The sequence below is a fragment of the Lactuca saligna genome, chromosome 2 (genome assembly GCF_052625555.1).
Source record: "Lactuca saligna cultivar CGN05327 chromosome 2, ASM5262555v1, whole genome shotgun sequence".
Classification (NCBI taxonomy): Eukaryota; Viridiplantae; Streptophyta; class Magnoliopsida; order Asterales; family Asteraceae; genus Lactuca; species Lactuca saligna.
This window is the reverse complement of record NC_136418.1, coordinates 132,726,862-132,777,776: the sequence shown is the minus strand read 5'-3', so window position 1 is coordinate 132,777,776 and position 50,915 is coordinate 132,726,862. Positions and strand designations below refer to the sequence as shown.

Genomic DNA, 50,915 nt, shown 5'->3' with positions numbered 1-50,915 from the left:
TTGAATGAGCCGACTTTTAGTTTCAATCGAGTTTTGGAGATGATAGTCTAAATGGCCCGAGGCGGAGATGCAAAAACTCTACCCTAAGTTATTTGCAACAACGGACTTCGATGACGAAGTCTAGTTCAAGAAAGGGGAAATTATAATATTTAGTCCATGTATAGATTGATTTTTATGTTTTAACTTTTGATTGGGTGACCACATCATGGTGGAGCATCACCACGACGTGGCAGAGCGTTCTGGATCGCGGAATTTAAATGACCACCACGATATGGCGGCCTATAACCATGGCGTGATGGCGGTTTAATGAGAAACCTTAGTCTCCGAGGTTTGCGCCCCTATTTAAGGGAATGTGATGGCTAGGGTTGCTTACCCTCGGTCTCATTCACACTCTCTCAGCCTCCAAGCAAACCCTAACTGTGACATCCCGAAATTTAGGTCAAGGACTATGAACAATCAAGTTCATAGTAAAATCTCTTTGGAATTTGACTCATTAAGTTTTAGTGAATCTTCTGGAAAAATAAATGAGTTCATTTAAACTATTATAAGATATCAGATGGTATCTTACCTCCAAATGTATAAACTGACAAACGAATCAAACAACTCAAACTGCAACCTTAGTTAACGCGTTTGAAAAACTAAAATTTCGTATTAAGCAGCTGTGAGCAAAACAAACACTATAGTCTCGTAATACATGTTTCCATGTTTTTGAAAATATAAAGAACGTCCAAAACGGAGTTCGTATGTAAAAAATACGACCGTTTTAAGAATCCAAAACCAGTATAATACTATTTTTCTTAAAATTGTCAAAACCGTTTCTATCCGTTGAGGGACTTACACACCTTATATGGAATTTCTGAGAACATTTATGGACTCAGGTCATAGTCTAATATTTAATTTCATACTTGAAACATTTTTAGTAAAAATATTTATAAAAGTTGAAAAATTAGACGTTTTCAGATTACTTAATCGCGAAGCTTTAAACGCCATTTCATGGAGACCAGTATAACAAAATTCAATTTCAGCTGCAAATTTTGAATCACCACGACCTGAACATTAAGTATGCAATTTTAGAAAATTTATATGAATCGATACGAGGGCACAAGAATCAAGGTATACATCACGATAAATAAATACATATAAATGTGTTGTATTTATTATGTGGGGGAACCAAAACCAAATACAATCCTAAACATATTTTCTTTCCAAAATCATATCTTACAAAAATATTTCTTGTGCAACCAGAATCACTTATTAAATCTGCTTAAATATGAAAAGATCAATCGTATACATTCCTAAATCAACCGGTACTTCCTAATCTATAAACTTCGAATTATATATATATATATATATATATATATATATATATATATATATTGTATTAGGTGTTTAAGCCCATAACTATATTTGATATCTACTTGACCCGATAATAACATGATCCTTTTGGGTTGCCTTCACTAAAACAACTTGACTGGATGAATTATGGAGAAAAAGGTTAATTATGATTTATTAATATATCATGTGAATAATATATTAAAAAAGAAATCATATTATTTAATTAATATTGGTCAAGAATTAATTTAGAGTTAATTTTGTGGTCAAAAGAGATTAATTAAAGCAAGGGGACTGATATTGTAATTATGTGATAATTGCAAAATGGGCTGGAGATCCCATGGATAGGGGTGGAAGAAATCTTATGGATAGCCCATAAGGATTTCGTCCATGATAAGGATTCTGGAAGGATCTTATGGGGTGTTTAGAGCCTAGCAACCGGATTAGGTCTTTGACTGAAACTCTAATTCTTCAAGGGACCCATTAGCATCATATTTTTAGCTACAAGAAACTCTAGAAGGATCTTAGAGCCGATTTTGAGCCTCCTCCTCTCTCTCATATTCTCCAACTTGCTTCTTAGTGTTTGTGATCGACTAGAGATATTACACTTGTGATACTAAAGCTCTCAAAGGTTAAAGATCAAGCTACAATTGAAAGGTAACATCCTAACTTTGTTTTTAGTTATTATTTTCGATTTTATGTATTTGGTAGATTAGGATTTATAAGCTTTGGATGATTATTGCATGTACAATTAGAAAAACTAGATTCAAAGCTTTAGGGTTTGCATGTGCACCATAGGATTTTTGTTATGCTCAAAACCCACCAGTGGTATCAAAGCATAAGTCATGTTTTTCTATTGTATTTGATGCAAAAGTTAAGTTTTCAAAGATGAAAAAAATTTCGTTTTCGGTTTTGCACCATGTTCACGACGTGGCAAAGGCTTGCCACGACGTGAAGACGGTTCTGACAGCAAACTTCAAAAATTTTGCCCTAATTTGTTTTGGATAATTACCATAAATTATCTTGCCAATAAAATCCGATGTTTTATGATGGTAATTGATATCCTAATCAAATTAGAAGATAATTGTCAATTAATAAGATAATTACAAGTTTATATGATAAAATTAATTATTTGTATTTTTTATTTGAATTATCTTGCCTTAAAGAAAGATTAGATCAAATTTTGTGATAAATATTAATTATATGATTATTTAATTATTTTTCAAATTTGATCTAAAAGATATTTTGAAAAGTTTCAAAATTTTCCCTCAAGTGTTTGAATTTAAATTTTAATTAAATAGTTTTAATTTTGAAATATTTAAATTCTAAACCCTAGAGTTTTACAAATGGAAGATTCAACTCTTATACTATTATAATATTAAAAGATTAATGATTATATATATATATATATATATATATATATATATATATATATATATATATGTATGTATGTATGTATGTATGTATGAGACGAGTTAGTCTTACCGTTAGTTAGTAGGCCTCATTCACGAAGCTAGTCTATGAGGGATGTTTAAGGAAACGACCTGTAAAATGACCGCTATTGGGTATCCACACTTATTTACCGCACTATTGACTAGTGGAGGATCGTTAGCCGAACGAGTAGGATAAGACAACTAATTCCTCATTAATAAGTATAATGATCTATAAAGTAACTAAATGTTTTTATAAATTCCCAATCTTAGTTACTTTAGGAAAAATGTGAAAATGTATGCTATTCCATGAAATTGCACTTTGCACTTTGCCAAGTCGTTAGTGGAGCGTGTGTGTTTAACCGACACACTAATTTGGGACTAGAAAAGGTGGAAAAGGGTAGCTCGATGTTTATCATAGATCAATGGAGCGTGTATGGTTAACTGACACATTGATTAAGTGATAAATAACATCGAGAGTACCAAACACATTTGCGTGGTTATTCACACCTTGTTTGTGATCCTCGGTATCATAGTCACAAACTTGAAGGGCATAATCGATATTTAAACATGCTATTGAAAAGTTCAATGAATCTCAAAAGAATCTAGGAATTTCAATTCATTTAAAATTTAAAATCCTTTTCGTTTCTCATGGTGGAAATTGGTAAATCGTCATTTACCTACTTTCAAATTATTTGCAATTAGATTACGACATCCTTCTTCTGAATTGTAAATAATTGTGTTGGGTCCTAGCCCTAATTTTTCATTTGGGAGTTAAATTGGGGATTCTTATCTAATCTAAACTTTGTCTCTTTTCTTTTTCAGATGTCTACTTCAAACAACAACACTTCTGGTTCAACCCCTTCTGGATCATTCTCACTCATGAACTTATGTGGGAGGGTGATATTTGATGGATCCAATTTTAATGATTGGATTCGCAACACTCTTATGGTCACCCGTTACGAGGACAAAAACTATGTTATCGACAAGGAGCTAAAGGAGATTGACCACAACACCGCTACTCCCGAGGAAATTGCTAAGTACGAAACTCATGAGAGAGATGCTACGAAGGTTCATTGCATCATGCTTGCAACAATAACTTTTGAACTCCAAAAGTCCTACGAGGACTACTATCCATTCGAGATGCACCGAGATTTGATGGAAATGTACCATCAAAGTGCTAGGCAAGAAAGGTACGAGATCATCACTGCAATGATCACTACCAAAATGAAGGATGGAGAGTCCATCACGACCCACTTGTAGAAATAGAAAAGGTTTGTGGACCGCTTGCTGAAGTGGAATGTCAACTTCGATGAGGAGTTGACCATAGATACCCTTCTACACTCATTGCCTCCTTGTTACGATCAATTTCGTATGACCTATCATATGAACTGTGACAATCGTCAATCTTGAGTCAAGTCAAGTCATCAAGTCTAGCCGGTCAACTTGATTAAACCTTGTGTATTAGGGTTTGTGTTATGTTCATACTGTATAACTTGCTATATTAATGGGAAAACATCACTTGAGAAAAGTCTTGTGTTAAAATTTCCTAAGCCCTAGTGCTAATCAATGAACTAAACTGATAAAAACCATGTTGCATACTCATGGGGAGTGTGTGGGATCCTTAATCATGACTTAACGGGGCTCAAGAAACTTGCATAGCGGAGCCAAACACTCACAAATACCACACTTGAAATCTCTCTCAAATATCTCTTTGTATGAGAAATCTCTCCAAGAATGTCAAATCTCTCCCAAATCCCTCCAAGTATGCGAAATCTCTTTCAAATATCTCTTTGTATGAGAAATCTCTCCAAGAATGTCAAATCTCTCCCAAATCTCTCCAAGTATGTGAAATCTCTCTCAAATATCTCTTTGTATGAGAAATCTCTCCAAGAATGTCAAATCTCCCCCAAATCCCTCCAAGTATGCGAAATCTCTCTCAAATATCTCTTTGTATGAGAAATCTCTCCAAGAATGTTAAATCTCTCCCAAATCTCTTCAAGTACGTGAAATCTCTCTCAAATATCTCTTTGTATGAGAAATCTCTCCAAGAATGTCAAATCTCTCCCAAATCTCTCCAAGTAGGTGAAATCTCTCCCAAATCTCTCTCAAAAGTTTCCCGTAACTTTTTGGAATCATTCGGGTCATACCGACCCTTAACCGGGTCAAAAACGGCTTAAAACGGGACGAAAACGAGAAAAATAGGCTTTAGGAACCGAAATCGGGAAGAGAGGCCTCTTAGGACCAGAACCGAGCCTCTGGTGGCTGAGGCATGCGAGACCGAGCCTCGGTCTCTGCCTCTCTCGGTCGCTTCTGGTCGCTCGGTCTCTGCCTCTCTCGGTCGTTTCTGGTCGCTCGATCTCTGCCTCTCTCGGTCTCTTCTGGTCGCTCGGTCTCTGCTCCGCCTCTCTGTCTCTTCCCTCCTCTCGGTCTCTGCTCCTTCTCTCCTCTCTGTCTCTTCGCGCCCCTCTGTTCTCTCCTCCCCCCTCTCGGTTCCTACCCTCTCTCTTCTCCCCTCTCGGTTTCTACCCTTTCTCCTCTCGGTTTCAGCATCAGAAGGCCGAACCTCGGCCAGATTTCGGAAATTTGTCACTTTTAGCCCATTTTTGATATTTTTAACATTTTGAGCCCGTTTTTCGTGATTTTAAAGCGGGATTTTCTCCAGAAATTATATTTTAACATAATAAACTCTAAATATTCATAATTTAAACATATTTTTTATGAAAATCATTATCTAAATAATAAAGATCTAATGGAGGATTTATTTAAGGTGGAGTGTTGACTTTGCCTTAACTTATGACACAAGCAACCACCCCACACCCACTCTATGACCAGCCATACCTCCCCACCTTACCTATGTCACTTCCATGTCCCTTACACTCAAATTACACTCACTCCCACATTTTTTTTGAGCTGGAACAAACACCCACTCTCCTCATTTTCTCTCATTGCTCTCATTCCACTAAGTAACAAACACCACTTTTCTCTCAAACTCTTTCTACACAAATTTCGAGATTCAAGGCTGATTTCAAGTGTTCTTCCACTCTTAGTAAGTAAAAATTCATCCTCCCTATTATTATTTCACTTCATTCTACTCAAATCTTTGATTTCTTACACAAACTCCATAACTATAATGTTAGATTCTCGAAAATCTTCAAGGCATCTCCAAGTGTTCTTGGATTAAACACTTCCATTATTCAACAATCATCTACTGAAATCATTTAATGTGAGTTCATACCCCTATATTTTCATGTTTTCTCAAGTTTTCAGAGGGGGAATACAAGCTAAAACACTAAGAACATAACTAAAATTTTCTAACAGCCTTCATCAGAAAAGTTCAACTCCATTCACGGACTGTTTTGGGCATCTTAAACATTTTTGTTTTCAAAACTGTACAAGTTTCAAATAGTTCAAGTTCTTAGCTTTAAAATGGCTACTTGCACATCTCCATACGATTTTTCTACAATTTATGGTGATTTTTACAAAACTGTCTATCATTTCAAACAACAATCCGGACCAGTCTGTGATTTTGGACTTATTCACCCAGGTTGGAGGTCATTAAAAATCGTGATAAAAATTATGAGTAAACTAGACACATTTTTTGAACTCTCAGAATTTACGGATCTAGTTTTCGACTTCGTATGATTTTTCTATGATTTTTCCAAAACAGGGCAGAATGGCTAAAGTTAGCCAACAGCATGTAAATATCATAACACTTTGTATTATGTTGAGCAAAGTGTATAATCATGAGTTCTAATTATTGAATGTGTTTCCTTGTTAGTTTGTCATCGTGAACTGAAACTAAGTAATTCATAATAAATACTATTCATTCATTTAGAACGCGTATATTAAACTATAAAAAGTATAGTTTGATAAATTCATAACACTAATACATATCTATAAAAGAGTTCATACATATTACATACATTTTAGATAAACTATAATAGGTATAGTTTATGATACATCACTCAACACACTTGTACAAAAAGGGTACATTCATACAAGAAAGATTTATATTCACACACATTTCACGTAAACTTGTTAACCTATGTTGTGAGACTCTCTCTCTCCCCGTACGTCCGAGTGCGGGATATAATTCCTGGTAATTATAATCAGAATCTCCTTGAGGGAGAACGTGATACTTGTATATAGATCTATATTGGGTTTGACACCCCACACCTTGCTGCTAGCTACAGTGGGACCTGCAGGTCTACGGGTGACAAATGTCATTTCATTTTCACGACGCCTGAGAAATGTTGTGGCAGGTTCACATAGTCACAGTATGATTATAGCGACTCACCTAGGGAGATAACAATTCATAAAGTTTATGGGATTTCATAAAACCGAAGTAGGTTTTAGGTTGATTTAAAAATTTACTTTCCATATCATTTCAAACTCACGACATTTCTACTAAGTAAGGATGATTTCTTATACATTTTGGTCTTTGGTTATAAGGCTACATTATATGGATTTTAAGGAAAATATCGGATTTTTCTGAAACAAACGCGACATTTATATGTGAAAGACTTCTACTAAGTTTTATAATAAAAGCTTATGAACTCACCAACCTTTGTGTTGACACTTTTCAAACAACTTGTATTCTCAGGAAAACACTAACCAGGTAATCAAGTGCTTTTGAGGATGGGACGTTAAGGCGTCAAACTTTTCATTTTTGTCAACATATTGTAATTGATTTCGAATCATGTAATTCATACAAGTGATGTAACTTTTTCAATTATATATATGTTGGTTGTGTTTGCTTAAATTACTATTGAAATTGTGGTTATGATACTATACATGAAGTCCTCCACCCCAGACGTTTCCGCCATCCTTGGTTTGGGGGTGTGACATGAACAAGGAGGAGGTCACTATGAGCAAGCTTCAAGGCTTGCTAAGGACCGCTAAGAATAGTATAAAAGGCAAATCTGTTGCATCTACTCCTACTACTGCTGCCCATGTCTTGGCTATTGGGAAAGGAAAAGGGAAGAAGATGAAGGCTCCTTCTATGATCCACAAGGGAAAGTCCCACGATGGAACCTCTTCTAGCGGAACCAAAGGTGGTCCTACTGCTCCCTCCTCCAACCTAAAGGATGCAGAGTACTTCTACTGTCACGACAAAGGACTTTGGAAACAAAGCTGCCCGAAGTATCTGCAAGACATCAAGGATGAGAAGATAAATCCCACCTTCGTAGGTATTTACACTATTCAATCTAATAACTCATCACATGCTAGTTCTTGGGTCCTTGATATAGGATGTGGTTTTCACATTTGTTCTGATTTGCAGGGTCTAAGAAGAAGTAGGGATGTGGAGAATGGGAAAATAAACTTGATCATGGGGAATAGGAAAGCGTCGCCTGTCACCAAGATTGGAGTTTACTCTTTAATGCTTAGTAGTGGGTTAGGTTTAGATTTGAATAATTGTTGCTACTCGTCAGAAATGACACGAAACATTATTTCATTTCATAGTTCATATAAACAAGGTTTTAGATTTCCATTTAATAGTGAAATTGGTTCTATTAATGCTTTCTTGAATGGTACTTTCTATTTTGAAGCATTGCCTTGTAATGTAATATATGAAACTGTGATGGTTGTAGACAACGTAGGGAATAATGTGTTACATATCGATTCGTCCAATAGTTTGGACAAAGCATGCTTGTGGCATTGTCGTCTTGGACATGTCAACAAGAAGCGCATAGACCAACTCCAAAAGGATGGAGTGTTGGAGTCATTTGAACTTAGGGACGATGACACGTGTGAGTCTTGTTTACTTCGAAAGATGACCAAGTCACCCTTCACTGGTACTTGTGAAAGGGGTGAAGGTTTATTGGATCTCATACATACTGATGTATGTGGACCTTTTAGATCCAGCACGAGGGATGCAAACCACTTCTATGTGACTTTTACCGATAATTATAGCAGATATGGGTATATCTACTTAATCAAGCATAAGTTAGAAACTTTTGAAAAGTTCAAAGAGTTTAAGCAAGAAGTGGAGAATCAGTTGGGCAGGAAAATTAAGATGCTCCGATCTGATCAAGGTGGTGAGTATCTTTGTATTGAGTTCCACGACTACCTCAAGGAATGCATAATTGTTGCAATTGATGCCACCTAGGACACTACAGTTGAATGGTGTGGCTGAGAGACACAATCGAACGTTGTTGGACATGGTTCGTTCTATGATAAATCGAGCTTCGTTACCTATCTGATTTTGGGGGTATGCCTTATAGAATGCCAACTACATCCTTAATTTAGTCCTAACTAAGAAGGTTGCCAAAACATCTCACGAGATGTGGACAGGGAAGGTTCCCTCGTTGGCACATATCAAGGTTTGGGGTTGCGAGACTTTTATAAGACGAGAGACTCACGACAAGCTCGAGCCTCGTAGTGAGCGGTGTATTTTCATCGACTATCCACATAAGTCCTTTGGATATCTCTTCTATAGACTGAGTGACAATGTTGTCTTCATTGCGAAGAGAGGGGTTTTACGAGAGAGATAACTCATATGCCAAGAGGACAGTAGGAGGCAAATTGATCTTGAAGAGATTCAAGAGTCAAGAGATGAAGGAACCTCTAACACTGGTGCTCAACCCAAGGAGGAAACTCCTGTTGAACCGATTGATGAGTCCTTACCTCATAGACGTTCCAGTAGAGTTAGTGTTCCACCCGTATGATTTGGTTTCCATATAACTGCTGAGGGTGATACGTTTATTAGTGATAGTACACTAATAAATTTGGATGAACCTAACAACTACAAGGAAGCCATGTCAGGCCCGAAGTTTGCAAAATGGAAAGAGGCTATGGAAAATGAGATTCAATCCATGCATGACAATCAAGTTTGGAACTTGGTGGACAATGTACCAAGTCATAAGACAGTCGGATGCAAGTGGATCTTCAACAAGAAGACTGATATGGATGGGAAAGACACACATATAAGGCGCGATTGGTTGCTAAGGGCTTTACTCAAACTCCTAGAGTTGACAATGAAGATTAAATCTATAAGGGTTATGCTAGCCATAACTACGTTTCATGATTATGAAATATGGTAGATGGACGTCAAAACCGCTTTCCTATATGGAAAGTTAGATGAAGATGTTTACATGAATCAACCAGAGGGTTTTGTCAATGCAAAGTACCCTAATAGAGTGTGTAAGCTTGAAAAATTCATTTATGGATTGAAACAAGCGTCTCACAGATGGAATCTTTATTTCGAAGTGAAATTCAAAGAGTTTGGTTTTTCGTGAAGCGAGGATGAGTCTTGCGTATATGTCAAAGCTAGTGGGAGTATAGTTAACTTTCTCATATTGTATGTGGATGACATACTGCTCATAGGAAACAACATCCCAACCTTGCATGAGGTTAAGTCCTGGCTTGGGAAGTGCTTCGCTATGAAGGACCTTGGAGAAGCTACTTATATTCTGGGGGATAAGGATATTGAGAAATAGGAGTAAAAGATTAATAGGACTTAGTCAATGTACTTACTTGGATAAAGTGTTGAAACGTTTCAGCATGGAGAATTCAAAGAAAGGGGAATTGCCAACCCAAAACAATACCAAGTTGAGTAAGACTCAAAGCCCGAGTACCGAAGCTAAGATAGCAGAAATGAGTCGAGTACCTTATGCTTCCACTGTTGGCTCGATCATGTATGCTATGACATGCACTCCCCCTGATGTGGCCTTCACTTTGAGCAAGGTCAGCAGATATCAAGGGAACCATGGTAGAGCACATTGGACCGCAGTAAAGAACATTATTAAGTACCTACGAAGGACTAAGGAATGGTTCCTTATCCCCGGTGGGAGTGATGACTTGAGAGTGAAAGGGTATAGTGACGCCAGCTTTCAGACTGACTGAGATAATTTCCACTCTCACTCAGGCTGGGTCTTTACCTTGAATGGAGGAGCAGTGACTTGGAAAAGTTCCAAGCAGGAGACCGTAGCTGATTCAACGTGTGAATCAGAGTACATAGCAGCAAGCGAAGCGTCTAAGGAGGCAATATGGCTTAAGAACTTCATTGGAGACATTGGAGTTGTACCGGCCATAAAGGAGCCTATGGAGATTTTCTGTGATAATGAATGTGTGGTTGCCTTGACCAAGGAACCGACGGATCATGGTAGATCCAGATCGACAGAAAATATCACTTTATTAGATATCAGGTAGAAGAGGGACTCCTCGTAGTAAAGAGGGTATCGTCAGAGGATAACCCAACAGATCCCCTTACGAAGGGGGTGAGTAGGGTTAAGCACTTGCAGCATGCTAGAAGTATTGGGCTGAATGATGATATTCGTTGTCTAAGCCAATAACTATATTTGGTATGTACTTGACCTGATAGTAGCATGGTCCTTTTGGGTTGCCTTCACCAAAGCAACTTGACTGGATGAATTATAGAGAAAGATGTTAAATATGATTTATTAATATATTATGTGAATAATATATTAAAAGAGAAATCATATTATTTAATTAATATTGGTCAAGAATTAATTTAGAATTAATTTTATGGTCAAAAGAGTTTAACTAAATCAAGGGGACTGATATTGTAATTATGTGATAATTGCAAAATGGGCTGAAGATCCCTATGAATAGGGGTGGACGAAATTTTTGGATAGCCCAGAAGGATTTCGTCCATGATAAGGATCCTGGAAGGATCTTATGGGGTGCTTAGAGCCTAAGCAACCGGATTAGGTCTTTGTGTAACATCCCCATTTTTCACGGCCAAAAAAGACCGATTTTGTTTATGCTTTATAAAAATCAGAGTATTTCCTTTAATAAAAATGTTGCGGAATTTGTTCCCAGTAAAACATGATAAATACGTTATCAAAGCATTTCGGAAGAAAGATATTTTTATTCATTTTAAAACATTTGGGATGTCATCGTTAATACAAAAACATAAGCATAAACAGAACTTACATTCATTATCACTAGTGATTTACATCTCCTTAATCTCTCAGTGTAATGTAACTTCATATCGACACCTGTGATATAAATAAACTGAGTGGGTTAGGTTGGGAAACCTGGTAAGTACATAGGGTTTTCAACCCACAATAATATAATTATTACATTTAATCATCAAACAATTAAACAATCAACCCAATTACCCATCCCCATTATATTCTTTATTCTTAAGGATCTACCCTAAGAAGCAACTATTCCTCGTTCATTTATTCCTAAGGATCATCCTAAGGAATCGGCACGAAGTCCATCGTTGCCACGGTTTACACAACGGGCACTAAGTCTACATAGTCGCCAGGACTTAGGCACTAAGTTTGCATAGTCGCCAGGGTTTAGGCATCAAGTCTGCATGATCACCAAGGTTTAGGTATCAAGTCTGCATGATCACCAAGGTTTAGGCATCAAGTCTACATGATCACCAGGGTTTAGGCATCAAGTCTGCATGATCACCAGGGTTTAGGCACCAAGTCTGCATGGTCACCAAGGTTTAGAGTACACTGGGTGAACACATCGTTCACAACACCTATAGGTTGCGAACCTGCTAGTGTTCCACTGGATTGTCTAGAATAGTCCGTGGTTTTCATCCATACTCTGCTGAATGACGAGGCCATCATTTGGGGAAAGGCTTCTCATATCGTCCACCTTTCACCCTCACCTCGTGGTCTATAACACCTCTTAACTCATCATCAAACTCATATTCCATCTATTACATCTACCTATGTTTTCCCCCAACATTATCGTAGATATAAAATACATATACAGTTTAAATCATTTAAAATGTGTATAAAATCGTTCCTCTAGCATAGACTACAAGTATTCAGATAATATGCACACATAGCACGTAATTTATATAAAATACTTTATATCTATGTGTAAGATGAAAGGGACCATGAACTCACCTGAAAGGTGGTGACTCAGCACTCGAACAGCGCTTCGATACTCTCAAAACAATTTCCTTCGATAAAACCTAGTATCAATACCACTAGGGTTTAGTCTAACGATAACCGCAACAAATTAATAGTCTGACTATTATTAGTATTATATAGCGTTAAATAACACTCAATATAACTCATAATAATAACCCAAATAAATATTTTAAGGACCTAATAACATTACTATACTTATTTGAAAGTTGTATTAAAAATTGCGTAAGCGTAGGTCACTTACAACGGGTTTTAAAGAAAATCGGGCTTTGCTCGGAGCAACGTTTCCGAAACCGAAAGACCTTTTTTCTCGGGACTCCGGGAGCCTCGGGCTTCCTTCGGGTACTATGAGGTTTTCCTAGGGTTTAGGGGGGTTTGGGGTTGTAGATAGAGAAAGAAGTTAGAGAGAGAATGAAGAAATGAGTGGAAATCCGAAACATTTCGCTCAGCTCCTCGAAATTACGTTGGGCGTAGCTTTGGATAAGGCTCCACCTGTCTTCGCACGTGGCTCGCACTCGTCGGATGGATAAGAACCGGAGTACGCTGTGCGTACTTGGCCTCGGACGCGGGGCGTAGTGAAGGGCGACGTGTCGCAAATCCGAAGCGAGGCGTGATTAGCAAGCGACGGTCCAGATGCTGCCACGTCATCAACTTCGCACAAGATTCGTGATTTTCTACTCCGACTTCTAAAAATCATAACTATCGCATACGAGCTCCGTTTTTGACGTTCTTTATATCCACGCGTAGGCGGGAACGTACTCTACAACTTTCATTTAGACTCTGTTGGCTAATTTTGAATTTATTTTAAATTTTATATTTTTAACAGGCCGGGACAGGATTGGTCTGTTAAAAATCCATAACTCCTTCATCCAACGTCCGTTTTCACCCATCTTTTTCTCATTACTCTACTCTTAATGAGATATTCGATTCTCGTTTAGGTCGTGTCGGCTAAAAACTGCTCGATCTATTATTCGAATTTCGGGCTGTACACTGCTAATCCGAAACTTCGAAAAATCATAACTTCTTCATACGAAGTCAGATTTTGGCGTTCTTTTTATGGACGCTCTCGGTTTACTGTATTCTATGTCTTTAGTTTAGATCGCCAAGGATAAACCTCACTCTATCGTAAATTCACTATTTACGTTTCCCGGTGTTGTGCCGGTTCCATCGTGAAATTTCGACGGGTCATAACTTCTTCGTTATAACTCGGATTTCGACACTCTTTATATGTACAGAAACCTTGTAACATATCATACAACTTGGTTGAGATTATTTATTCTTAATAATATTTTGTCGAAAAGTCGTTTTCGACCCCTATTATCTCTAAATTGACTAGCCTGGATCTACGGGCGTTACAATTATCTCCCCCTTAGGATGATTACGTCCCGGAATCATCAACGAAACAAGGCTCAAATGATGACTCCATACCTTATCTCTTCATCCTATGTAATAACCGTAACTTTGATGTTTCTTAGAACGAGTATCTAACTCTAAGACTTCCTGACCACAGGCGGTGCCCGATCTTGCACTTTCTCCCTATCTCACGTTAGACTCCAAATTATGACCTTTAAGTCACAATCTCAATCCTCACTGGATACAAACTTAAGATAAGTTCATTTATTACTATCATGGATCGATGTGTCATATTCTAATGACCTCTCATCGTATGTTGCAACGCTCAGACTCGGGTCTCTTAGAATCAAATTCCAGAATGGAATATACCTTCCCATGCTCTAATGTGATAGAATCACATTTTAGCATGTAGAATTTCTAGCTATTAACTTCTTTAGCAACGAGCACGATAGTTTTATTAATCGCTTTGATTATCTCTCACTTCAATCTTCTGGCTTAAGTTAGATGCTACGTCGAACTTGGTTCTTTGAACGACGTAACATACTCATCGTAGTCGGACTCAATTTGATATGACCACTAGGGTCCGAATAACAACAATCTTCTTAGTCATTACCGAAACGATGGTAATGACATGCTTGAATAAAACGAAATCAATTACTAGCTTCTTGGTAACCTTGTGACTTTCCCTGATCCAAGCGTGAGTCCTATGCTTCCGGTAGTATATGCATCTACTACCTCTCACACCTACTTATACTCGTCCCAAGTATTGTCTCGCAGTTTTCCAAGTCACCATATAGGAAAATCACATAACAGTTTAACACATCAGATAACAAAACGAAGGCTTTATTATTTCTTGAAACTATTACATAGGTGTTCAAGTTCACCCTAGACTATGCCTCTAATAGGCTACATGATATGATTCTATTCCTTTGGTTACTTCATAACTCGATCTTCGGGTATGAATTCATCATCCTCGATTCCTTGCGTTGTTTTCTGCTTCGTCGAGAATCATGTGGAATGCTCTTGGCCTTAGTGGTGTGTTTGGCCTTGCTGCCTCGTTTTTCTTTGGGCAGTCCCTAGAAATATGCCCTTCTTTGTTACATCCATAGCACACCTTCTTATTGGACGCACACTTGCTGGCGTAATGCCCTGTCTTTCCACATTTGTAGCAAGTCACATCCTCGCTACATTTCCCAGAGTGCTTCTTTTTACACTTTTCGCACCACTTGGCTTCACCTCCTCCTCCTTCTTCAGTCTTTGAGAATTTCCTTTCTTTGTTGGACTTTGAAGATCATTCATGCTTCCTTTTCTCGCCAACTTCAGCTCTCTCCAAACCCTTTTCCCTAATCCGGGTCTCAACATTCCTGGATACCCAGATGGCTCATTTCAAAGTAGTTGCTTGCTTGACCATTGGTCAAAAGTCTGCTGGTAATCCATGGACAAACTTTTTGACCTTGGAGACCTCAGTTGGAACTAGGTAAGGAACAAGCTTCATTTTCTCCGTAAAACTTGCAGCATACTCGATGACACTCATCCTTCCCTTCTTTAGATTCTGGAACTCATTGTTGATCTACAGAAGATCCTGCTCAGAGCAGTACTGCATCTTTAACTGCACCAGAAAATCTTCCCATGACATCTTGCTCGCTTCTCTTTTGGGCATCGAATCGGCTAGTAGCTTCCACCAGCTTAGTACTCCAAATTTCAACAAAGGAACCACGAGAGCGGTATTTTTCCTGTTGCTACACTCACAACTCTCAAACATCATCTTCATCTCGGAGATACAATTCATGACTTCCACCGACATCGAGCTTTCGGATAGACTCGGTGGTTTGGATGCCATGAAAACCTTGTATTTGCATCCACTTCCGTCATTTCCTCCATCCTGGTGGTTTTGCCTAACTATTGGTGGGTTGGCTTGACCAACAGTCCCATTGTAGTTTCCTCCTTCTGACTGCCCATCATTCAGCTCGGGGTGTTCAATTGGTATTGTAAGTTATTCTTGGTTATGTCGAAGTGAACGCCTTGTTCCTCCATTTGGCGATCCAACATCATCTGGATCATGGCCTGCACTCCGACCATTGATATTGGCTCTGGTGCCACTTCTTCGACAAAGAGGTATTTGCTGTATCACTGGAGGTTGAGGGGGTTGGTTCCTATTTCCATTTGCGTTTACGTTTTCGCTACGGGTCCTTGCCATCTTGATCTATACACTGAATAAGGTGAATCTAGATCTTTATTTAGGATAGACGTTTAAATCATCCTTATCACTCCGAAATGTTTACATGCTAGTTCTAATATTGTAGTTAAACGCTTAGAATCCTAAACACATAAGGTTTCCAGATCCGGTCGGCAATTGTAGCACCTGGTTCCTGGTATGTTTAATCTATCTAAGTGATTTAAGTTTTTAGCCTTGGACTCGTCGAGTTGTAGGCCGAATCACCGAGTATTGTCGGGACATTGATCATGTTTAAGTTGGCGACTCGGTGAGTCCACGTTCTGGACTCGGTGAGTCCCCGCTGTCTGGATGAAAGCCTAATTTCAAGGGTTTTCACCCTATTTAAAACAACCCTATGAGCCCCAAGCCCGACTCCTTCACCCTCAGAGCTCCCTATATCGTTCTAAACCCTTTTTCTTGTGAGATTGAAGTATTTTGGTGTGATTTCTTGAAGATTTTGAGAGAAGAAGAAGAGTAGATCAAGAGGAGGAGAAGGAGGCCGAATATCTTGGTGATATTTCAGTAATTCATTGAGGTATAACTTAGTTCCTTCTGTTTTTATGCTTAAGGTCCCTTAGAACACCATTAAAGTCCTTCTTGAGCCATTTTCCAAGCTTGATTATGGTTTAAGGATGGTAATGAGTTGATTAACCTCTAGATCTAGACTGGTTTTAGCTCCAGAAGCTCAGATCCATGGCCTTTATGGGAGTAAATTGTTTGAATGTCCTAGATCTACCATTTTAGCCTTTATTTGGCACTAAATCCACATTCTATGCATGTATACACGTAAAGTTGGAAACTTTACGTGTAAAGCCTACCCTAAGAACTCAGATCTATGTATGGCATGAGCTGGATTCAAGCAAAATCGAGTGTACAGTAATTGCATGTGAATGACTCGGCGAGTCGTTCATCGGACTCGGTGAGTCGAGCCGCGAGTCCTCGAGTTTTCCCCTTTTTTAGTGTTTACTGAGTAGAGTTGTGAGCCAAGGGTGGACTCAGTGAGTCGGAAGCCAGTCTCATCTATGGAGGGACTCGGCGAGTCAATGCCCTGACTCATCGAGTCCAAAGCAATCTTCTTACCTCAAGAACCGACTCGACGAGTTGTTCATACAACTCGGCAAGTCACAGGCTAGAGTGTTTTTCGGATGAAGACGAACTCGACGAGTTGTTCATACAACTCGGCGAGTCGAATAAAGGATCATTGGTCATCAGTTTAGAAGGATAACTCATCGATTCATTTCCTAACTCGATGAGTAAGAGTCGGGTATGAGGTCAAATCGGAAGGATAGGGACTCAGCGAGTTGACGAGCCAACTTGGTGAGTCAGGTAGTTGACTTTGACTTTGACTTGGTCAGGGGTAAAATGGTCATTTTACCCCAAGGCCAGTTAGCAGTGTTTGATTGAGTATTTTGTGGGAAATTACAACCGGAGGACTTCCAGAACAGCAGCAGCAGCAGCAGACAGTCAGTTCCCGCATGGATCAGCAGCTACTTCGAGGTGAGTTACCTTCCAGTACGGTGGGTCTAAGGCCACAATGCCGGCCCACCAGTAGGAGATGTATGATAGATGACTATCTTTGTAATATCATCTAGGTTTGCTACTACCTGATATGTTATATGCTAGCAAGATATGTTGTATGTGATAGTAGTAGAGTTCGGTTGTTAGGACCGAAGGGTAGTCAGACACCCCAAATATATCTGACAGTATGTGAAGATATGATTGCATGCTGGCATGTTATGTTATATGCGATAGAAGTAGTAGGAGGGGACCAGTCCCCGAGTTCGGTTGTTAGGACCGAAGGGTAGTTCAGGCACCCCAGATATGTCTGATATTATGTTTGTGTTATGTTATATGCGATAGTAGTAGTAGGGGTGAGATAGTCCCCGAGGTTCGGTTGTTAGGACCGAAGGGTAGTCAGCACCCCATAATAGCTAGACGTGGGTGGGTCAGCACCCCAGAATGGCTTGACACGGGAAGGATGACACCCCAGAATGGCCGCATGGGTAGGTCGGCACCCCAGAATGGCCGTATCGGGTAGGTCAGGCACCCCATAAATTCCTGGTAGTATGTATGTGATATGATTGTATGGTATATGGTACGATGGGGGAAGTCAGTAAGCTTCGTGCTTACAGTTTACAGTTTTGGTTTCAGGTACCTCTTCGTCGAAGGGGAAGGAGCTAGTGCGGTAGCGGCACATCATACACACACACTGTTTTCCGCATTTATGGGATTGTTCTGGGATTTATACTCTGACATTTGATTGATTACATGTTTTGGTTATTCAGACATAGTAAATGTTTATGAAATGGTTTGATCAGACAATGTTTATTTGCAAACAATTTTACTAAATATCGATTGAAAAATGAAAAATTTGGACGTGAAAAATGGGTCGTTACAGCAATAGACCATAGATCCGAACAAATAACAGAATATCAGGCACAAGCATTTAGCACATAAAAGCATTTTAGGCACAATTCCTTAAATAAGCTAGTGTTTACACTTCATAATCATCGCTTAGCATTCTAAGTTTAAGTCTAGAAATAAATCCATATTCCTAGTTCGCTTAAACTAATGCTATGATATCAACTGTGACATCCCCGTTTTTCACGGCCAGAAAAGATCAATTTTGTTTATGCTTTATAAAAATCAGAGTACTTCTTTTAATAAAAATGTTGTGGAATTTGTTCCCAATAAAACATGATAAATACGTTATCAAAGCATTTCTGAATAAATGTATTTTTATTCATTTTAAAACATTTGGGATGTCATCGTTAATACAGAAACATAAGCATAAACAGAACTTACATTCATTATCACTAGTGATTTACATCTCCTTCATCTCTGAGTGTAATGTAACTTCATATCGAAACCTGTGATATAAATAAACTGAGTGGGTCAGGTTGGGAAACCTGGTGAGTACATAGGGTTTTCAACCCACAATAATATAATTATTATGTTTAATCATCAAACAATTAAACAATCAATGCAATTACCCATCCCCATTATCTTCTTTATTCTTAAGGATCTACCCTAAGAAGCAGCTATTCCTCGTTCATTTACTCCTAAGGATCATCCTAAGGAATCGGCACGAAGTCCATCGTTGCCACGGTTTACACAACGGGCACTAAGTCTACATAGTCGACAGGACTTAGGCACTAAGTTTGCATAGTCGCCAGGGTTTAGGCATCAAGTCTGCATGATCACCAAGGTTTAGGTATCAAGTCTGCATGATCACCAAGGTTTAGGCATCAAGTCTGCATAATCACCAGGGTTTAGGCATCAAGTATGCATGATCACCAGGGTTTAGGAACCAAGTCTACATGGTCACCAAGGTTTAGAGTACACCAGGTGAACACATCGTTCACAACACCTACAGGTTGCGAACCTGCTAGTGTTCCACTAGATTATCTAGAATAGTCTGTGGTTGTCATCCATAATCTGCTGAATGACGGGGCCATCATTTGGGGAAAGGCTTCTCACATCGTCCACCTCTCACCCTCACCTCGTGGTCTATAACACCTCTTAACTCATCATCAAACTCATATTCCATCTATTACATCTAACCATGTTTTCCCCCAACATTATCGTAGATATAAAATACATATACAGTTTAAATCATTTAAAACGTGTATAAAATCGTTCATCCAGCATAGACAACAAGTATTCAGATAATATGCACACATAACACGTAATTTATATAAAATACTTCATATCTATGTGTAAGATGAAAGGGACCATGCACTCACCTGAAAGGTGGTGACTCAGCACTCGAACAGCGCTTCGATACTCTCAAAACAATTTCCTTCGATAAAACCTAGTATCAATACCACTAGGGTTTAGTCTAACGATAACTGCGACGAATTAATAGTCTGACTATTATTACTATTATATAGCGTTAAATAACACTCAATATAACTCATAATAATAGCTCAAATAATTATTTTAAGGACCTAATAACATTAATATAATTATTTAAAAGCTATATTAAAAATTGCGTAAGCGTAGCTCACTTACAACGGGTTTTAAAGAAAACTGGGCTTTCCTCGGAGCAGCGTTTCCGAAACCGAAAGACCCTTTTTCTCGGGACTCCGGGAGCCTCGGGGCTTCCTTCGGGTATTAGGGGGTTTTCCTAGGGTTAAGGGGGGTTTGGAGTTGTAGAGAGAGAAAGAAGTTAGAGAGAGAATGAAGAAATGAGTGAGAAATCCGAAACATTTCGCATGGTATTTATAGGCTCAGCTCCTCGGAATTACATTGGGCGTAGCTTCGGATAAGGCTCCAGCTGTCTTCGCACGTGGCTCGCACTCATCGGATGGATAAGAACCGGAGTATGCTATGCGTACTTGGCCTCAGACGCGGGATGTAGTGAAGGGCGACGTGTCGCATATCAGAAGCGAGGCGTGATCAGCAAGCGACGGTCCAGATGCTGCCATGTCATCAACTTCGCACCAGATTCGTGATTTTCTACTCCGACTTCTAAAAATCATAACTCTCGCATACGAGCTCTATTTTTGACGTTCTTTATATCCACGCGTAGGCGGGAACGTACTCTACAACTTTCGTTTAGACTCCATTGCCTAATTTTGACTTTATTTTAAATTTTATATTTTTAACAGGCCGAGACAGGATTGGTCCGTTAAAAATCCATAACTCCTTCATCCGACGTCCGTTTTCACCCATATTTTTCTCATTACATTACTCTTAATGAGATCTTCGATTCTCATTTAGATCGTGTCGACTAAAAACTGCTCGATCTATTATTCGAATTTCGGACTGTACACTACTAATCCGAAACTTCGAAAAATCATAACTTCTTCATACGAAGTCAGATTTGGGCGTTCTTTTTATGGACGCTCTCGTTTTACCGTATTCTACGTCTTTAGTTTAGATCGCCAAGTCTAAATCTCGCTCTATCGTAACTTCACTATTTACGCTTCCCGGTGTCGTGCCGGTTCCGTCGTGAAACTTCGACGGGTCATAACTTCTTTGTTATAACTCGGATTTCGACGCTCTTTACATGTACGGAAACCTTGTAACATATACTACAACTTGGTTGAGATTATTTATTCTGAATAATATTTTGTCGAAAAGTCGTTTTCGACCTCTATTATCTCTAAATTGACTAGCCCGGATCTACGGGCGTTACACTTTGACTGAAACCCTAATTCTTCAGCTATATAAGGGACCCCTTGGCATCATATTTTCGGCTACAATAAACCCTAGATGGATTTTAGAGACGATTTTGAGCCTCCTCTCCTCTCTCTCTCTCATATTCTCCAACTTGCTTCTTGGTGTTTGTGATCAATTAGAGATATTACACTTCTGATACTAAAGCTCTTAAAGGTTAAAGATCAAGCTACAATTGAAAGGTAACATCTTAACTTTGTTTTTAGTTATGATTTCTGATTTTATGTATGCTAGATTAGGGTTTACAAGCTTTGGATGATTATTGCATGAATTAGAAAAACTAGATTCAAAGCTTTAGGGTTTGCATGTACACGATAAGATTGTTGTTATGCTCAAAACCCATCAGTATATATATATATATATATATATATATATATATATATATATATATATATGTGTGTGTGTGTGTTATATTGAAGTATACAACAAACTCATAATATATATAAATATATTATATACACTAGGTGTAAGACTCATATATTACATGGGTTAATTAAAAAATATTAAATATAAAGGTAAATATTTAAGAACTTTGTACTTTGTTTATACAAATATATTATCCTTCATGTAAAAATAAAATAAATCTGGTTTATAAAATTGTTATTAGTCAATATAACATATTGTTACAAATAAACTAGTTTTGAACTTTTCATATACATATTATAGTTATTTTATCATGAAATATCTAGTCCACACTACAAAAGCTATATGATAGAAAAATATATGATTTTTATGTGACATTGTATATAAAAAAAACACATCATAAAATTTGTAGTATTTAAAGGATTCAAACTATTAGTCTACATGTATATTTATATGTTAAAATACATAATGTTTATACATGTACATATGTTCATTACTTTGAAACATATATCTTTATAAAAGCGAGTACATTACACTTTTACATACATACCAAACATACACGACTTTTATAAACTTTATACAATGAAATTCATTATGCCTAGTGATTTAACCACAATTAAGTTAGGGTTGAGAGTTATTCATATACTTTTTTAATCAAGGGCTTTTTAGTGAGACTATATTCATTAGCCGAGTCTAAACACTTAGCATACCCACACCACTATAATTTTTATTCTTCGGAACGAGATACATATGTATAGATCTATATGGGGTTGACATCCCACCTACAGTTGCTAGCTACAACCTCGACCGATCAATCAAAGCGGATGATAAGTGTCTACAATTGTTACTACAACGTCCAATGAAGCATTGTAGGGGGTATATTTAGTCACATAGCTCGTTTATAGGACTCAATATAAACATTAACTGGAATTTCTCTCCACCCCCCCTCTCTCTCACACTACAAACCATAGGCTTGGTTTCTTTCAAAACTATTTTAAGGATGGAGTTACTTATGTAATAGTATAGTTTGGTTTTCAAGGATATGCAAAGACTCATTACAAACATAGTTTTAAGTATTGATTTACTTATACAAAAGATACATTTTGGCTTTCAAAGATTTATTACAAACACAGTTTTAAGTATGGATTTACTTATATAAAAATACAGTTTGACTTTTAAAAAATCATTGGAAACACAATTTTAACTATTGTTATAAATACAAAGATAATACTTTTTCGACTCTTTAAAAGTATTATTGTTGTTTGAAGAAAACCTGTAACTCTCACCAGCCTTGTATTGAACCTCAAAATTACATATATTCTTAGGAAATCACTAAACAACATTGAAGACAGATTGGATTACAAGTGACCTAGGTTACTTACTGTTGTATTATATGTCTATCTGTTAAGGTAATTCATGTACTATTATTATCTATAAAAACATTGTATTCAAACATCAAGATGGAACACGAATGCTATTTTGTTTATTGCTGCACTTGTGCTATATATTCAGTTAACTGTGATCGATGAACTTAGTCGCATAGCCCGGTGTGTTCCACCGCCTCGGCCGAGGGTGTGATACTAACCTCCAATTTACTTTCTAAGCTTTTCGTGTTTGATGGATTAAGTGCATATTGGATTAAGCTGGTCTGAGCAGTCACCACGTTGTGGTGAATGGGTCACCACGATATGGTGGATGGCTGACATGCGAATGTTTTGTCCTATAGTCCCCACAGCGTGGCTGGAGCTAGCCACGACATGGCGAATGGTTGAGTCGACCTGTTGATTTTGACCTTTGACCAGGATTTTGACCAACTTCGTCCTGAGGGTATTTTGGGTAATATTTTGAGACAATGTCACTTTTTGTTGTACAGGTGACCCGTAGAGTTAGTACGCGGAGCTGTGGTGTGATCAACTATCTTTTCAGACTGAGAGATGAGTTTTCCTCACTGTATTTATGGGTCGAAGGCACTAACACTAGCCAACTAAGTTGTGTATCCTGATATATAGTATATCGTTATGCTGTAGTGATCTATTAGATCTGTATCCAGATATGTAGGATATTGTTATATGGTAGTGGTTTGTAGATCTGTCTGTTTGTCTGTTGACTAGTTATACATTGATCTGTTGCTAGTTATATGTTAATTTTTATGTATATGTCGACATGATATGGTGGGGTTGAGACTATACTACTTTGTGTTGTCAGTCAACAGACCAGTGCATTTCAACCAAAAGGTTGTGGTCCAGGGCAATCCAACCCAAAGGTTGTGGGTCGGGACATTCCAACCAAAAGGTTGTGGGCTGGGGGTAATCTAACCAAAAGGTTGTGGACCCGATATCTATCTGGTTATACGTTTGTGTGGTGGTACTTTGAGGGAACTCACTAAGCTTTGGCTTACAGTTTCAGTTTATTATTGCAGGTACTTCAGATTAGGGGTGAGCATTTGGACCAAACCGGACCGAACCGGATCGGTTCGGCTCTTGGACCGGACCGGTTTTGGAGAATATTATGGACCGTGGACCGGACCTGATAAGTTGTATCCGTGTCTATGTCCAGGTCCGTGTCTAGGTCCGGGTTTTCCGGTTCTTGGACCCCTTTGGATCGGTACAACTTTAATTGCATAGAGTACAAGTCATTAAAATAAGTTTTTGGGTTTGATAGAACTCGTTAAAACGAATATGTTATTGGGTTTGATACGATACAACTTGTAAAAATGATTATGTTTCTGTTTCATGCATAACTAATCTATATTGATGTTATAATACTATAACTTACAAAATTAATTTTCCAAATAAAAGCAACTAACATACAAAATCAAGTTCACCAAGATCCATTTCATATGATTTATCTGTCAAAAATACATAAAATTCAGAATTATACTTTAAAATAATAGTTAAAAAGTTGAAATATTTCAGCTTTGATAGCTCTACTTTGAAGGATTGTAACTCAATGAATATAATACCAAAATAAAAAAAATAATAGTCTAAATTCATCTACAAACTGTAAACTAAATGTTAGAAAAAACCGGTCGTCAATCCGACTTAAAACGAATGAGTTGTGGGTATTTAAAAAAGGTCACATATTACAAAATCTTGTTGAAAAGCTGAATTTTTTCAGCTTTGATAGCTCTACTTTTAAGAATTGTAACTCAGTGAATATAATACCAAAATAAACAAAATCATAGTTTAAATTCATCTACAAATTGTAAACTAAATGTTGCAAAAAACCTCAGGTCAATCTGACTTAAAACGAATGAGTTATGGGTGTTTAAAAAATATCACAGATTACAAAATCTTGCTGAAAAGTTGAATTTTTTCAGCTTTGATAGCTCTATTTTGAAAGATTGTAACTCAATGAATATAATACCAAAATAAACAAAATTATAGTCTAAATTCATCTACAAACTGTAAACTAAATGTTGGAAAAAAACCGTAGTTTAATCCGACTTAAAACGAATGAGTTATGGGTATTTAAAAAACGTCACATAAATTTTAAACATGTCCAACCGGTTCTAAACCCGGTAAAAACCGGACCGAACCGGGAAAAAAACCGGACCGGACCGTATAGAAATCTTAGAACCGAGAACCGGCTCGGGGGTCCAAAAAAACGGTCCGGTCCGGTCCACTGGTCCAAATGCTCACCCCTACTTCAGATGACCGTGGCAAGGCGAAAGCGTGACCGTGACATCCTTCGAATTTATGTTATTTAGATTTTGGGACACTCTGATTAGGGGTTTAGGGTTTAGGGTTATTGGGGTGTTTTTGAAAATTTTAAATTTACTCTAATTTTCTGGATGTTACAATCGTCTGATAAAATGAAGACAAAGAAAATTCTAATTAAAATAATAAGAAAATAATTAAAAGAAAATAAAACATTATTTAAAGAAATATTCGTAATTTCAAATTATGTATGAACCAAAACCATAAAAAAATGCTAATCATAGAACCAAAACTACAAAATGTATCTAAAATTAAATCAATAATACACCACAAAACTTTTTTTGAGCCAAAGCCATATTATTTTTAACAACCACAATGAGCATTTTTTTTTTCAAATTCGTCTATATCTAATTACAATTGGAAGATGGATAATATACTCTTTGAGTTTGAGAGTTTGGCTAAATTTTTTTTTTCGTATATTGATAGGTTTAGTTCATATTTAGAAATAAATTACAAAAATTGTCATTGTAACTTACATAAAATGTCGATATATATATATATATATATATATATATATATATATATATATATATATATATATATATATATATATATATATATATATATATATATATTGTCCATGTGTTTAAGGATTTTGTATGTTTGTAGGTTTGGTTCCTATAAAGAAAATAAATTACAAAAAATATCATGATAATTTATAAAAAAGATCTTTATGCATATATTTTTTATAAACATTGGTCGATACGTATAAAAGAATTATAAAATTAATTTCTATCTAATAGAAAATTTACATATTTGGGTCTCTTAAGACCTTAATCCAAGACATGAGTAATATCACCCTAATTATATATATCTAGGTCATCTTCAATAGTAATTTAATAGGGAGTTGAATGTGGAGTTTAATTCCAAAAAAAAATCAAAATTTTCATTGTGGGTTAATGATATGACACTCAATAGAATGGGGAGTTAATTGAACTCCACACTGTCTCTCCTCACACACACACATACATGATGTGACAATCCATTAAATTGTATTGAGTTTAATGGAATTTAGTGTTTAATAGATAAAATTATATTGTAAGTGGAATGTACATATATCAATTCATTAGAATGTACACCTGGGAATCCATTGGAATGTATATATTGATATATCCTACCAAACTTTGTATTTTATTGTTTTCACTTTTTACGTACAAACAATGAAAACACTAAAACCTACCAAACTTTGTATTTACTGTTTTACCTACAGACAAATTTATTTTATTCCAACCAACCAAAATGGAAGGAAAACACTAAAACCTCCCAGACCCCAAAAGCAAAACCAAACTACACTCTGCATAACGTCAGTTGACCAACACTACCAACTTCCAAAAAAATCCCACCAAAAGCAAAACCACACAATTCCTATAAAAATCTTGCCACCAAAATTCAAACAAAATACCAACAACAAGACTGAAATATGGCTGCGCCACTAGTTCTAGCACTTGTCACGGCGGCGATCATCGCCATGGCAGCTGATCACACTTCAGCCACCCCTCCTTCGCTCGTCACTTTCATCTTCGGTGACTCTTTAACAGAAGTCGGAAACAATAACTACTTGCAATACTCTCTTGCACGATCAGATTTTCCATTCTATGGCATCGATTACAAAAACGGAAAACCCACCGGAAGGTTCAGCAATGGCCGAACCATTGGTGATATCATATGTACGTAAGCATCCATGCATGTTCTTCCTTGAAAGCTAAAGCTTTTCATTTTTGATCGTTCTTTTCTTCCATTGCAGCTGAGAAGCTTGGAATTCCATCGCCACCACCTTACCTTTCGTTAAATCCAAATGATGATGTAATCTTGAAAGGTGTTAACTACGCCTCCGGTGGTGCCGGGATTCTGAATGACACTGGACTCTATTTCGTAAGATTTAACTTTTTTAATTACATGACTGGAATCGTGTTAGTTTACTTTTTGCTATCTTTTCTGGGGACTCATTTGCTGATATATAAACAGATTCAAAGAATGTCGTTTGATGATCAAATAGATTACTTTGAAAACACAACAAAGGTAATCAAGAGAAAAATAGGAGAACGAGCTGGAAATAATCTTTTAAACGAAGCAATCTACTTCATTGGAATGGGTAAGAAGTGATCAATGAACATGAAGTTTATAGCTTACATTATCACAACTCACAAGCTTTATTTCGGGTTTTTTTCAACAGGTAGCAACGACTACATAAACAATTTCTTGCAGCCCTTCCTACCCGATGGTCAACAATACACCCCCGATGAGTTTCTTGATCTTCTACGCTTGAAATTAGCTGAACAGTTCACAGTAAGTGTGAAATTAATGTCTGAAAGAAAAACATGATAGCTATATATATTGTTATAGTTAGTTAGGGTTCTTAGAACTGAATCACTGATGTACATTAATTTGGTTTTGATGGAGAAAGAGACTTTATTTGCTTGGTGCACGAAAGATGATCTTTCATGGACTTGGACCTCTTGGATGCATTCCTTCACAACGAGCGAAATCAACCTCTAATCAATGCTTACATCAAGTAAACGAATGGGTGCTTCAATTCAATTCAAAAATCCAAAAGATGATCAAGGTTCTAAACCTCAAGCTAAAACACGTACAACTTACTTTCGCTGATACTTACCAAGATGTTCTAGATTTGGTCGACAATCCTACTAAATATGGTAAGTCCCATGTTTGCAAATCCCCTAAATTTCTTTGCTTGATTAAGAACTGGAGTAGTAAACATTAAACAATAGTGACTTTGTTGTATGTGTGTTTGTCTTTAGGTTTCAAGGTGTCTAATACCTCATGCTGCAGAGTCGATACATCCGTTGGAGGATTATGCTTATCGAATGCACACGTGTGCAGAAATCGTAAAGAATATGTATTTTGGGATGCTTTTCATCCGTCTGATGCTGCAAACGAGGTTTTGGCTGATCGGTTCTTTTCAAAACTGTTTTCGAATCTTAATGGTTCAGCAGCTTCTGCACCGAATCAAGGTTAAGAGTAATATGAGGTTTGGTACGTACCTTAAAATACAAAATGAGTCCCATGTATTTAAACATATTAAAGCCCTACAAACTAGGGCACTTTGTGTGTACACCACAATATAGCACCAAGTTTTGGTGTTTGTTTGAAATGAATGAGAGATATTTATAAGTCCAAGAGATGGAAAATTAAACGGCTAATTGACTTTAGAAATCATAAGTTATTATTGTGTGTTTGAAACTAATCATTTGATCATTAACTTTTTATGGTTAGATAAATGTTATGATATTTAGGTATTAACCTCCAAAATTCCATAACGTCTTAAAACTTCACCTTGAAATCTATAATAATAAATTATCGAGAAATAAATATTTTCTCTTTCCATAAATGCAGCAGTCTTTATACGTGTTAATATGTCGTTGGCACAATACTAGTTTTGAAAACATGATTGGTAACATGGCGTAAGAAATGAATGAGTCACCTTCCCAAATAACCGTATTACATATGAGATGCCTTCTTTTATAAACATCTTGTGTGTATGAGTTACCTTCTCTTATAAACTTTGACCAAGTCATCGACCAGTTGAATGGTTCCAATTAATTATAATCAAACCATTTGAAACATAATTAAATGCTGATATACTTTGCATATGAATAATGTTAGAAAATATTATTTATTCATAAACACCAAGCACAAACAATGCAACCGAAAAATGGGAAGTTATAGCCGAATGAGACGACCTTATACGCCTATACGAAGAACATGTTGGTTGAAGCGTGTGAAAGATCTATATGTTCAAAAATCATTATCGAATGATATTTGCTAATGATATATGATTATATATGATCACACCTAATAACAAGTTATCATTAATTGATTATTTATTAAAATTTGATTAGTAATAAATATTCTCAATACTTGTATTTGAGAAATTATTATTTATGAAAATAATATTTTCTTGAGAGAAAAACAACTAAATCATAAAGTATGAGTTTATGTATTTTACATTATCTAGTGAAGTCCATAAAGCTTGTTTATATAAAAGATGCACATGTTTAATAACAGATGAAATAAAAGACAAAACCCTTTGACTTATTTCTAGTCAAAAAAGAACCCGTACCTTGATGGGATCAGGTTGCTTTTTGTCTTTCCTTCTTACTAGCCCATGTTTGATTGTATGTTTCATATTTTCCTATAATGCAAGTAAGGTGCAAGATATCTAAGAGGTAATATATGAATTGCTAGTTTATTCGGCTAATCTTTCTTCTCTTTTTCTAGTATTAAAGTCATAGCTTTCTAAGCTTTTTTCCCTCTCTGTATCTTGCAATGTGTTGTGTAGAATTGAGTACTTAATGTGCTTCTCCTTTTAAGGCTTATTTGGTATAAGTTTTTTAAGACCTAAGAATTATATTATACAACTGAAAACTACACTACAAATAAAATAACATTTAATAACATAGAAAAATGGTCACTAAAACCCAAAAAAGTTTTAAAAAAAAGCACCATTGGCACAAAGAAAAAGAGTCACTAAAAACATTATCACTAAAAGCCTTTAGTGACACTTTTGGTTGCGTCACTAAAGCTTTATGTGGCTATAGTGATACTTTTTTCTTATGTCACTATAACACTATTGGATTTTATTGACATTTTCTTATGCCACTAATATAGTTGTAATATTCGCATTTCCTCCTAAACTAGGTCATAGTTTGTAATCATTTTGCTATTGTAAAACTTTATATGAATGAATAAGAAAAGATTATTCATATATTTATATGTTTACGTGTTTTATAGGATATTATATGTAAATCATATGTGTATTTATTAATAAAATAAAATTAAAATACGTGTCGGAAATAAAAGATTACTTATGACAAATACTCTTAACCTACTTGTAGTATACGTTATAAGGATTCTGAAGATATAAGGAGTATTCAAATCCAACTTCATATGAAGAAGTTATGCTTCTTCGAAATTTTGCAATTAAACCTGTGCGGCTCTGCGTATCGTAAAAAATAGATTTTTGATAAATTACTTTTTAGCCTTAGTGATCTAAACGAGAGTCGGATTAGTCGTTAAACCGAAAGTGTGCATATAGAGAGCGTCTAAATCTGACTTTGTGATAGGAAGTTATGATTTTTCTAAGATTCAACATAATGATATTCGACTTAAAAATTGAATTTTAGATCGGTCACTTTTAACTAAAACGATCTAAACGATAGTTGAAGATCTCGTTAATAGAAGTTTAATAATAAAAAGTTTATCGAAAACGGCCACCCAATGAAAGAGTTATGCTTTTTATACGGGTTTTCACAGTCTAAACCTGTGTGAAAAATATAAAGTCAAAACTATAGCCAACAAAATCTAAACGAAAGTTGTAGTTCTTGTCGAGAGGTTTTCGATGATATAAAGAACGTCAAAAAAAGAGTTTGTATGAAGAAATTACGCAATTTTGAAAATATAAAAAATGGTACACGTACGCGTCAGTTGCGCAGCGTGCCGGACAAGACCACATAGCCCCACCCACTTTTCGCCACATGTCAGTCTAGCATTTCGTCAAGTCACTATGCCTGACCAACAACATAGCGCTCCACTATGGTGCATGGCACGCATCCAAAGAAACCTCGCTATAAATAACAACTCATTCCTTCATTTCCTCCTCACACTATTCTATCAATTTCTCTATGAAATATTCGGTATTTGGCCCATTTTCTGTAACATCTCAAAAATCGCAACAAATTTAAACATTTCAAAAACAACTGATTTACTGAAAAAGTGTTTACGTAACCACTGTTTCCAAAAATATTATTCAAAATCAGAGTCTCCCAAGATCCAACAACATAAAACCAAGGATGTGTACGGTCACGCCTTCGCCTTGTCACGATCCTTAGAGGTACCTGAAACAAAACTAAAACTGTAAGCCAACGCTTAGTGAGTTTCCCTAAGTACCACCACATAAACATAACAAACAACGACATGCATATAGAGCCTTCAACATGATTGGACCGCCTCACCGGGCCTACGGCCTATCTGAACCGCTCTCTGGGCATTCGGCCTGATTGGTCCGCGTTGCAGGCCTTTAGTCTATCTGAACCGCCCTGGGTATCTTGGCCTTCAATCTCAACTGGTCTACCTCAACCCAGTAAACTATCACATATCAACATTCACCATAATAATAATTAGCTAGCGTATACAGGTAGTCATATAGATCTAACATATCACTACAACATAACAACCTCCTATATATACCAAGATACATATCTAACAGATCACTACAACATAACAGCATAAAGTAAACCATGATATCAATATGTCGGCCTTGGTGCCTTTGACCCATAGGTACAGTGAGGAAAACTCACATCTCAGTCTGAAAACAATCAAAAGGAATCTCTGCTCCGATAACCGGCTCTACCTAACTCCTAATAATGAAAACATTTCCCAATCTATATTAATATTAATTTCCTAAAATACCCTAGGTCAAAATTGTACAAAGTCAAAGAAATCAGCTGAGTCAACCCAGTCGAGTCAACTCAGTCGAGTTAGCTTAGCCCTCGTATGCAGGTTGTACTTTGGATGTACACAGGGCGTACTCATCGTCCGAGGAGCCGAGGTCCAAACTGCGTATGCACAGCGTACCAATTAGTGTGCCTAGCATACGCACATATTCTCCTCTTAATGGAGTAAGAGCTTAATACACCAAGGTTTCACATCCAAAGTCAGTTGCAAGTCTCAAATAACGTTTTTGACCATAAAGTTTCCAACTTTATGGTCTTACATAGCCAATAAGGTCTTAACCTCAAAACCTCAACCACTTAACCCATTAAGACCTCATAACACATGCATGGAAGGGAAGATAAGATCAAGACTATATTTTTATGCTTCTAAACACCTCAAAATGACTGAAAGGACATCTTAAATGGTTTGGAGTAGCTTATACTCAAAATACCCAAATAATGGGACCAAAAAGACACTAACCCCATGGCTAACTTAGATCTATGCATATAATCATCAAGTTCATAACTTTATACCTCAAAATGGATCTTGAAGGTGAGTTGTTCCTGGATTAGAAGGTCTTCATCTTCCAAGATGATGCTTGTTTCTTCACCTTGCTTCAATGGTACCACAAACATACACTTTTGAGCTCAAAGGATCACACATAAGAAATTAGGGTTTCAAAGGACGAAATGAGGGTTGGATGCTGGAGAGTGAATGAGGAATGAAGAGTTAACGATGCTTATGTATGGATCAAACCCAAAAAATTAGGGTTTGAGGATCCTTCATGTACGCTCTGTATACACGGTGTATGCTTAGCATACTAAGACCCGTGCATGTACACCCAGCGTACTAGGTCTTGACCTGATTTTACGAAAAATGCCACTACAAGGCATTTTTCTAACTTTCTCATACACAAGGGCTACATACAATAAGTCTTTATAATAAAGGGGGTAATCTAAAAATACCTCAATGTCGGGATGTTACATTTTCCCTTCATTTTTGTTCTGCGACAAAGCCTTGCAACGCCCCTGAGTACTTATCTGAGTAGTACCCTTCGAGTAGGAGATCGCGATTCAGTATTCTGCCCAACTAGTTCTCATATCTCATCTATTATACTCTGTAAGTCAGCTACACTTACTCTGTCTTTGTGTAGTTTCTAATTATAGTTATGAGTCGCTATTAGGAATTTATAAGGAAGATTTATGAATGGTTCCAAGTCATTATACTGCTTAATCTATTTACGAGAATGATATTTAGGCTTGATTTAGTGAGGTGTTTTGATATTGCCATATTTATACATACTTTTAGGCAATATTTGAATACATTTTATACATATTTTTGGTTATTTGCATGGAATAATGATACTTATACAATTAAATTGTATTTTGCAGCCTAAAATAAGTCATTTTGAAGAATAAGGACTAAATGTGAAAAAAGAAGAAACTTTGGAGGCTTCGAAGATTAAAGAAGATAAAACCCACGAAAATAGTTGGATCCATGTCATGGATATCACTTACACAACGTGGAAAAGGAAAAATCTGGAAGATGACTACGCACAAAGTCGAAATCCTTGCCCGATAAGGATTCATCCAGGTCCACGATGTGGAGCACTATTCCACGACGTGGAATGTAATTTTATGACAACTATAAATACCCTTGGTCTCTACGAATTTAGGAGGTTGGCTGGTGAAAAAAGGGTTCCATAAGTCGATATTCAGAAGGTTAGAAGGCTAGGAAACTGGTTTGAATACCAAGGAAGAAGAAGAGGTTCATAATTACTTTCTAGTTGTGGTACTTTACAATATTTTTTATTATGACTTGTTTGTGTTTATTTGTTAGTATGAGTAGCTAAATATAGCTGCTTCTGTTAGCTAGACGAAGTTGGAACTCATGGTTTGTTTATAATAACTTAGACTTTTATTGTTGGTTAATGTCTTGTGTTTGATTGATTATACCTAGCATGCTTAATTTAATACTAGATTGCTTTAAACTCGTATTATGTATAGTTAGTGAACATTAATCTGCATGAATTTGAATACCTAGTAATTTAGTTAACATTAGATTATTAGATCTAAGATGGAACCAATCTTAGATAAGTAATTGAAGTATTGAATTTGGATGTGTTTGAGAACTCATGTTATGAACATAATTGTGTTTGTTAACTCAATCTTACATAGCTCCAATTCTACTTAATAGTTAATTCTATGTTAAATTATGTGTGATTATGCATAGACCCACATGAATTAATTCAACATTAGTTAATTTGGAATTGAATTGCTAATAATATTTTAATTGGTAACCAACGGGAATTGTCATAATTAATAATTAAATCATTGAGGGAAAGTGGATTTGAACTAACATAAGTGTTTTTATAATTTGATTGAATAGTTGTTGATAAATTAAGTTCATCTAAACTTGAAAAATTAAATAAAAAAAAAACCTTTTTAATTATTGTTTGATTTTAGATTAATTTAGAGTATTTTTAGTTTAGCTAATTAAATATGTTCCCTATGTTCGACCCCAACTTACGTAAACTACACTACAATCCGACTAGGTACACTGCCTAGGTGCATATTGGTTAGTTAAGTTAGTTAGGATATAAATTTAAAACTAGTAGGTACTTTTGTGCACACCATGTTTAAAGTGAGATTTCCAAACAGTATACTTTGTATACCAAACGGACCCTACCTCCGATATGATTCTACCTGATTATTCCTTATTTAGATATTGAAGTAGACTTTGGGGCTATTGAGGAATAGTTCCATGATGTATGGAATTAAACTAAGACTTAGCGTTATGTACATCTAGGTATTTTGGAAAAAGGTGTAAGGCGAAGTTCGGTCCGATTCACCAGTCACCAGACACTTTGTCAGGTGAGTGTGGAGTTATTATCAAAATCATAATCTAAAATAAAAGTGTTATTTATATGAGACATTAAATGTTTGTTGTGTTATTTGTGTTATATGTTATTTGTATAATTAGGATAATATTATTGGATTAGAAACCGTATTGGAAATCGATTGCATTTAAAATAAGTCTTAGCTTAGGTTTAAGAATAAGTCTTTTAAAGAATATGTAATCATGATTAGGCTAGATATCGATTAGGTCTCATGACTAGGGTAGGGTGTGTGAGATCAGAACGGAGTGTTTCTCCTCTTTCTTGGATGACCAGAAATGGTGGGTCTAGATCAGACAACTGACAAGTATGTCTAGGTCATCGGGCATAGTAGATCACAACACTTGACTATTCTAGGTGGTCGAGTGAATTGTATTGCGAGCATTGACTTATAATTTGTGGACGTAGATAAAATGGGATACCATATTTATCAAATCTCTGAACATTTGTTGCCTTTATAAGGCTTACGTTGGCCATGGAATCTCCTAGATGTGTAGTCAAACAGTTGCTCAAACGATTCTTCAGGTAGTTGGTCTTAGATCAAAATTTATATTAATTATTTGATAATGTTGTTTGCCGGAATGATATTAATTATTATCATTAAATTACTATGGGTTTGAAAACCCTACGTATCTCACCATGTTTTCTCAAACCTAAATTACTCATTTTTATGCATCACAAGTAGTGGAACCAAGGTTGCAGTAGTCTAGTTAGGATGTTGTAATTTGTAGTTTCAGGACCTTTTATAATTTACGCTATATTTGGATATGAACGAATGACATCCTCAAGGTTTGAATAAAATAATTTTTGTTATCTCAAAATGTTTTGTTTAACTGGGAATTTCCACATCTCAATTTTATAAAGCGTAAAGAAAATATTTTAATTGGTTCTGAAAAGTGGAGGATGTCGTAGTAGTTGTTAATATAAATACTATTTCATGTTTTTAGTTGCAAATTTTTCACCATAAAAAATTATACTAAAAATTTAGATACAATTTGTTTAATTTTAATATAATATAATATAATAGAAAGACAATTAAGATAATATATAGAGAACACAATATCATACTTAAATTATAAAATTAACCTATTATTCTATTAACAATCAAACATAAAACTCTCAATATTTAAAACACAAAAGTCATCAAAAAAAAGATTAATAAATCTAAATGTTGTTCTAGTAACAATCAAACATAAAGCTATCAAACTAAAAACTTATTGGGGAAGAAACACAAAATTTGATTAATCTTGAACTTTTGCATAATTACTCCTCTTGTTTATCCAACTTACGAACAATCGTCTATCATATAACCATAATATATTACATAAAACATGTAAGAATATTACTAATAAACATGGACATATAAAATGATTAAAGCAACCTCATGTGCAATTTCGAACAGGTTTATATTGTCGAAGGTGGCATTAATAGAATATTCTATTACCTTGTTTCAGTTGTAAAAAACCAAGGGGTCTGCATCCATTAGTGTAAATAGCAAAAAAAAACACAAAGTTTACACAAAAATTCTAATTTGAAACAGTATTTTTTTGTCTCGATTTTGACACCGTGTAATTGTTTTTTTCCTAAAATATAACCTATTATCGGTTACTTTGCTAACTAGGCCATTAGCTTATATGGCATCCAAGTTAGATCCTACATGGCAGCTGCACCTTTATAAATGAACCCTGATGGCCTCAACTCTTATTAACCTAGATCGATCTTCACTTTTTCTTCTCAATTCTTCTAGAGTATTGTGTAATGGTGTCTTCGTCTTGATCAGTTGGATCAACAAGTGGGGTAAACAAGTCAAACAATGGTCATTCTAAGACATGCTACTGTGGACTAGCAGCCCCAATGAAGATATCAACGAGTGAGAAGAATCCTGATAGAAGATACTTTGGGTGTAAGTACTGACCCGATGAAGTTGAAGAGTGTGGCTACTTTGAATGGTATGATGGTGAAGTAAGTCCATGGTATAAGGAACTTCTGCTTGAAGTTGTGGCAAAGAAAAAAAAAAGCATTGGACGGGGAAAGGGAAACCCTCATAATGGTGAAATAAGTTTGGTATTTCTTTTTAAGGTTGTGATTGGTTTGTTTGTTCTTTTACTAGTCATGGTAGGGATTTTGATGTGAATGGTGTACAAGCAGGGGCGAGGTTGGGTATAAGCAAGGTGGGTCCTAGGACCCATCTATTTTTTTTAATCTAAATTTTCTATAGAAAAATTTTTATGACCTACTTTAAAAATAATTTAAAATCTATCTTATCTATAAAATCTTTGAATTTGTATAGAAAACTTTTTATAGAAAAATTAGTGAACCATATAGTTTTTATTCTAGACTCGCAACTATGTACAAGGTATAAGTAGGAAAAAGATGTGGTAAGTCTTTAAGTATGAATTAATGTCGATTAAGATCCAATGTTGACCATTTTTGTATGTCCGTATTGATGTATTAACTTGAAATTTGTATGGTCCAATGTTGATCAATTTTGATATGTATATATTTATGACTGTGAATTAGGTATGATGTTATATGATGCTTTATGATGCTAGTAGACCAAATTATCCTTTACCTTATGTAACAAACTAGTGACCAATACAGAAAGGACCAAACTACCATTACCTTATGTAACAAACTAGTGATCAAAACAGAAAGGACCAAACAACATTACACATATTTTTACCATAATGCTACTAAAAAAGACCATAAACACCATATCAACATTACATAAACTATTACAAACAAAATCCATACATTTTGCCAATATTTACCCATTCCATTTACAAAAAGAGTAGTGATGTTTGGGTATACCATATAAAAAAGCGGATTACTTAAGGGTACCCATTACTTAATACAAAAAATGCTAACATTAACCACCCCCATCAACCCCTAACCTTGTACACCGTAACCTACTCCAAAAAACAGGGGCCAACTTACTACAACCTGGTCCAACAACCTTCTTTCCAAAAGCTTTCTTTCCGATCTAAATTAAAGTAATTCTCTCCGAAGGCCTCCTTGTTCTGAACAACTTTTGGGATGGTGATGTATCAGCAATGCCTTCATCCTTTGTTTCTAGTACAATATTTAGGCACAGGTGAAACATGTTCAAGCATAGGTGGAACATGTTCAACCTCTAGAATTTCTTTAGTAAAAACTTCAACATCCAATTGGTGTTGATTTGGTACATAATACACCTCATCCTCTGAGTATCTATGCAAGCAACCGTCAAGCATGTTCATCCCCCTTGAAATTTTCGACCAACATAACTTCGTGTAGCCATTCATCTTCAATATCCATGCTACTACCTTCATCCATCCCTTTAACATATCGAGATGCATTTGCTTTCCCTTGTTAATAAAACAATAATCATGTTAAAACAATAGTAGACACTAAAGAATTGATAATAACTATTAAACATTGCCTTGTTTTGATTTTTACATCTTACTTGTCCATCCATTTGCTGACTCTTTTGACTCATTTGACTTATTATGCCCTTCCTCCCAACTGAGCTGGCACATCTTTAATTCCTCCAACTAACCTTAACTTCTTGTACTCTCCATCCTTCTCTATGACATGTTTCCTTCATTTGGTTTTAGGTCTTCCGAGCATCCTCGTTGAAAATAGTGGCTTTGAGGCAGGTAAATTTTCGACGGGGGTAATCAAAATGTACGTGGAGTTGTAATTTTTAAGGAAAACATTTTCTCAACAAGAAAAAAAGGATGAGAGATTTTTTATTTTAGGGATGATTCTCTCCATAGAGTCATTTTTTTTAATTCATGTTTTTCCTATTTTATCTATTCTAGTTACTACAAATAATTAATTTATTTGCATATTTTATTAAAATTAAAACCAAATATAAAATATGATACGTAACAATAGAGAATCCACTCATGAAAATCAACCTTTATAAATATATAAACTTCATAAAAATCAACCTTTATAAAAATATAAACTTTATAAAAATCAGACTTTGTTAATATAGTCGGCTCTAACGTTGGAGCTATCTGGGCATGTATCATGAATATTGTCCCATATTGGAATAGTAGTGTTCCCCGTTGACGAAATAGTCGGACTTGTGTCTAATGGGGAAGATTGATCTTCAGTATTAGATGCTTCGGATCATGAATTTTAATATTTTGGAAATGATTTCTAAGGCATAAAAGAATTGGAGTCTCTAAATGAGAATGCCAAACACGAGAGGGTCCCAGAAGAGATTTCGATATTCAACATGGAAGACTTGTATTTATTTTTGGTAATGATAGATAAAGCATAAGAATTGTAAGACTTGTATTTATTTTTCAAAATAGAAACCAACATTGACAAATTAGAAACATTAAGGGGTAAAATTGTCAAATTATATTTAAAGGTAAAGTATATTTTATTTTCAAATGATATTAATTCTCAATAGATTATTTTCCAATAAATCAAAACACCTCACAGCCGATATTAATAACCATTGACCTACAGTTACATTCTCTTTGGAATTTTTTTCAAAAAATAACCCAAAACAATACTGTTCAAGACTTATAACCAAGTAAAAATTACCGGAGCTAAAATCTAAATTAATATTCGATTTAGGTCCGACTTTTAGGCACTTTGTTATCGAAGAAAATTCATTGAAAAACGGTGTCATATTAGCGAAATTTTCAAATCAAAACTGAGTACTGGGTTATGCTATTTTCATAGCGAAATTAGATTAGCTGTTTAACAACAATTTGAAATGTCATGATGACTTGATTGGTGAACCAAGTTATTCTTGGTGATTATCGTGGTTTCAAGAAATTCTAATTGAGGTTAGAATTGAGGATGCCGTTGTAGTAAACAATTGAGGTTGCTAAGGAAATGTTTTAAGATATTTTGAGAGACGTTTGATTAAAAAAAGACGATTGCTTTGGGATAAACTAATTGTAAATGTTTCTATAGTAAAAAAGATAAAGAGTAAACATTCTTTAAAAACCAACGGCTATATTACTTGAAAATGAAGAAGGAAACAACATAAATGTCCACAATTCATATCACAACTATAAATGTCCGTCATAGCTTTTTCGGCGCACTCTTGATCTTTCCCTCTCCATTTTCAAGAAATATAGTGGTCGGATTTTTAATAATTTGATCTCTTTTTTCTAAAACTTACAATCGTTACCCGATCAAAGAAAATCATCGTCATCTTTTTAATCTCTCAAAATAATCTACAAATATTTTCTAAATTTTCAATTATCCACTACAACTGATTTCGTCTACAATCCTTCACAACTATTCCAATCGAAACATATTATTTGGCAGTGTTCAGAAAGTACTTAGAGTTATTATCGTAGTCACATTAACTTTTTTACAAACTTCCTTTCAAATTTTTGCAAAATATATAAAATAAAAATCTAGTTTTAAAATAAATTCACAATCAGTAATATGTGATGTGGTATATCCAAAAGAAATATCATAATAATTAAGTAATTAATGTAATTCGCTTTTTAATTATTTATTATACTAGCTATGTTAAAAACTATAAATTTATATTAATAGAAAACATAACATATTTAATTATTTATTATAATATTCCTTTGCGTGCAAAATAAGCAATATCTCATAATCCGAAAAAACAATTAAATATCAAACTATATCCAAATCAAGAAAATCAAATATTTTGTATTCCGCATTTCCATAAAAGAGATAAAAAGTTAAATCTAATAAAGTTAAATTGAGTTAAATACAACAAAATGAATATAAAAAAACTTAAAAACATATGAAAAATAGTTTCAGACATCCAAGGAAGGAAAAAGGCAGCATTAACTCTCAAGCCTGGCGAAGGCGAAAGTTCTTAGTCGGCCACTGCGAATGTCTTGAGAAACAAGCCTTCGGATTATCATCATCAACATTGATTTTAAATTAAAATAATACAATATTAAAAACAAAAAAACATTACCCAAAAAAATAGTATAAACAATTAAAAACTAATAAAATAGAATTTTTAATTAAAACAATAGAAACAAGAATGCCTCAGACATCCAAGGAAGGATAAAACAGCACAATCTCTCAAGCCCGGCGAAAGGCGAAAGATCTTAGGCGGCCACTGCGAATGTCTCTGAGAAACAAGCCTTCAATGCTATCATCAATGGCAAATGTTTATAAAAACAGTTTAATGGATTTGAAATTGCTCTCAGACAAAGGCCAGTGTTTTCGACATGAGAATCTCAATGAATCAGAACGCTAAGTGGATTTGATTCAAAAGTTACACGGATTCCACTTTCGAATTACTTATCAAATGGAATAAGAACTCTTAAACGAAATCCAGGTATGTTCGAAAACATTGGTTTCTCTTCGGTGTGGTTAAAGCAAACTGAATCATCATTGAGCAAGATTCATAAATTCAAATAATACATAGCGAGAAAAAATCGGAAAGAAATTGTAGAACCTACGAGAAAACGCAAAAATCCACTGATTTAGAAGGAACCTGCATGTCCATGAGGCTCTGATCTAAAGAATTGGTTTTGCATCTATACGATTTCGATCTGATATCGAGGGAACAGAAGGAATTTATCGTTGATGGCTTAATATTGTTTATGAAGGATGATATTAAAAGATGAAGAAGTTTATACCTGAAGCGAAGAACGAAGTCGGCGTTGTGAAAAGATAGATATGTTGATGTGTTAGAGAGAGAGATATAAATAAGAGGTGAAATTAGGGTTTTGGTGGAGATTGGATACTGAAGACCAGGCCATATAGCCCAATTACTCGCTTGGTTTTTCTTTTAGAATCCGATATTTAGAAAAGAAAATGAGATTCTAATTTCGATATTGAAATAAATAAGGATTTACAAATAAAAAGTAAGATAACTTGAAATTTTAAATTAACCTAACAAATATAATAAATAAATGGTGAATTTCGTATGTGTTCGTATCTTTATTAAACATTAAAAATATCATATATTAGTCGGTTCTAAAATCAAAATATTCATCCTTCCTTTAAAATATCCAAATATGTTTTTTTTTTAATATTTCATAATCATTTTTTCTATATTAAATCATTAATATTGAAAATAAAAAAAAAAATAAAAACAAATTGCCCTTATCTTCGAAATTGCAAAAAACAAGTCAACTTTATTTTCTTTAGCTATCATCTCCTTTTTTCCCTTCCCGTCATCTTAATTATTGCAATCAGGTAAGGAGCATACCTCCAATTTTTTCGATAAACCCAAGTGAAGAAAAACATTATCCTAATAGCCAACGATACTTCGAAGACTAAAGGTATTATAACAAACCCGAAATTGTCATTGATTTGTCTAGTGAACCAATTGAAGAACACAATAACATAATATTTAGGGGTATTTGGCTTGGACGAAACCCGCAAAAAAATGGATTATCGATGAATGCCATTGGCCCTTGGTTAAGTAGAGAACCTACAAGCGTTATTTTTTTGGTGAGGTTATTATTGAGGAGGTCTTGACTAACCATTACCTGAAACAGCCAATATAACGCCGAAATCTCACTGGATAAATGATTACAAAACAGATTAAGTGTACCGGAGAGGTTTGTGAGGTTGCTGAAAGACCTTGGCGGAGACCCGTTTAAGAAGTTTCAGGATAGTTCTAAAAACGTGAGGAACTTGAGAGTTGTGACTTTCTTCGGGGTGGTCAAGTGAGATAGTTGTGACATGTTTATTTAGACGAGATTGGTGGCATTGAATAGAGGATCCATAATGAGTTTGGAGAAGTTGTTGTGATGGATATACAACAAAGGAAGATGATTGAACCAATCTCCTAAGGAAGGTATCCAATTAGCAAGCGGAGCTTGAACAATTAGTTTGGGAGAATTGGTATTAGAAACTAAAATTATTGTTCTTACACATCAAAAATAATTTTTTTTTATGCAATTATACAGCAAAAATACCTAGAAGAGTAATTGCAACTCATTATGACAACCTTTAAGGTTTTTAAATTCATCAGTTACCGACTTCGAATAAATGTTTTCAACAATTTCTCTTTCTATGTAAACCATAAAATTATTTGCGAGAAAGTCATCTGACATCTTATTGCGAAGATGGTTCTTGAACATTTTCATCGCTGAAAATCCCTTCTACGTCGTTGCGGTAGAAACTGAAAGTGTTAAGATTAACCGAACCACTCTATCAAGCAAATAATATGTTTTATGTTTTTTTAGTTTCCACAAGACCCTTGCATAGGTCAACAATAGTTGATAAACCACTTAGCCTGAGATTCTTTGTCGCATCGATATTAAAAATTCCAGTTGATATCTTAATTTAATTCTCTCTTGCTTCGTAAAATCTGCAGGATAATACTTCTCAACAAGAAGACAAATCCAATCAGCGTTAATCACTTTAGGATGTTCTTTTGAAACTAAAGTAGAACTAAGACTTAACAACTCCTTTTGCCTAATAATTGAATTGTAACACCCTGTTTATTTATTAAATAAATAAATTAATTAATGAACAAATGGTACCCCTAAAATAAATAATTATATATCAAAGGATGGTCTCGATGAGCTAATTGTCACAAGTATAGAAGATGGAGGTTAAAAGTGTAAAATCTGGATTTAATTTATAAGTATTATGAAAGGCAGGGACTAAATGGTAATTATTGGGACTTCATTGAAGAAATTTTGGAGGCCTAGGGGTTGTTTGGTAAATCATGTATCAAATTCGAAGGGAATTTATGAAGTTGGGGTAGAAAAGGTAAATTAAGGGCCTTGGTTCGAAAAGAATTTTATGGAGAGGGACTGATCTTGACATTATGGTATTAAATTTGAAGGGCACGAGTATAAGCCTTAGCATGTGCCGGTTGACACAAAACCCTAACCCTAACAAAACCCTCCAGTCGTCACCGATTATGTCTCCTATCGGCCGCCACCCTCTCCACCTTCAATTTCCAGCTGCCAATGTGATGGAACCACCCTCGTCCGCCGCTGCTTGCCAAAGACCGCCACCACCATACTTTTGTTACCGGTGATGTTGTGAGCAATTGGGACAACCATCGGGAGCCAATAAATGGGCAGATTCACTGCTCTCATTTCTTCGCCGCACCACCTTACCTCTTCCACCCCCGACGCTGCCATCTCCTCCATCGAACCACTGTGACCATGCCACATTGTCATTGTCGTTGCTGTCTTTTTGACGATAAGAAGTCGAAATCGGAACCACCGCCCCACTGTTACATTGTCGCAGTGTTCTCCTTCTTCTACTTCTTCTTTGTTTCTCCGGTGCTACGACCACCGTCTGTCGTCGCCGACACCGTTGTTGCAGCTGTTTCTTCGGGTTTTCGTTGCGCTGCCGGTTGCTGCCACCCTTTGTTGCCACCAGTCACTGTGGAAGGTGGTTGTACCCATGTTTTACTACGTGTTGGGTGGGTGTGGTTGTATTTCTGTCAGCAACAAGTGTCTTTGGGTGTTGTGTTTATTTTGATGTTTAACAATGTAAAGTGTAAATTACAACTTGGAATAATAAAAGGAGTTGAGAACCACCACCTTAGGGTGGTGGCTATCGCCTTCTGCTGCCACCGGCCGCCGTGTCGGGTGGCGGTGTGCCTTGTTGGATAGTGACTAGTTTGGGGTGTTTGGACAAGGGACTAAAACCCTAGTGGGCCTTGTAAGCCCTAATGGGCCCAATGAAGCTTAATGGACCTAAAAGCCCAAGCATGTGATTAATGGGCTTAGTGAAACCCTAATGGGCTAATGTGGGTTGGAAACCCTAATTAGGGTTTAGAAAACCCTGATGCAATAAAATCCTAATTTGGGATTTTTCGGGACCGCACCGGAATTATTTAACGAACTTAAAATATTAATTGATAATCATTGCAAATTAAACGTAGGCCATGTGGTACTTAATGGATTAAGTCCTTAATGGGTTATGTATGAAACTTAACCCTAATCATCATTTCATGTGAAACCTTAATTTCACTTGGGCCTTAAGTTGGGCCTTTCTATTGGGCTTGGATGATTGGGATAATAATGGACCATCCAAGAATAAGTAAATGGGCTAAAATAATTTAATAGGCCTAGGGTAAGGCCCATGTAAGGGGTTTTTGCCCAATCTGGAAATTTGGGCTTTAGATGGGCCATAGTTTGGACCTTAATGACTATATGGTGTTAGGCCTAAAATAAGACCATGAATAGGCTTTGGGCTCAATTTTGAAAATTAGGCCATGTATTGGGCCTTGATTCGTAGATTGACCTTTGGTCCGTTGGATTGGGCCTTGAGCTTGAATCAAGCTAAGATGGGGGTAAAGTAGACTTTTACCCCAAGCATGTAGTGATGATTTTTGTGTTAGGACCCAATTATTAATTGGGTGATGTTTTGATATTGACAGTTCGAGAATCTATCATCCAACAGTTGGGGGTTGTGTCTACAGGACTTCAGCATTGTAAGGTGATTTACCTTACAATAGCGGTGGGTCTACGGCCACAATGTCGGGCCACCAATACGAGTTGTATGTTAGATGATTGTCTTTTTGATATTCATCTAGGTTTGCTACTACCTGATATATTTATGTGCTAGCATGATATGTTATATGTGATAGTGGTAGTAGGGGGAGAATCGTCCCCAAGTTCGGTCGTTAGGACCGAAGGGTAGGTCGGGCACCCCAGAATTGCCTGACAGTATGCTTATGTTATGATATTATGTGGAAGTAGTAGGAGGTGAAATAGTCCTCGTGTGTCGGTCGTAAGGACCGACGTGTAAGTCAAGCACCCCATAATGGCTTGACTTAGGTAAGTCAAGCACCCCAGAATGGCTTGACTTGGTTAGTAAGGCACCCCATAATTGTCTGGCAATATATGTGTGTTATATTATTACATGGTAGTGGTAGGGGTGAAAGAGTCCCCGGTAGTCGGGCGAAATAGACCGACGGGTATGTCAAGCACCCCATAATGGCTTGACCTGGGTAAGTCAAGCACCCTAGAATTGTTTGATAGTATATTATTGTATGGTGTGTGGTATGATGGGGGAACTCACTAAGCTTTGTGCTTACGGTTTACAGTTTTGGTTTCAGGTACTCACTTTCAAAGGACAGGAGTCGGCTTGATCGCAGTGCATCACACTATGTCTTCCGCACATGAGATCTTTGGGATTACACTATGATATGGTTTTATAATAATATGTTTTGATTATTGACACTTTGGTTTTGACATAAGATATTAATATGAATGTTTTTTATACTAATGGTTTTATATAATAACTTAATTAAAACGAAATTTTTGGTCTTGAAAATTGGGATGTTACATGAATCTACTATTCAACTCATGTGATTGTTTGTCCAATGTAGATGTAAACAAATCTACTCGATAAAAATGTTCAAAAGTAACATGAATATTTTTTTTTCGAGTTCGGTATCGAGTAGAAGTATATGGAGTTTTCATATTCAACATATCTATTTGATATTTATCACACAAAAACTTTACTTTTACAAGTAAAGAATCTCATCTCTTGTTCCTAAAATCGTTTAGACTCTCATTTGTTGTTGAAACTAGCTCCATGAATTAATGATATCCTGGGATTTTTTGTAGAGCTTGAGAAAGTATATTAGTTTTTCCTATTACTTCCTTTATCAAGTGAATATTAAACACAAACTCAGATGATTTCATGTAACAGTGTGATGCATCAACATCTCTGCATTGAGAATAAATAGTAGATATGTCATCCACTATTCCCTGAAGAACAACACGGGTACAATCAAGCATGTTAAGCAAACAACAAACTGAACAAAAATGAGAACCCCGATGTGTATCACCCACTTTTCTTAATGTCCCAACTTCATTCAATCATTTACTTGATTCCATTTCACCAAGTTCCAATAAATGTTAATTCTTAGTTGCCTTTGCCTCGTGTAACTCATAATGACGCTTACGGAAAGCACAAACTATATTATTTGTAAATATTAAGTTTGTAAAAAAGTTATAATATGTAAACAAAACAATGAACATAATACGCATAAGGGCGATCCTTAAGAACAAGCGCTTGTAATTCATTACATTCCTCTCTCGTATTACCAGCACCATCATAACATTGACCACAAATTTTACTAACATCAAACTGATAGTGCAAAAGTTGTCTCTACGTATTTGTTTTTAAGGTAAATGATAAGGCATCCTTAACATGAACCAAATCCAAGAACCCTTCCCATATGATCCCTTTCTTCGTCAACAAATCTCAAAACTATGACCATTTGCTCTTTTGTAGACTCATCTAGTGACTCGTAAACCATGACAAAAAATTATGAATCCCACTTCACTACGAATATGCTTTCAAACTTTATTTGCAATGATACTAATTTTTTTTTAATATCTCAATAAGTATACTTTGAATTATAAGAAGCTTTCTTTAATATAGCATTTGCAACTTCATCATTATAAAATGCTAGAAATTTTAGTAGTTCAAGAAAATTACCTCCATCTTGGATCTAGGAGTTTCATCATGTCCATGTAAAGCACGGGTTAATATCACCAACCAACTATGTCAATTGAATCTTTTAATCGTAAACGACTCTTCAATATTTGCGCTTCATTTTGTTTCACTATGATATTTTCGATGTATGTTGCTTGGTTCATCAAGTTTTCAGCAAAAGCAATAACATTTTTATGTCGTGAACAACCAATGTGCTTCACTAATGCACAATTTTTACCATCATTAACTTTTTTCCAAATGTCAAATTCTTTATCAGTAAATGCATCATAACCATGGCGCACGCTTGGTTTGTCGTTAAATATATAATAAATAAAACAATAATATATTATGCCATTCTAAAAAAATTATCATGGTGAATTAGGATTGTAATGTTATCTGAGATGTGAAAAGTGTTAAAATAATGGTGCTAATGATTTAAGAGCATTTCAAATAGAATAAACCACCAACTTCGGTTCCTAATATGAGTTATAAAGTTGGAATGGCAAAAATGAGGAACAACCTCAAGTCTGTGCAAAAAAAAAGGTATACACACAGCGTTGTGTCGGTTTTATCGCAAAACTTCGACGAGTCATAACTTCTTCGTTATAAGTCGGGTTTCAGCATTTCTTATATCCCATAATCTTTGTTACGACTACTTCAATTTTCTTCATAGATATTGGGTTTATCTATTATTTTATTTTTGACGCATATTTTTTATTATTATTTTATTACGTCGTTATAAACACGTATATTGCGCATAAATCACATAAATCACATAATACTCAAATAATTCTTCTTCATTACTTCAATATAGGTTACAATTGTTGATCCTAACTATTACATCATCATATTAATGCTTAGCTAGAAATGTTGGCATTACCACTCTCTCTTCCTTAGGATGATTTCATTCCGGAATCATGCATCAACAAATAGATGTGGATAGCAACTCATCATGTCACTCTCTGTTTCCTAGGTGAGGTTCAGCCCATTCGAATATTTTAATCGCACAAACACTAATTCGACCATCTTATGTCGCAACTTATTTGTGTTACGGTGAACAATTGCTTCGGGCTCTTCGATTAACCTCTTATTTTCATCCATCCTTAACTTCGAAAATGGAGTTATATCGGGAACTTCTCCCGTAAACTTCCTCAAATAACACACATGGAAAGTTTTATGAATACCATTTAGTTCCTCTAGTAATTCCAACCTGTAAGTTTTGTTCCCAATCCTCTTAAGAACCTTGAATGGTCCGACAAACCTTAGACTCAACTTTCCTCTCTTTTCAATTCTTATAAGACTCTTCCATGGTGAGACTTTGAGCAATACCAAATCTCCAACTTGAAATGTCATTGGTTGTCGCTTTTTGTCAGCATAGCTCTTTTGGCCATCTTGAGCTGCCAACATCCTTTCTCTTATCACTTTTAGCTTTTCAGCAGTCTGATGGACTATGTTGGTGTCACACCCCGAAACCGGCGGCGGAAACATTCCGGGGCGGAGAACGTCAAGTGTAGTATCACAACCATTGTACATAGTAAGTATAGTAAACACAACCATTACATTACAATAAGAATATTTACATTTGTTGAAAAACAATGAAAACATAGTTTATGTACATCAGTATATCAAAAGTAAAGATAAGACTTCTATATGCTCCGTCTTCTCCAAAAGTTGGTAGAAATACCTATCTATGGTTGACCTGAGAATACAAGCAGTTTTAGAAATATCAGCATAAAGCTGGTGAGTTCATAGGCGGTTGCTTATGGTGAAAGAAAATGTTCCTTTGGTTTTATGAAAAGTTGTTTCTCAAGAAAATCCCATATTTTCATATAAAAGAAGTTTGATTATCCATTTGTTAAACAGCCTGTTTATGAAAAGGTAAGTTATCCCAGGAAAAACCCATATTTTCCTTAAAAGTTGATAGTCGGTTAACGATCCTGAAATGAAGTGTACAAGTATCTACCATACTTGTATCGTTAGGTGTAGTTTTCTTGAAAAACTATGTTACACTCAATGAGATGTATTAGCTTTAATATACACATAAAACTAATAAGTAAGTAGTGAACTAATTCCTAAGGGTATTGTTGATACCCTCTAGTAATCAAAACAATTATTACTTTGAGGTTAGTTCATTATTACCAAAAGTAAATCTCCATTATCTAAGTTGCGAGTTCTATAACCATACAATAAACCGGATATGGCGCATAACGGGGGCCAGTATCATTTATAACTTGTTAACCCATAGACCTGTCAGTCCCACTGTAGCTAGCAGCGAGGTGCGGGGTAGTCAGTCCCGTATAGATCTATACACAATAGTCACGTTCTCCCTCCAAGAGGTTCGGGTTACAGGGTTAGTCCTACACTCGTGTATTCTGGTGGAGTGTTACCAAGGATGTGTCTCTAATCTTAAGAATAATGAATTTACAAGTAATAATATAGAAAATCCTGTTTTATGGCTAGCATGAATGCTTTGAGAAATATAAAATATAACATTTTATGATAAGATTCACGAGTCTCCTTGCTTTAGTTTTAAAAACTATCTCTACAAGTTGATTTCTTAATCGGTTGGTAAAAACGGATTTCTGTGTTAAAAGCATATTGAACATGTAAGTATTTCATACGAAATAATACGTTTTGAGTACAATTTCCCTTGTAATTTTGCTTGTATCCCCCCCTGAAATCGTGAAAAACTCGGAAAAAAGTGTAGGGGTATGAACTCACCTGCAGTGAGTGGAGAGGATGGAAGTGTCGGGTAGAATGCTAGGTGTTAAGTGAGGACTTGAACACACCCACGGATCCTATGTAACATATAGTGATACATAATGCTATCTAATTAGTCATTTAATAACTAATTATACAAGTAAAGACATACTAATGCACGAAACACTTTACCACAAGTGCTAGGAGTACAAAGGGTTTCATATAAAGAGAGTATGGCCTCACTTTCGATTTTACTCTTCAAATGGTAGCCCTTAGGGGTGTTTACGGTTTTTGAACCATTCCCCAATGAGTTTACTTCCCAAGAGTTTACCGCCCAAGAGAGTTTACCGCCCAAAAGAGTTTACCGCTGTAAACTCCATGTTTACGGCCGTAAACTCCGTCTTATGGAGTTTATGGCATGATTTTAGTGTTAGGGCTTTAGTGGTTGTTTTCTAACACTTGTTCCTTAAGTGTACTGGCATCGAAATACTCAAACGGGCCTTAATTTAGCTAAATGGTAACAAAAATGAATTTGACTTTCAATGAAGTACTAGACTGCAGAAATTATACATACAAAAAATTTGGGTTGTCACATCATCCCCCCGTTAGAGGGAATTTCATTCCGAAATTAGAGTTTAGGATACAAATCATGGATTAGGAAAGAGATGCGGATACTTCTGTTTCATTTGTTCTTCGCGCTCCCATGTGAATTCAGGTCCCCGTTTGGCATTCCAGCGAACCTTCACTATAGGGATGCGACTTTGTTTCGTTCGTTTCTCTCTTTCCATGATTTCGACCGGTTCTTCCCCGAAGTTGAGGTTCTCGTTGATTTCAATCTCTTCAAGAGGAATTACAAGTGTCTCAGTGGACAGACATTTCTTTAGGTTCGATACATGGAAAACAGGGTGAATGTTGTTGAGCTCTCGTGGTAATAGGAGTTTGTATGCTACGGGACCGATCCTAGCAAGGATCTCGAATGGTCCGATGTACCTTGGGTTTAGCTTTCCACGCTTTCCA

General features: G+C 35.9%; 1 protein-coding gene, 1 long non-coding RNA gene and 2 other non-coding genes across 5 annotated transcripts; 1 reads left to right on the top strand and 3 right to left on the bottom strand.

The window, feature by feature from the left end:
• The first annotated feature begins 26,811 nt into the window (after positions 1-26,811).
• LOC145029099 (SGNH hydrolase-type esterase superfamily protein) lies at positions 26,812-28,546 on the top strand. The gene is made up of 6 exons (XM_078977721.1): positions 26,812-27,129; positions 27,207-27,334; positions 27,428-27,554; positions 27,636-27,748; positions 27,867-28,116; positions 28,222-28,546. The coding sequence occupies exons 1-6, from the start codon at positions 26,883-26,885 to the stop codon at positions 28,437-28,439; spliced, it is 1,083 nt and encodes a 360-aa protein (XP_078833847.1). The 5' UTR covers positions 26,812-26,882; the 3' UTR covers positions 28,440-28,546.
• Positions 28,547-37,512: 8,966 nt separating this feature from the next.
• On the bottom strand, positions 37,513-41,538 carry LOC145031657 (uncharacterized). 2 transcript variants are annotated; one of them, XR_013676989.1, is made up of 3 exons: positions 41,405-41,533; positions 38,257-41,317; positions 37,513-38,158 (listed from the first exon to the last, which is right to left on the bottom strand). It is a non-coding gene; the product is annotated as an uncharacterized LOC145031657 (long non-coding RNA). The 2 variants fall into 2 exon arrangements; XR_013676988.1 differs by having other exon boundaries at positions 38,257-41,538.
• LOC145033078 (small nucleolar RNA SNORD14) lies at positions 40,561-40,683 on the bottom strand. The gene has a single exon (XR_013677321.1). It is a non-coding gene; the product is annotated as a small nucleolar RNA SNORD14 (small nucleolar RNA).
• LOC145033075 (small nucleolar RNA SNORD14) lies at positions 40,802-40,926 on the bottom strand. Its single transcript, XR_013677318.1, has one exon. It is a non-coding gene; the product is annotated as a small nucleolar RNA SNORD14 (small nucleolar RNA).
• Positions 41,539-50,915: the final 9,377 nt, after the last annotated feature.

Coding starts and splice junctions, on each gene's coding strand:
- LOC145029099 (XM_078977721.1), top strand. CDS start 26,883: ATGGCTGCGCCACTAGTTCTAGCACTTGTCACGGCGGCGATCATCGCC. Junction 27,130..27,206: donor AACCATTGGTGATATCATAT/GTACGTAAGCAT, acceptor CTTCCATTGCAG/CTGAGAAGCTTGGAATTCCA. Junction 27,555..27,635: donor AATCTACTTCATTGGAATGG/GTAAGAAGTGAT, acceptor TTTTTTCAACAG/GTAGCAACGACTACATAAAC.